General features: G+C 39.3%; 1 pseudogene; it reads right to left on the minus strand.

Annotated features, from left to right (window-relative positions):
• Positions 1-13248: 13248 nt before the first annotated feature.
• LOC102430017 lies at positions 13249-13764 on the minus strand (annotated as a pseudogene).
• Between the last annotated feature and the right edge of the window lie 58325 nt (positions 13765-72089).

Genomic DNA, 72089 nt, shown 5'->3' on the forward strand with positions numbered 1-72089 from the left:
GCTCAGCCCTGTGGTACATTACACTCCTAACCTGCGGTCTCCCAGTGGTTCCCTGCAGCAGCAGCATCTCCTGGGAACTTTGTCGGAAATACACATTCTCAACCCAGTCCCGGCTGCTGAAGCAGAAACTCGCGGGGAGGGACTCCGTGAGCTCTTTTAACAAGCCCTCCAGATCATTCGGATTCGTGCTCAAGTTTAAGAGCCACTCGATGGAGTAGTCGATGGAGAAGCAGAAAAGGAGAAGGAGAAAACCTGCACCCTAAATCTTCCAACCTGGGGAAATGCCCCAAGAGCCCTGGTGCTTGATGATCTGGTTTTTCCCCTGAAGCAAAGGTGCTCCTCCCTCTGCTGCTAAACAGGGACAAGGGGGATGTGGAAACAAAACGCTGACTCTCAGACCTAAGATCAGCACTGATTATCGTAATTCTGAAACCAGGAGGAGCACCAGGACCCAGCCTGAATTATCGCCCAATTTCCTTGATAAATGTGGACAGGGAAATCTCCAGGAAGGTGCTGCCTAATAGGCTGGAACAGCTAGTCCCACACCAAATCCATCCCAATCAGGTGGATTTCTTTGGAAAGGACAGCCAGGCAATAATGGGGAGCAATTTTCTAATGCGGTGCAGTGAACTTCGGGGGACAGGGAAGAGCCTGTGGCTGCCATTTCACCTCCTTCTCTGAAAGGCCTTTGATCACCTAGCCATTCTGTCCCTCCCCTTCATTCAGCAATAATTTGGACAGAAAGCCACATTGTTCAGGTGGAGCTCTGAGGACTAAGGAGTTCTCCCCGCCCCTTCTGGAACAAATAAGTTAATAGGACTTGTGTCATCACCTTTGTCAATTTCCCCTGTCCCATGACCCTTACTTTATTTCGAGGTTTTGTGAGAAAAGAATCTCCTCTGTCAGTAAGCCCATCGATTCTAAGAATCTATCTCTCTTTGGAAACTCCATTATTAGGAGTTGTTTAGAGGCCCATGGAATGGATTCTGGAGTCATTCTCCCCAATTTGAATTCTGAACCCAAATATGAATGGATTTAAACTTTCTGTGCTTGGGGTACCCTCCTATGAAATGGGGCTAATGTAGTATGAGCTTCACTGGGGTCCTGTACAAATCAAATGAGTTAAGGTCAAGTTAATTAAGCTAATGCCTTTCCCATCACAAGTGCTCAATAAACTTTAGCAATTATTGTCATCATCATCACCACAATCATAATTAAAAATATTCTGGGAGTTATCCTTTGGTTGACACCAATAGTTTTCTGAATGTGGGGTCAGATATTATTTAAGATATTCTCGGGAAGATTTACAACATAAGATGGTGGCTAAAGCATTAGATTTATTTTAAGATACCTTAACTTTTATGAACTATACACAAATAAGTAGTTATTGTAAGGGAACTCAAAAACCATATTTTCTGCTGCAGAATAAAGACAAGGAATTAGAGCCATTGAATCATATTTCAAAGCCTGAGCTCTCTTCCTTAGTCTTCTCTCTACTTAAAGCACTCATTTGCTGACGGGGGTGGAGAATATGGTCTGTGCACATGATCTGGAATCAGCATGGACCATTCCGATCTCATTATGACTATGCTTTAACCATTGAAGCGGTCAAGACATAAAAGTCACCAAGCTAACCAGACCCTCCCACCAGCACACCGGAAGCAAGGGTCTTGGTTTAGCTCTCTCACTCAGACTCATTGTCACGGACTAACCAGCTTCTCTATCCTGCTATACACAACACCTATGTTACTTTGCAAGAGTAGTGCTGCATCAATCAAAAAAGGGAAAGGGATCCACTTCAACAATCAATATAACGCAAAAGAAGAACTTGGCTCAGTTGAAATCACTTTTATTCTCAAATATATTTCATGAATGTATCACGATTTTCTAAGGTCAACAGACCTTGTTGCTTCTGTCTAGTTATTCTCTCTGCCAAGCTAAAGGCCATGAAGAACTTTGAATCTTTATGGAAAAAAATGCATCAAGATCTAAAAAATACCACCAAAGTCCTCTCTGAGGACCACCATCTTCATGGAATCAGCTTTGCCCAGAAACAAGCCTAAACTAAGTCTTTACTAAACTTATTCAAATTTACACAAATAACTCAATCTCAGTAGCTTAGCTCCAGGAGACTTCCTCTTACCAAAACCCATGGAGACCCAAATACCATAACATAATTAGTACCTGCTTTCTAGTAGATAATACATGGTTTTGTTTCATTAATGAAAGGACCCTCTGTTGTCTGAAACAATAAAGAGAGAAATTATTTGGTCTGGCTTGCTGTTTGAGCCTGAATTTTGAAAAGCTCTGCCTCTTAATTCTACCCTGAGTTTAAAATATGGCACACCTGGACAATCTGGTTCTCTCCAGGGAATATACTAACTCTGGATTGTTTTATGCATTTGAAGTTCACCATATGGAACAACTGAGTCATTAAAATGGGCATTAAAAAGATTTGTTCACTCAGCTAGATTTAGACAGATAATAATACTTGACACTTATATAGTGCCTTTCACCTGTCCATCTCAAAGTAAGCAATTTGTAAACACATTTTGTTGCAAACTCTTTATAAACCAGAGTTTTATTAGCTTTTCCCTCTGTAGAAACAGCTCCAACATGCTATACAATAAGTCCACACCAAATAAGAGATGGTGCAAAATAAAACAGAAACAGAAACAAAACAGAAAAACAAAGCAGTCCAAGAAGGTTAAATATGTATTATTGCAAGCACTAACTGCAATGTGTCTTCTTTGGGAATGTATGGAAAGTATTTGTTTTCTCTTATCTAACCTTGGATGCAAACAAACCACAAACAGAATTTTCATAAGAATTATGAATACTGTTGTTTAAATTAACTGAATCAAATTGACTGAAACCTCATACCATTTCCACTTAAGTAATCCAGTGTTCTAACAATAATAATTTATAGGATTCCCATGCAATTTCAGCTAGGTTTTTCATAATTGCCATTCCATTTGCATATCTAGCTCTTTAGGTCTATTTCTCAATAGGTCATAACTCAGAGGTGTAGAGGGATGTTCATTGTGACCTCCAAACCAATAACATTCCTCACAGCTTTATGTTTGTACATAATTTATTTATATATTTATTTCTCTCTAACCTCAGCATCTCTGTTCATACAATGTCTACCTTCCTTTTAGTTGCCACCTTTACTTTGTGACTTCTTTACTTGTGTAGCACAAAAGGTTTTTAGGGAATAAATATTACATAGCCAATGAAAAAATCTCTAAGCTCCAGACTGTTTATTTATCAAACAACTCTTTGATATAGATTTCATGGAAGCACTATGCACAATAGCCAAAATATGGGAAAAAAGCTAAATTTCCATAGATGAATGAATAGATAAAGAAACGGTGGTATGTACACACTATGGGATATTATTATTATTAAGCCTTAAAAAAATAAGGAAATCCTGTCATTTGAAACAACCTGGGTGGATCTGGAGTACATTATGCTATGTGAAATAAGCCAGACACAGAAACTTAAATACTGTATGGTTTCACATATATGTGGAATCTAAATTAGTCAAACTCATAGAGGCAGAGAGTAGAATGGTGGTTGCCAGGGACTAGAGGGAGGAGGTAAAAGATAGGTTATGGTCAGAGGGTACAAAGTTCCCGTTAGGCAAGGCAAGTTCTGGAGACCTACTACAAACCATAGCGCCTAAAGCTAGCAATACTCTGTTGTATAACTACAATTTTCAAGAGGGTAAATCTCTGTTAAGTGCTTTTATCACAAAGATAATGATGATGGTGATGATGATGATGATGATGGTGATGATGATGATGACGATGATGATCAAAATGATGGTGATGACATTGATAATAAAGGTAGCAGGATGAATCTTTGGGAGGTGACCCATATATTTATGACCTTGATGATGGTGATAGTTTCACAATGTATACTTATCCCCAAAACTCAAACATTTGTATACATTAACCATGTACAGTCTTTTACATGTCAATCATACCTCAATAAAGTATTTTTTAAAGAAATAGTTATCTTTCTTGAAAAATTGTGTTTGTGAATAATATTTGTCCTCAATACAAACCCAAGGGCTCCTAAATGAATAAGAAATATGCATATAAAAATATAATCAAATTATATGAACAAGCAAATATTAGAAGAAAAATCATAAATACTAAATATGAAAAGGTAGATTAATTTCAGTGTCATGCAACTCAAACTGAAATTGTTTTAAAGGTTAGAAATATAATTTAAATTATTAGAACTAGGACTTATTTAAATCAAATATAATTTTAAGACACACATGAATCATATATGATATAGAATTAAAATCCCACACAAATGTTTAAGATAAAACTGACTTCTAAATATTTTACTCTTTAGGATAGTCCCAAATTCTGCTCTGCCACTGGAAGTAAATGTGATATGAAAGTAGAAGAAGTAAAATTTATGCAAGGATCAGGAGAACCAGGTTCTATTCTTAGATCTGACATCAATGAAATTGCTTTTGTCAAAATAACAACCTCTCTGATCTCTATATTTGTTTTTGCTAAAAAAAAAAATCATGTCTTATATGATTTTGGCAAATCAGTTATTAGTGTTTTTTTGTTGTTGTTGTTGTTTGTTTCAGATACTTCTGCACTCCTCCTGGGAACATGAGTCACATCTGGCTGTTGCTTTCAGCTGTTCCTTGCATAACATTGGATGTATGAGAACGCTGGGAGGCTCTTTCATGCTGTCTGATCAGAAACTTTATACCTGTCTATCACCTCCCTGTATGTGGATATAGAGACCTCTGTGGAAAACATTTGTATGTGTATAATAATCAAAATTAAATGCACTATGCCATAGCTAGTTTGGCTCAGTGGCTAGAGCGTCAGCCTGCAGACTGAAGGGTCCCAGGTTCGATTCTGGCCAAGGGCACATGCCTGGGTTGTGGCCTCGATCCCCAGGAGGTGTGCAGAAGGCAGCCGATCAATGATTCTCTCTCATCATTGATGTTTCTCTCTCTCTCCCTCTCCCTTCCTCTCTGAAATCAATAAAAATATATTTTAAAAAATACACTAGATCTCAGAGGACAAATTTATATGTTCCAAAATTCTAGTCGTGCAAACCTCCTGGAACCCACCAAGAAATCCCCCTTGTAACTGGTTATATCAGGAGAAAGAGCACTCACCCACTGGACCTATGTCATTAGTTCTATGTCCTTCCCCAAAGTCACCCTTAGTTCTCTTCGACGGGTCTGTTGCACAAATGGTAATGAGTGAATAATGCCAACATTCTAATTTTGAGCTATTTTCTGTGCTTTTCTGAAGAATTCCAACTGTCTGACATGGAAAATGGAATTCTGCTAATTTTTCTGTATAAACAAAACCACTTTTACTCCCCCAAATTTTTCTCTCAGATGCTCACGTAAGACTGATTCTCCTGGGCACATCGCCATGTTTATCCTGCATCATTACATGACACCCAGCCTTCCCTACTCCGCATACCACCTCATCGCCAGGGGGCTCTTGGGTCAATGTGAGAAGCAGAGCAACACCCCACACTTAAGTGACAGCTGCCTGGTATCATGTTCAACCATGTTGTTAAGATGCCCTAGTGAGTCATGATTAAATATCTCAAATAGCAAATCAATAAATTTCTATGCAGTATGATATAAAGGTATTCCGTTTTCAAAGTGAGATAGGTATAAAAATAACCCTAAAAAGACTCACACCCTGGTCAAGGCAAACAAACTCCCAATACATTTTTAATGAAATTTATAGAGAAGAGATTTTTGACATGTATGTAAAATAAGAAATGTGAAAAGATTTTCACATCAATGTATGTGTATTTTTATATGTATGTATGTAGTTTATCTAATTGACAAATGACTTCATATTGAATATTTATTGTGCTAAAACCAGCACACACTACTATAAAGAATCAAAATAGCGGCCTAACCAGTTTGGCTCAGTGGATAGAGTGTCGGCCTGCAGACTGAAGGGTCTCAGGTTTGATTCTGGTCAAGGGAACATCCCCAGTAGGGGGTGTGCAGGAGGCAGCTGATCGATGTTTCTAACTCTCTATCCCTCTCCCTTCCCCTCTGTAAAAAAAAATCTATAATTTTTTTTTAAAAAAGAATCAAAATAGGAACACCAGTAAGGTGCTACATTAGAGGTAAAATGACAAGTAATCTGTGAGTAGGTAGATGGGAAGTAGTTTAAAATTATTTTTAAGATATTTTTCTATGCTAACGTTAATGTTCTTCTGCACTGTGGTTACTGAATGCTTTAATTCTGCTATTTGTCTTATATCCTTTTAGTTTTCTCCTTTCTAGTCACCTTGCAAACTTTAAAATATTATCGTCCCTTTTGCCATCCCATTGTAAAAATGCCCTCATTATTAATTACTGAAATAGGATCCCTTTTGTTCCCAGGTCTTGCATATTTTCTCCCAACTTTTCACTGCTTTGCTCAAGGCTGACCAAAGATCAATGTCAGATTTCTCCCTGAGCATTGCACCTGCCCCGATTATACCTCACAGGTTCCTAGCCCCAGTGCTTTCCCTGTGGACCTCACATCCCTCTCAAGCTGAAGATGTGACTGACTACTGAAGACAAGGGCATACCAGAGGCGACGGGGACAGAGGGAGTTCTCATCTGGCTTTTCTACATCACATCTCAACAACTAAGGGCAATTTGTAGCTGCCCAGTCTTCTTGCTTTCACCCTTCTCCTGGTTTCAGAAAACATGACAGCTATGCCTTGAATGCCTCAGGAGCTACTTACAGATGTCCATCCAATTTGTTCCTCTATCATTGTTCTAAGCTACCCATGCTATAACCTACAAATGTGCCCCTTCCTTTCATCTGGCATTCCTCATAGTGATCTGAGCCCTTTTCTTTCAAACTCCTTCCCATGAGGCAGAGATCAGACAATTCCTCTTACTCACAAACTCTGACTGCTGTGTCTTCTGTCTTCAAACCCACGGCAAACTCTATCGCACCTCCGCCTGCAATAAATAAGAGCATCACAGATTCACCTGACAGCCCTGCCTCTAGTCATTATCAGCATGTTCAAGGTAAAAAAAAAAGGAAGAAAATAGCAATACATTTCTGATGACAAAGGAAATGAAGTGAACACATTTTCCCCTATTCCTCTCATAAGTACAGCTAAAATTCTTGAATTTTGTGTTATACATAAAACAAACATAAACATCTCTGAAAGGTGGAGCAAAGAAGGCAAACTGGCTAGGAGACTTGGGACTCAAGTACAGACATGGTAATGTGTTCCCTGCATTTTCTTTTTGCCTCCTCGATATCCTGGATTGGATACTTGAGAAGTCTGTAACATGGTACAGCTACTTCGGAGAAAGTTCTGGCAGTTGGTTATAAAACTATACATGTATGCCTACCCTGTGACACTTCAATTCCAATCCTAGATATTTATGAAAGAGAAATTAAATCATATTGTCACAAAGGACTTATAAAATAATGTTCATAGCAGTTTGATTCATAACAGCCCAAAACTTGAAGCTGCCCATGTGTTCATTAATAGAAGAATGAATAAACAAATTGTGATTTACTCATACAAGGGAATGCTACTCATCAATAAAAATGCATAAACTCTCAATACATGCAACAATACGAATAAATCTTAAACATGTCATGCTGAGTCAAAGAAGCTAGACACACGAGTAGAACAGCGTATGATTCTAATTATTAGTGTATGAAAAAAAATCTGTATTGTTGTCTCTGAGGAATGGGAAAAGTATTGGCTAGGAATGGGCATGATGAAACTTTCTGGTATAATGTAACTGTTCTATAACTTGAAAGAGGAAGGTGTTACAGAGGTGTATGTATTTGACAAATTCACCAACTGTAGACTTAATTCTTCATTTCATTGTATATAAATTTTATATCAGAAGTAAAGAACTAAATGGATGAATAAACATATAATAAGCAAGCATTATTAAATGATAATGGTAGAATCTAGGTGGTGAGTATAAATATTCACTGTAAACTTTCTACTCTGCTTTATGTTTTAAATTTTTCATATTAAAATGTTGGGAGAGGACTGGACCATATGTATGAGTATGTGTGGTTCTCTTCTGGGGCTGTTTATTATATTATTTGTTTATCCCTTGGCTAATACCACATTATCTTACTTATTCTAGCTTTATATTAATTTCTGTTTCAAGATTATCTTGATTATTTTTGGCCCTTTGTTTTCACTATAAATTTTAGTATCAGCTTGTCAATTTCTACAACAGTTTTTCTGAGATTTTTATTGGCATTGAATTACATCTATACATCATTTTGGAGGAAATTAACATATTTACAATATTGGATCTTTAAAGTATGAACATATTCTGTTCCTTTACTTATTTATCTCTTTAATATCTCTCAATAATGTTCTGAAGTTTTTTGTATAGAAATATTGATCCTCTTTTTGGTACATTTCCTCCTGGGTATTGGAAAATTTATTCTGTTGAAATGTTATTTTATTTTTTATTTATAGTACATGCAAATAAAATGAAAGGAACCAAGAGAAATGCCCATTCTAGGAATGGGGTGAGAAATAGACACAATAAATGTGGAAGTACTTAGAGTGCCAGGAAGCAAAGAAGTGCTAAAATAATCTACATTTATGAGAGTTTGTCAAAGAGACACAGGATCCAACTGAAAGAGTTCCCAACAGCCAAAGCTGAAACAAATGGGCAATAAAATAAAATAATACGGTATTGGATTAATACCTAAAGTATAAAATAAATACCCAGGAGTCCATACTGATGTCAATAAATTATTGGAGAAATAAATGAGGGAAAAGACAACTGTCTCATGCAGAAGTGTTAAAAATAATTTATTTAGGTACCTAGTCTCAATAAAGGCATCATAAATTCCCACTCTTTATGTGTGGGCTACCCATGGTTACTTTCATCCAAGGAGTACAACACAGAAGTGGAGAAGGGTTATAAATTTATAGGTCGTGGATAAATCTGACAAATATTGCCTCATACAGTGATCAAGGTCAAATCAACATTGTTAAATTGTGTTGATGATATGTGCCCTTGATATGTGATTAAAATGGCACTTTACCTCTGTGGTCTTTCTTCCCAAAAGCCATAATCCCAGTGTAATCACGAGGAAAACATCAACCAAATTCCAGTACAGAAGCATTCTACAAAATACCTAACCAACACTCCTCAAATTTTCAAGGTCATGAAAAACAAGGAATGTCTGAGAAATTGCCATAGTCAAGAAAAGCCTTAAAGAGACATGACAAATAATGATTATTCTGGATGGGATCCTAGGACTATTTATATTTTCTGTTTTATCTTGTGTCAGGTTGGGTATGTTGTACATTTTTAGTAATTAATTTAATCTAATTCTTCATTCTTATCACAAAGTAGTTCTATGTCTTCTATATTGCTTTGGATATGTGAAGAACCTGTAAAAATGTCTTCTTTTTAATTCCTGATATTGGTAATTTATAACTATACTTCTTTTCTTAATCAAATTTGCTTCAAGTTTATCAATTATTTGTTTTGTGTTTTTTTAAGATTTAGCTTGTGGTTGCCATATGACACTCCAAATTCTAGTTGAATGTCTATGACAGATATATCATTTTCCATGTCCAGTCTCATAAAATTCCTAAGTGTTCATGTTCAAAGGAATGGTTTTTGTCAAAAAAGAAACTGAAGTTTAAACAAAATCAAATTGACAAAAACCTTTCTAACACTGAGCACTTATATGGAGTAGTAGAAGCCATTATGGTAAGAACTGAAGCTAGTAAAAAAGTGTATTTGAAATTCGTACGCTTTGATTCAATAAAGAATGATATTTAGTAAAAATGTTTTCCTGCAAGTTTTCTATTGGTCCCTCTGTGCTTCACTTGAGGTGATATGGTCTGGCCAAGGAAGTACAGATAATCCTCTACTTATGATGGGGTTACTACCCAACATCCCCATCATGCATTGAAAATGTGAATTGAAATGAATTTCATACTACACAGTAGAGTATGGTTGTTTACCCTAGTGATTGGGGGGCTGACTGGGAGCTGAGTTTCACTGCCCAGAATCACAAAAGAGTGTCTGACTGCATATGGCCAGCCAGGAAAAGACCAGAATTCAAAATTTGAAGTATGGTTTCTACTAAATGCATATCACTTTCACATGTCCTTAAAGTTGAAAAATCATAAATAGAGCTATTGTAAGTGGAGGGGCCATCTGTACAATAATGATAGAGTAGTCACCCCTGAAAACAATCACTAAACTTTGGTGGGGATGATTGGGGAAAATGGTAAATTTCCTTGGAAGGAATTAAGAATAGAAAGTTTTTTAGCTGGTCTGTGTGGAAGCTGGGAGGAATGAATGGAACCTCTTCAGGTTTCCTCCAGTGTGATTCATTCATAATACTGAGGAAAGAATCTGATATCAAAACTCTTGGATTAATTTAAACACATGTATGTTGAATTTCAGCAGTGAAACTCTCTTGAGAAATGCAAAATTCTATTAATGGCTTATTGCCCTTTTATACAAGCATAATAAAATACTATAAAAGGCTCAGTGAACATGCTTAGCAGGAATTGGAACTTTTAGCATGTCTGCTATAACCATCATATATAAAAGCATATATATTTTTAAGCCCCCATATGGGCTTCTGTTAAAAATAAAAACTAGTGTTTAGGAATAGCTATTTCCTGAAAAAACTACCCATTGACTTCTTTGCCAAACAATTGCCGCTCCTAAATTGACACATTTCCATCCATCTGTATGTACAGCATGTTCCACATCATGATCATAACACAGACATCTTAACTTTAAATGAGACCAAACAAACATAAAATTAGCACTGGTGGGTACCCCCTGCCACTCAGTTTGTGTTGGGTTTAACACCTTTTTTTATATATCCTTCCACATAAACAGTTTTATATTAGCCCTTAATATGATGCCTTTCAACAATCCGGTGTTGAGCTGTTCGAATGCACTAATTAGCAGCTTTCATACAAGGGGGAACACATTTATTAGAAAACTCCTGTAAACCTGAATCCCCTTTGGGCTCTGCCATTTGTCTGTGAATAATTCAATAAAAAAATATACTATTTTGTTAATCCCAAGACTTTCCAGGAATATAATCAATCACAGAAGAAATATAAACTGTACCTTTATAAACAAAGGAAGAAAAATTATAACTTGCATTTGAGCTGAGCACAGGAATCAGCATAAGGAGCAGATGCATGCCTAAAATGAAGCACACTTCATAATAACGATAAAAATATTACAATTGTATATACAAGCAATTGACATATATGCATTGCATTCCATTTTAGCACAACTGGCAACACATTTATTAGATTAACACTTCATTTATTTCTTCCTATCACTGCCAACAATACCAAAGCCATACGTACACATATTAACTTTAGCAGAAAATAAACTTCATTTATTTCTTCCTATCACTTCCACAATACCAAAGACATATACATACATATTAACTTTAGCATAAAATAAAGTAAACAGTCTTTAAGTATTTTGCACTATTTTGAAAATACAGAAACCTGTGTAATTTTCAAAGGATTCCAGGAATACATTTCTCTAAAATCTGGAATGTCCACATAGTCTAATTATTTCTTTTGAAGGAACATTTAACATAGCTAGTTAACTATTTATAACTTCAAGGAATCTTTTCCTTTTCTCAAACTTTTCCCATACCTTGATCAGATAGTTCTAATTAATATTTCTAGTACATGTAAATAATTATATCATTGAGTGCTCTAAAATTATACTAATTCCTACACCATTAAGGAAGGAAAATGTTTCTAGTTTTTGATGCATTATAAGTGGGAGATACTAATTTCTAGACGAAATTATGCATAAGCAGGGGAAAAGCTTTGTACCAAGATAATATTTAAACATAAAATGTTAAGCATCTCAGGAATTAGGAATGATTAAAAGCAAATAGGACAACACAACCATATCATATTTGGATTGAGGGGCTCCCTCCCAATTGTGCATTTTTCTACTCCCCAAAGCAAAAAGCATCTTTATATATTAAAATTGTTTAGCTGTCAGGATAGATGATTTGAACAGTAACAAACACTCAAAGCCAAAGAAATGGCGTACTTTGGTAAATATGTTTATGCTATGTCATATAAATGAATTATATACAGTAGAGTAGTAACCTTTTTTGTTTTTTATTGTTAATACTTTGTCATTTGTGCAAACTGCTGCTAAGCAATGTAATTTCTAAAGCAAGTTTTTTAAAACTTGAAGGAAATTAACTCATACCAAGTTATGTGTATTATTTACTAATATAGTACTAAACATACTTTACTATTTTGGCTGAATAGCTTTTTAAAATTATAGTGAAATGATGAAATTGCTTCATTTTAAATAGAAATTTCCACACAATGGGTTAATTTCAATTCTTTCCAGCTTTATTCCCCTATTAGAAATAGATTTCATTAAAGACCTCTCATATTTGCTATGAATGTATTTTAATGTATTTTCTCCAAAGGTATAAAGCTGGCTGACACTTAGGTTTGTTTCTCCCTTCATGTCTTAGTTTAAATGGTGTTTTGTGTTATAGGCTAATGAGTATGTTACAGTGTACTTAACGTATTTAGCATATAGCATTTCACTAAACACTCTGAGCATTTCATTTCGGGTGACTGCCATGACACTTGGTGAACAGTTTTACATAGTCTTGGAGTATATTTATATTTAGTCAAGCCTTTTAGAGACAGATTCTCTGTTTCTGGAAAATAGGGAGCTATACACCCTTCACCATTTGTGACAGGTGACACTGTCTCTTAGTAAACCCATACCTGCCCACTGTGACAGAATTGAGGTAGGACTGTAAAAGTTTAGGTCCAGGAAAAGGGAAATATTTCCAGTTCTTTATAGGCCTGTTATATTAAATTACATGACCACCGATATTTCCTAGGACTGATAAGCAAAGTATCACAAACTGGGTGGCTTAAAACAGAACTCTATTGTCTCACAGCTCTGGAGGCCAGAAGTCTAAAACTGAAGTGGTGGTAGGGCCTGCCCCCTCTGCTTCTGGAGGGGAGAGTCCTGCCTTGTCTCTTCCCAGCTCTGGCTGTGGCCAGCAATCCTTGGTGTTCCTTGGCTTTCAATGTCATGACTCCGATCTCTCCCTGTGGAGTCCTATGGTGGTTTATCCTGTGTGTCTTCACATTATCTTCTTCTTCTTCTTCTTTTTTTTTTTTTGGTTGACAAATAATCTTTAATTGAAACATTTTCCTTTGTAGTTATTAAATAGCTGGATATTCCACTGCACCACTGTTGATATCATCTATGATGTCATGAGGGTGGCGGCCATCAACATTGCACCCCACACACTGGGCAGTCCCCAGGATCTCTTTAATGGTTCCAGAGAATTCTCTAGCTAAAGATAGGCGCCTCATCTGCCGGGCAATGTTGACAATCTCATCAAAAGTGATATTTCCACTGTGCTTGATGGTTTTTTTTTGCTTCTTTCTGTCTTTTGGTGGTTCTTTGAGGGCTCTGATGAGCAGGGCAGAGGCAGAAGGCACTACTTCAATCTGGGGCTGTCTGTTCTGAATGGTCAGTTTCACTGTAACCCTCAGACCCTTCCAATCACCGGTTGCTTTGGCGATGTCATCACCAACCTTTTTTGGAGACAGGCCCAGGGGACCGATCTTGGGGGCCAGGGCAGACATGGCACCCATTTCCCCACTGATGCACCTCAGGTATATGACTTTGATTTTGTTGGGGTCGTACTTCAGCGGCATGGTGGAGGCAGCTGGTGTCGAATGAACCCAGATTTGGGATGACCGAAGAAGGTTGCCCACATTATCTTCTTATAAGAACACTGGACCTATTGAAGTAGGAGCCCACTCTATTCCAGTATAACCTTATCTTCATGAATTACACATGCAATGACTCTATTTCCAAATAAAGTTGGATTCTGAGGTACTAGGGGTTAGGACTTCAGCATATCTTTTAGATCGACACAATTCAATCTGTAGCAATCATTAATATCAGATGAAAACCTAAATTGGTATGCCCAAGCCTAAAGGGCTAGCGAAAATCTTTTTCTAGATCATCTCTCTTCTTCTTCTTCTTCTTCTTCTTCTTCTTCTTCTTCTTCTTCTTCTTCTTCTTCTTCTTCTTCTTCCATAATCCTCATCAGAGGATATGCTTTTTATTGATTTTTAGAGAGAAAGAGGAAGAAGAGAGAGAGAGGAACATCAATCGGTTACCTCCCATACCCCCAGACCTGATTGAACCCACAACCTAGGTATGTGCCCTGACCAGGAATCAAACATGCAACCTTTTAAGTGTATGGGATGACACTCCAACCAACTGAGCCACCCGACCAGAGAATCACCTCTCTTCTTAAAGAAGTTCCATTGCCTGGAGATGGTGTCATAATGGGAGGTACAATTCTCCTTTAGACACCAGTCACGTGGATAAAGAAAGAGTAAAGTGAAGAGGTTAGGGTTGCTAAGAATTACAAATGTGTAGTCTATAATAAATATATTTTGGTGGCATTCAGATGTACTGTCAGAAAGAACAAATAAGGAAAGAACGTCCTTCTCTTGCCACTGTTACAGACTCATTCTAAAAAGGTTCTTTTGGAGAAATACTCCCTCAGTCCACTAGGGGTGCCCTGCTTTCCATCAACTCTATCTGGTGGACTCACTAATCTCCAATCATTGCTATCCTCCAATTCACCAATAGTAAACTGCTGTCAAAAATAATAATAATAATAAAATAAAACAATAAACAGTGAAGAAAGTATTCAAAAACAATGTGGGGAGGTATTTTGCATTACCCCCCGTGTTAGCCTTTGTCTAAAGGTGTTTGGCTTTTCCCCCTGTTTTGTTTTTCTCCTTTAGGAAGGGAGGGCAAGTCAGTGAGACTTTTGAAAAGGCTCAGAACAGAGAGGTCACTTTAGAACAAATGACAAGTAAGGCAAGATAAATTTACATTTTTCAGGCCTCATGAAACACAAGGCCAGCTTTGTCTGGGATGCACTGAGGAGTCATTGAAGGTAAGCATCAGCTGCCCACTGGTCATGATGGAGTAAAACCCCAAGAAACTTGAGCTAACGTGAGTTTATATGTAGCCATCGGTTGATCATCCCCAGCTTCCCACAAAGCCCTTTCATTTCCATTTGGAATGAGTATAGGATAACCTAGGCAGGCCAGCCCCTCAGTCACCAAGCAAAACTCTTGACATTTGCCTAATTATCTTTCCTCATTATCATTCATTTCTTGAAGTCTGGGCTGCATTCAGATGCCAGGTATTTCCAAAATTAATCATATCATTGAAAGCGGCATCGTTTCATGTAAATGGACTTTATTATCTAGATCAGAAAGCACCCCCTTTGAGCAGGGAAAGCCCATTTGTAGGGAAAGTTTCTGAAATCTGACATGCTGTCTTCCCACGAAAGACTCTTTAGTGTTGACCTCACAGCAAGCGCCAAGCATTTGTCACTGAGCACTTGTGTGTGTGTGTGTGTGTGTGTGTGTGTGTGTGCGCGCGCGCGCACGCTTGCGTGCATTTTATTTCCACATACAAGGGGTGGCTGCATGCTAATTTGCCCCATTGTTTCAGGGTGACTGCCTTTCCAGTATTTAAGCACAAAGCTTTTTTGCATAAGCCCTATGCACTATTATTTTATGTTTACTTTGAGGACCATCATCTTACCTTTATTGCAACTGTATTAGGGGACCACAGAGCTTCTTTGTCTCCTGGTAATGCTGCGGATTACAGGCAGGGTTTAGCAGGATACCAAGACACTCCTCTTTCATTGAAAGGCATCTTACAAATGTTTGAGGACCTTGGGCAGGATCAACACGTGGCTTTGCTCAGCCTCTCTGAATTCAGAGAGGGGAGAAGGAAAATGTTTCTAAGAGCTTGACGAAGGGCCATCAAATTCAATTCCTAAGTGTATAACATGTGGTCCATAAAAGATGGGCAAGTGAGGAATAGAAAGCAAGAAATTCCCACTTGTAGAAGTATCACCAGAACTGGAACAGGGCTTGTAAAAGGGCTACACACTCAGTTTCACAGCCCTGGCTGGGATGGTATCTAATTAGCAAGTAGGTGTGCCTGATGAGGAACCAAGTCTGTAACACCCTCCCAATGAAAAAGCAACCCCCACCTCCTGTGTGCAAAGTGACACATAAGAAAAGTTCTTTCTACATCTCAGACTCACTCTTCTTTTGTTTTGTGCATTAATACCTCGATGTTAATGATGGAGTATTCTTCCTCTGGGAGGAGCACAGAAAATTAATATTAATTACCTGCAACCTCCCCTTGTATGTGGAAATAAAATTAATATTAATGTTGTGATGTAAATTGACAAAAACCAGGAGATTAAAAGTTAAGGCTGACTTGATTGGGGTGGTGAACGCACAATACAAGACAGATGATGTATTATGGAATTGTACAACTGATACCTACATAATTTTGTTAACCAATGTCATCCCAATAAATTCAATAAAAATAGAAACAATAACTGGAAAGAGAAATGTTAAGGCTGAGGCTTCCTTCATGATGTTTTTTCTTCTTTGGTCATTTCCTCTTTTCTGGAGGAAAGACCTAATCATGGAGTTCATCAAGAAAGAGAAAAACTTTTCAATCTCTTCTTGCTCTCTTAAATGCCATCTGAGAGCTGGTTTTAAATGTACCCCACTTTTTCTTATGCACTCCATTTTCCTAAACCTGAAGACTTTCTTAAACCAAAGGAAAACAGGAATTTCCTCTTCACAGTCTCCAAAAGACTAAGTAATACTCCCCTCATTCTTTAAAACAAATGGACATAAGATTCAAGAAAATTAAGTATGTCCTAAATCAGAATCAGTGGAGAGAACAACTTGACTGAAATTTGGAAATACGGTTAGGAACATTCCATTATCACCCAAAGGCTTATAGGGAAAAAGCAAATATAAAAATCAACTTTTGAGAGGTTGTATTTAAGAAAGACCTCAACCCCTCTATTCTTTTGTAGTGTTTGAAGATTAGCCAAAAGGGGGAAGAGGGAGTATAAATTCAAGGAATGAAGGTCTAGGCTGTTGGCCAGAAATTCAGAATATTCATCTCCCCCCCACACACCCCCACACCCCCGCCTTGACTGAGAAGAATGTTTCTGGGGAAGAAGTTCTATGAGGGATTTGAATTCTCAGGGCTTTCCTAAACTCCAAAAATAAAATGATTGTGAACCTCACCTTTCTCTTTGCATCTGCCTTTAATCATGCTAATCATGGCCTCCTTTAATCATTTGGGTTCACTGTTATAGACACAAATGACTTATTCTGGTGCCCAGGAATGCCCTGTATTGCCATCCTTTTTATTGGGTATATCATTTCCACTCTCTCTTTGCAACAATACCACCATCTCCTGGGCTGCTCATGATTTCCATAGCTATTTGCACATAACATTTCAGGAAGTTGTTACATTTCATGCAGAGTAGTTAAGGGAAATAACTAGATTATAAGCTTCTTGAAGGCAGGCTTCTCAAATACAATGACAATCTTATAAAATCAAAAGACAGACCACAGGGTCTGACAAAGGGTGCCTTTCTGCTGTATGAATGTATTCATATAAAACCAGTGGGGACTATTTGAAATTGGTACTACTTAACCAATGTTAAGACACACAATCCCTGTTTTTTCACATTATCTCTAATATTGAACCCAGTAATACTCATGAAGATGCTTAGCAAATGTCTGTCAAAGTGAACAGAAATCATCAATGAGGAATCATGTGAGATGTCCACAAAAGACTACCCTTATCCACTAGCCAATGTTGTGTGTGTGTGTGTGTGTGTGTGTGTGTGTGTGTGTGTGTGTTTTCATCTATTTCTTAGGACAATATGAACTGAAAATGTTACCTTTGCTCCCCTGACCATACAGATGTAGATAAACCACCAGGGTTCAATCAGATCTCAATCTTTAACAAATGGTGAATTAAAAATATATTTTTTAAAATTTGCCTCCTTTTGTTAAGCTCAAACCAAAGACTAATGGCTAAATAAATTGTGTTTTTATAGAATTGACATATCTGGGATGTTTAGGAATTGACAGTGTCCTAGTTAAACAGATATAGGGAGGATCTATGAAAGCAGGTACTAACAATCTCAAGGTCATTGAGGAGGTACTGTCCACCGGGAAATCAAGAAGGTAGGGAGCAGCCTGGCTGGTATTGTTCAGTGGTTAACGGTCAACCTATAAACAAGGTTCAATTCCTAGTCAGAGCACATGCCAGTGATTCTCTCTCATCATTGATGTTTCTACCTCTCTCTCCCTCTCCCTTCCTTTCTAAAATCAATTAAAATATTTTTAAAAAAATAAGACAGGGAGCAAAGCAGAGTTTTGCTCTGATATCAGTTAACTTCGTCTTTAGGAATTCCAAAATTTTTCTGATTTGAAGTCCTATCCCTGGACTGAGTTTTTTAGAGGAGGGAGTTTGCAAACACCAGGGCCCTCTTTCTCTTTGCTACTTTGGAAAAGTACAAATTCTTTCCTGCAAAGTGAAGTCAAGACATTAGAAATTGGAGTTGCAGATCCCACCCATGGTACTTGAGGCCCCTTCGGTGCCATAGTCCTCCCTCAACCCCCCAACCTACACACACAGACATACACTCACCCTCCCTCTCAGAAATTTCTTTGTTACTTATTTAAAAAAATAACTTCACACATCAAAATCATTCTTGCATTTTTAACCAGAATGTAAAGCTACATTGACAGCTTCTGGTTTAACAGTTTAAATGTCAAATTCTGTTACCCCATCTGAGATAAGGATTGCTCTTTTGCTTTTATTAAGTTATTTTCCTTTCATTAGTGTAATGCTCTCTCCATTATTAGTTATTCATTAGTGCGTACAAGCTGAGCACCACCCTGCCCTCCACCCTTGGCGTTAGCTGCATGCAGTATTGGGCAGTAGGACACCCCCCTGTGAATCACCCATCACTTGTCTTGAGCCTCAGGACAATTGATGTCAATCCACCAATCTTCCTGCTTCAAGTGACAATGATCCAGACCTCGTTATCAGGGAGCTGCTGTTCAGAGAATGAAAGAAGGGGGGCAAGTGGAGCAGGCCTGGCTCCCACCAAAGGTGGCTTCCCGGGAGTATGCTGACTTTTCTGGAAGATCAGAATGGGCAAGATCCAAGTTGGGAAAACCATACACATATTTCGTGTATAATTTGTAGGTTTTCATATCTTTGCTTTGTTACATGTAGAAATGGATTCAACCTGAGCAGCTTGAAACAATAAAATGAATAATGGTGGAAGGGGAATGCTACTAACTTGAACAGAATATATTAGGGCACACACACACACACACACACACAGCCTCAAAACTATTGCCTATATCAAGATGTGAAAATTTATAAAAGAGAGGCAGACATAAAAGAAGAAATTGTTTATTTGTTTGTTTGCCTTTATAAAACCCATTTGGGAGAAACATCCGTATATATGCATCAGTTATCTGGCTTGTCCCAGTTATACTGATGGTAGAGATGTCCTTTGTTAGAAATTAATGTGTGTAATAAAGTTTTACATTTTTTATATGTTTTGAAGTATATGAGCAATATTTCTTTTCGCTGCATAATTACTTTTTTGTGTACAAGAAAAATGAGGTGCTTAGCCCTAAGTAAATAACCTCAAAACAAACCAAGAATAATAGTTACATTCTTTTCATCTTCTAGACTATATACAATAAATATTTCCAGAAACTTTGTAAGTTACATTATTGTGACTTTTTGCAGAAAAAAAGAAGAAACTTTTATTGAATCAGAAATAAATTCAGACAAAAATATGCCCACCCCACATAGAGATTTTGCTCCAAATTTATTGAGAGTATAGACTAATTAAAGATACCAGCTTTTTTCCTAGTTCATAGTAATTTCCAAAGTGTTTTCCCTTTATAGTCCAAAGGCATCATTTACTTAGAATAAACAAGGCTATATTTAATGCATTTTAAGTAGTTTATTTTTCTGAATAGGTGCTTTATAAGTTAAATTGATTACAGTTCCTCTTCATTGCATAAACGGTGTCTTTAAGGCTAAGCATTCAAAGGCTTCTAAATAATGGGACTATTTTTTCAAAAAAATTTTTAATTGTTGCTACTTTTTTTAAAAAATAAAGGAAAGTAGCTATGTCATTCACACCTTGAAAAACCAATCTGGGTCTTTAAAAATATTTATGTGGAGGCTGTACAATTTCAAATTGGGAAGGGGGTTAGACAGTGCTGCAAATTCTAACAGGGTCATTAAGAGACCCCTAACCCTTTCTGGTAGCTGGCTCCACTATAATTAGCAGTCTGTCTGTTGCTTTCTTTTCCCTCCCCAGTAGCGCTTATTATAAGCTTGATTTTTTAAAACATATTATTGAATTTGGTAAAGAAGTTCTAAGTTATGCCAAGTTTAAGTAAACTAGAAAAGTACTAATATTTTAAGTTGCTCATGATGGACTCTCTATGTAAAGTACTCATTCCATATTTTCCTCATATTGACTATTTATGACTGTGACTCAGGGTTGTTTTTTTCCTAAAGAATAGTTAGGGAAATAAAACCATGGTGTGTTTTTTCTCTCTCTCTCTTTCTGGGTTCTGGATAAAAAACTGTGTGCATATGGGTATGCCAGTGTGTATGGACATTTAGATCAAGAAAGCAGAGACCATACATCCATAAATTAAAATGAGTTGTCTCTGTAAATTATAATTCTCCATGATTTTATTATTTTTATACTTTCTTGTGAATTAAATTTTTATATGATAAACTATTATAATATTTATAACAAGCAAATTTATTATTTAATATTGGCTCTAAATTTCAAATAAAATTTTTGAAATGAGTTCAAGGGAGTTTTTTAATCTCTTCACAAAATAGAAAATATTACCTTTCTTTTAGAAGTTGTATCTGCATTGGGTACAGGGGGAACAAATGGGGTAATTTGGAAAGAGTAAAAAAATAAAGATAACAGTTGAGTAGGGGTCTGTACTAGGCAGTAATCTATCTGACTTAGAAAAGTTGTAAAAGAGAGAGCCAAAAAAAATAACCAGAAAAAGATTACTCTTAAGATATTGAGAGAAAAGAGGCTAGTGTGAGGAATGGTGGCAAGGATATTTTATTAGTTCAGGAGTTTTGCTTGTTTGCTCATTTATTCCTTTGTTTGAAGACCTCGCTGTAGAGAATTAAAGTACAACACCAGCGACCAACACTGAGGGAATTATAGAGACAAAAGAGAAAGATAAATTCAAATTTCCAAGTTTCTAGAAGAAGGGTCATTTTCTGCAATGATGGGCAAAGCCTTAAAAGTAACCCTTACTCCTAAAGAATGTAGTCCATGTGACTATGCTTTGGATGACAGCCTGAGAGGGAGGCTGACTCAATCTCTTTCCTTTGTTGGTCAGTATTTGCCATTGACACAGAAACTCCTGCCCAATCTGGTGGGTTATAGGTGGTCAATAGGCCATGTTGGTTCCATCTACCTTTGTTAAAACTCGTCACTGGGGATGAGAATCCTGGTTATTGTATTCTGAATTTGCTAGAGATTGGTTTCAAAGAATTTACTAGCTTCCGGTTAACACTAAAGTAAATCCCAGGTTTCCTACTTACTCCTCGCCTTCATAGCTCTCCTCACTCTCCAACACAAACCCCTCTGCATTTGGACCACCCTGCTCTGCATTCAGCACCATCTTCTCACCACCTAATTTATTTCTATTTTTTTTCAATTTTGCCTATCTTGCCAGACACACTTTTTCTAGATTCATCTGAAAAGTTGGAAAAGAGAGAGCCAATATGGAGTTCAAAGTTTACATTAAAGGCCCCCAAAATTCCATGCTACACTGAATAACCCCTTCCCCAAACCTTTGCAGACTTGTGGGTTTAATAACTCGGTATATTAGCTTCACAGTATCGAGGCTTTTATTGCAAACTTCTCATCTCTCTCTCTGGATCTGGATCCGGTGTCTTGGAAGATGAACATCACTAGGACGGGGAAGAACACAGAGTATGGATGCTCTTCACAGACACATTATATTAATTATTTGTGGGTTTTCCTGCTTCCCTCTCATCCTCATATCCTGCAGCCATGTGGGAGGACTGGAACATTGTTCTAGAATTGAGTCTTATTCATTCAGACTACAATTCTTGCAAGCCTAAACTTTGGAGGGGAATTAAGCTCAGACTTTCTGCAAAAAGATGCTCCTTCTATCCTCATCCCACCTCCTGGACCCTCCCCCATGTCCCTGTAGCCTGTTCTATTTGAGACTTGAATCCATTTAGATGGTTTCCCTTATGCAACCTATAGCAATTAAAAAATAAGTAGCAGCCCTAGCCTGTGTGGCTTGGTTGGTTGGGCGTTGTCTGGTGTACCAGAAGGTTGCCAGTTCGATTCCTGGTCAGGGTACATGCCTCGGTTGTGGGCTCAATCCCCGGTAGGGGGTGTGCAGGAGAGCACATCTATGTTGTGCTCCTACATCGATAGTTCTCTCTCTCTCACCCTCTCCCTTCCTCTCTCTCTAAAAATCAATAAACTATCCTAAAAAAAACTGTTACACCAACACTGCCATTCCTCCTCTTAATGTAGGCACTCTCCTTCTTTCCTTTAGTAAGAAAACAAGTTTCACACGTTGTGTTTGTTTATTGGATAGAATCCAGAGAGAGAGAGAGAGCTGTATGATGGAGGACAGAGTCTAAAGGATGACTTGTCTGTTTACAGATGAGTAATTAGACTTGCTGCACTGGTGCTGTGGGATGGTGACTTGCAGGTCTGATATTTATTTACACAATTCACTGAATGTAACAGATTTTGAAATATAGCTTATAAATATTTAGGAAATATTGTTTCTAAGTATCTGCAGTTTCTTTACAGTGTGTCAGGCTATTTATTTTGAAACAGCATCTCTTTTTACTGAGAAGAAAGGTAGGGAGCTGAGCAGAGACGCATCAGCATGGAACATAATTAATATTGTGGGGGAGGAAGAAGAGGAGGTGGCTGTTAGATGGCTGACAATCAGTCCTCCCTCACAGGGAAGGCTTCTTGAATATGCAGATGAGGATGGTGCCCTTAGGTGTGCATTTGAACTTTCTACATTAGGCTGCCTCGATTGTATGATGCTTTAGTCACTAGTGGAAGAGGTACTCAAGACCAAAACAGTGAAGACTTGGTGATAGATTACAAAACTTTTTCTACAAACTTTTTCCTTGCCCAGATCCATGTTCTTAGAAGCAGGCTTTGCAACACCATCAGTTTAGAGGTGGAATCTATTTCTCCATCTCTAGAACCTGGGCTGCCATGATAAAATGTTTTGGTCAATACACTGCAACAGACATTCATTGTACTGGTTTTGAACATAGACTTCAAAGGGCTTTCCACCTTCTGCTCTCTCTCTTGAAACCATGAGCATCTGCATTGCCAATAGCCCGCTGTCGTGCTAGATGATGAGAGACATAATGATGATGCTTGCTTAGTCACTCCCATCGCCGCAGGTGACAGACAGCCAACCCCCAGAAGCAGAGCCGCCTCGCTGACTCGAAGCTGACCGCAGATGCATGAGTGAGCTCAGCCAAGACCAACAAAACCCACCAGCTGAAAGCCCAGCACAAATTGCAAACCCACAAAATTATAAGCTAAATAAACAATTGTTGTTTTGAGCCACTAAGTTGGAGGTGGTTATTTCAGCAGCAAAAGCTAACTGACATAGAGTTATGATAACACAGAGGGTCGTAACAAATGACCAACGTCTTGGTCATGTGACCACAGGGTAACCTTATTTCTGTATGAAATAAGCATGTTATTTATTCAAACTAATTTATTGAGCACCTAATCTAACTCAGGTACTGTCTGTTCAAGGTGCTGTGAGTATGATAATAAATAAGCCAGACTAAGTTCCTGCCCTTCTTCCTCTGAGGAGCTGTTAAGGGGCAAAAGTAATCAGAGTTGCTGCTAACATGCCTTTAGCCCACTACCCACGTACACACATACACATGCATGCCCACTGGCTCAGCTTTCCTTGGAGAGCATGGAGCCATAGGTAACAAACCATTCGCCCTGGACAATCTAAGTGTATACTGTTGTCTTGGTATAATTATTAATAATACCTTCTTTCACTTCAAAATTATCCTGATTTAGAGAAGAAATTATCTGGCCATCTTATTTCCATTTTCTATGGCAAAGGAAATTGTGGAAGACGTGGAAACGTCATTCAGAGGAAGGGCCACGTGAATAGGAAGGGAGCTCACCTCAACTAGATGAAAACAGACCACAGTGCTTCTTCAGTTTGACCTCAGTGAACACTGAGGCTTATGTAGAACTTCCTTTTTAAAAATAGACTTTATTTTTAGAGCAATTTTAGGTTCACAGCAAAATTGAGTGGGAAGAACAGAGTTCCCATATACCCAACACCTGCACCCGACAAGAACAACCTCTCCCACTATCAACATCTCCCCCCCAAATGGTACATTTGTTACAAAATGATGAACCTACATTGACACATCATCATCATCCAAGGACAGGCATAGTCCTTGCCCTCAGGAGTTTAACTTCTAGTGTGGGAGACAGCCATTAAAACAAGTAATTGCAAAAATAATTGGATGAGAAGATGTGGGATTGCCTGGCACATAACGGATGTCCAGAACATTTATTCTGTTAATATACATCAAGTAAGGTTGCTAGACTTAACCAATAAAAATAATGGATGATATTTTATATTAGGGTTTACATTTGGGTTCACCCTTAGTGCTGTACATTCTATGAGCTTTGACAAATGTATAATGATGTGTATCCATTATTATGGCATCTTACATAACAGGGCAGTGTAACTATTCTTTATGATACTAGAATGGTCATCCAAGGTCATCTTAGATTTTTCCTGTTATTTTCCAGGAGTTTTATAGCTTTTCATTTTACATGTAGATCTATTATTCATCTTGAGTTCATTTTTGTGAATGATGTAAAGTCTGTGTCTGAATTATTTATTTATTTTTTATTTTTTGCATGTGAATGTTTGGTTCTTCCAGCACCATTTGTTGAAAAGACTGTTTTCTCCATTGTATTGCCTTTGCCCCTTGTCAAAGATAAGTTGACTATATTTATGTGGATTTCTTTCTGGGCTCTGTACTCTATTCCATTTATCTATTTGTCTGTTTTTATACCAATAACACACTGCCTTGACTACTGTAGCTTTAGAGTAAGTCTTGAAGTCATATAGTGTCAGCCCTCTGACTTTGTTTTTTTCTTTCACAATTAATTGGTTATTCTCCATATTTTGCCTCTCCATATAAACTTTAGAACCAGTTTGTCAATGTCCACAAAATAGGATTTTGATTGAGATGGTGTTGAATCAATAGATCAAGTTATAGGCAATATTGAGTCTTTCTATTCATGACCATGGAATATCTATTTATTTAGTTCTTATTTGATTTTTTAATAAATTTTCAAAGTTCTTCTCATATAGATCATTTTCATATTTTGTTAGATTCATTTCTAAATATTCATTTTCAGGTGCTCAGGTAAATGGCATTGGGTTTTAAAATTTAAATTCCATTTGTTCAGTGCAGATGTATGGAAAAGTAATTGACTTTTGTATATTTACTTTGTATCCTGCTACCTTGCTATAGTTCCAATGTTTTAGTCAGTTATTTCAGATACTCTATGGACAATTATGTCATTTGTAAACAAAAAGTCTTATTTTTTTCTTCTCAATCTGTATGTGTTTTATTTCCTTTTCTTGTCTTATTGCATTAGTTAGGACTTCCAGCACTATGTTGAAAAGGAGTGGTGAGGGAAAACAGCCTTGCCTTATTTCTGATCTTAGCAGTAAAACTTCTCGTTTCTCACCATTAAGTATAATATTAGCTGAAGATTTTATGTAGATGTTCTCTATCAAATCGAGGAATTTTCCATTCATTCCTAGTTTGCTGAGAGTTTTTATCATAAATGGGTTTAAATTTTGTCAAATGTTTTTTTTATATCCATTGATATGGTCATTTTAGTTTTTCCTTTAGTCTGTTCATGTGATGGATTATGTTGATTGGTTTTCAAATATTGAACAAGCCATATATCCCTAGGATAAATCCTACCTGATCATGATGTATAATTCTTTTCATACATCGTTGGCTTGGATTTGCTAATATTTTGTTGAGGATCTTTGCCTACATGTTCATGAGTGATTATTGGCCTGTAACTTTTTTTTTTGTAATATCTTTGTCTGGTTCAGTATTAGGGTAATACTAGCCTCATAAAATGGGTTAGAAAGAATTCCCTTTGCTTTCAAAAATGATTATAAAGAATTACTATTGTTTCTCTTTAAGTGTTCGGTAGAATTCACCAGTGAACAAATCTAGGCCTGGTGTTTCCTGCTTTGGAAGGTTATTAATTATTGATTTAATTTCCATAATAGATTTAGGACATTTGAATTGTCTATTTCTTTTTCTGTGAGTTTCAGGCAAGTTATTTCTTTCAAGGAAAAGGTCCATCTCATCTACATGATCAAATTTATGGGCATAAAGTTGCTCATAATATTTCTTTATTATCCTTTTATTATACATGGTCTCTGTGGTGATGTCGCCTCTTCTTATTTATGATATTAGTAATTTGTGTCTTCTCTTTTTTTCTTAGTTAGCCAGAAAATATGCTTATCAATTTTATTGATCTTTCAAAGCTTTAGTTCTGTTGAATTTCTTTATTTCTTGTTTTCAATTTCACTCATTACTGCTCTAATTTTTACTTCTTTTCTTCTGCTTACCCTGGATTTCATTTGCTCTTCTTTTTATACCTTCCTATAGTAGAAGCTTAGATCATTGAGTAGATCTTTTTTTTTCTTTTCTAATAATGCATTCATTACAATAAATTTCCCTCTAAGCACTGCTTTTGCTGCATCCCACAAATGTTGATATGCTGGGTTTTCATTTTCATTTAGTTAAAAGTATTCATTAATTTTTTTGAGATTTCTTCTTTAACCCATGTGTTATTTAGAAGTATGTAGTTTAAACTCCAAGTATTTTGAAAAATTTCCAGCTATCTTTTTGTTATTGATTTCTAGTTTAATTCCATTGTGGTATGAGCATTCATTGTATGGTTCCTATTATTTTAAATTTGTTAAGGTGTGTTTTATGGCCCAACATGTGGCCTATCTGCTGTTGTTAGATGATGCGGTCTATATATGTCAATTGTGTACAACTGATGGATGGTGCTGTTGAATTTAACTATGTCCTTACTGATTTTCTATCTGCTGGATCTGACATTTCTGATAGATGTTGAAGTCTCCAACTAAAATAGTAGGCTCATCTATTTTTCTTTGCAAGTCTATCAGTTTGCCTCATGTATTTTGACACTCAGTTAAAGATTATTACAACTCCTTAGAAAATTAGCTCCTTTACTGTTATGTAATACCCCTTTATGTTTCTGATAACTTTTCTTGTTCTGAAGTCTGCTCTATCTGAAATTAATATACCTATTTCATTTTTCATTTGATCAAGATTAGCAGAGTAAATTTCTCTCCATCCACTTACTTTTAATCTATATGTGTCATTATATTTAAAGTGGATTTCTGGTAGACACTAAATACCTGAGTCTTGTTTGATCCACTAATAGTCATCATCTTTTAATTATTGTAATTATACCATGACATTTAGAGTGATTATTAATATAGTTGGATGAATATCTAAAATATTTACTACTTGGAAGAGAGACATCTAAACCAGACCAGGTCAGTTAGAGAAAACTTCCTGAAGAAAGAAGTGCTAAAACTTAATTTTAAAGGATGATGAGAGTAGCTGCATAAAAAAGCAGAGGAGTCACACCAAGAAAAAAGAAAAGTATATGCGAAGGCAAAGAAACCACATGTGTGACTATGAACAGCCAAAAACAATCATTCTGCACTTAACATTTACATTATGTTCTCTGGATTGTTCTTTAGATGAATCTAAACCAATTTTCACACAAGAGAAGAAAGGAGGCCTTAACTCTGAAAGTATCTCAACATATTCACCACTCTGCTCCTGACTGTGGCCTCTCTCCAAAGAATACAGAGCAACAGCAATGATTCAGAAGAGCATAGAGAAGAACATCATCTGAAACATTCATTTTCTTGTCCGGATCGGTCTGGCAGAAGCTGAACCTTTATCCAAAATGTGGCTGCACACCTTTTCCTTTGGAGTCTCTTCTCCTCCTATCATGGACTTTCCAGTTGCATTAAAGGCAAGAAGTGGGGATAGGCAAATTGAGTATGACTGGTGGAAAGGTTGTGTTTTATGATAACTGAAATAATGCTCTCTGATCCATAGATATTATAATAAATAGAATCACATGTCATACAGGGTTTATTTCTGAGGCTTACTTACATATAAGGCACATAATGAGTGTGCCTTAAACATCCCATAGGCCAACCACAAAGAAGAACATGAATGTCTTGTTTTGACAACTCTGTTTGTATTGTATGTGCATAAATGTATAATGTGTATAATGTGTAACTAAAGTCTAAAATAAATGGCACACAGGCAAAATAAAATTAAAAAATGAGTAAGTAAGGTATTTGTGGCTGTTCTTTATTCATTATTTGTGTTCTTTGTTCTAACTTTTGTATTCCACCCTATTTTTGCCTTTTAATTGAGCATTTTATATGATTCCACTTTCCTTTCTTGGCATATCAGTTATCATTTTATTTTATTTTACTTTTTTCAGTGGTTGCCTAGAGTTTGCCAGATACATTTATAATTAATCTAAATCTACTTTCAAATAACACTATGACACTTCATGAGTAGTGTAAGTGTGTTAATATTACAAAAATATAATTAATTCTTCCCTTCTGTCCCTTCTATCATTGTTGTCATTCATTTCACATATATATAAACTATAACTTAGCCATTTTTGCCATTACTATTTGTTGGTCTAAGTTATCTCTTACACCAATGAGGAGTAAGAAAAAGGTTTGCTTTACCTTCACATATTCCTCTTCTAATGTTTTTCTCTTCTTATGTAGTTTTAAGTTTCTGACCTATATCATTTTCCTTCTCTCTGAAGAACTTATAATATTTCTTGCAAGTCAGGTCTTCTGGCAACGTATTCTGTCAATTTTTGTTTGTCTGAGAAAGTCTTTATTTCTTCTTTACTTTTGAGGGGTAATTTTGCAGGGTACAGGATTCTAGGTTGGTGGGTATTTTTCTTTTAACACTTTATTTCATTCTACTCTCTTCTTGCTTGCATGGTTTCTGAGGAAGAGTTAGTTGAAATTATTATGTTTGCTCCTGTATAGGTAAGCTGTTTTCTTTTTTTTCAACCTCTGGCTGTTTTCAATATTTTTTTTCTTTATCTTTGATTTTCAGAAACTTGAATTTGATATGTGTAGTTGTAGCTTTGGGGCATTTATCCTGCTTGGTATCAGAGCTTCCTGGGTTAGTTTTTTGGTTTTTGGTGGGTTTTTTCCCCAGTATTTTTCCCTTTGCATGACATATCCTCAAGCTCAGAGATTCTTTTCCCCCCAGCCATGTCCATTCTACTAATGAGCCCATCAAAAGCATTTTTCATTGTTTACAGTGTTATTGATGACTAGCATTTTTTAAAATTCTTTTAGAAATTCCATTTCTCTGATTATATTATTCATCTGTTCTTGCATATTGTTTACCTTTCCCATAAGAACCTTTGGTATATTAATCATAGTTGTTTTAAATATATGTTCTGGTGTGCCTACCATATTTGGGTGTGGTTATGATTCTTGCTCTATCTCAGTGATGGCGAACCTATGACACGCGTGTCAGAGGTGACACGCGAACTCATTTTTTTGGTTGATTTTTCTTTATTAAATGGCATTTAAATATATAAAATAAATATCAAAAATACAAGTCTTTGTTTTACTATGGTTGCAAATATCAAAAAATTTCTATATGTGACACGGCACCAGAGTTAAGTTAAGGTTTTTCAAAATGCTGACATGCCGAGCTCAAAAGGTTCGCCATCACTGCTCTATCTCTTAAAACTGTGCTTTTGGCCTTTTAGTATGCCCTGTAATATGTTACGAATAGCAGACATATGTACTGGGTAAAAAGAATTGTGATAAATAGGTCTTTCATAGGGAGGGGAAAAATTCAGTAGTTCTATGATTGGGTCTTAGTTTTTGGTAAGCCTATGCCCCTGGGCTGTGAACTTTACAAATGTTTCTTAGTATTTTATTTTATTTTATTTTATTTTATTTTATTTTATTTTATTATTTTATTATTCCTCTTAGTGGTACAACATGCTAGACTTAGTTGAAGTTGAGTATTTCCCTTCCCCCAAGTCAGCTAGGCATTAATGATACCCCAGTAGGCTAAGCCTTTATAGAATTGTTTCTCTTGAGGGTAGTCTTTGTTAAGAAAAACAGAATGCTCTGGCATATATCAAAATGGCTACTCTCTCCCCTGACCTTCTTTACGAAAACTAGATTGAGCTCCTGGAGATAAAACTCACAAAAGTCTGAGGGCCACCTATGACTGAGGCCCCTTGGAATGTTCATCTTTCAGATTTGCCATACTCACCCTCTAGCAGTTTATCAATCCAGTTGAGATTTTTCCTACCCCCATACTTGTTCCCATGGAACTTTCTACTCCTGGGTTTCTACTCCTCTAAGTTGTAATTTGCTATATACACCTTTCCAAGTTTTGGGGCAGAAGTCGACCCTGTGGCCTCACTTCTCTGATGGATGCAAAGATGTTGAGTTTTTAGTTTGTTCTGCTTTTACTTGTTACTATAATGGTGTGATAACTTTTAATCTCCTTACATGCTAGACCTAGAAACTGTCTTTTTAACAAAAAAATCATGATCCGATGAGAGATGGAGAGAGACACAGAGAGAGAGAGAGAGAGAGAGAGAGAGAGAGAGATTGAAAAAGAAAGTATTAGTAGCCAGAGCTTGAGATGTGGGTTCAAAATCTAGTGTCCCCTCTTGCTCATTACTGATCTCTGGGCAATTATGCCTCATGGTTGAGTCCAAATTTCTCCTCTGTAAAAAGGGGATGTTCATATCTAGTTTTGAGGAGATATATATTTGTGCAAACACCACACACACACACACACACACACACACACCCACACACACACACACACATTCTAATCCAGGATCTGATGAGTCATAATTCTTAATAATTGTTAGTTCCTTTCCTCTTCCTCTTATCAGTTGCCACAATAAATCACTTAATCTCCCTGAAGGTATTTCTTCGTCATTCAGATGAGGATAATGATGCCTAAGCTTACAAACTCACAGGATTGTTTTGATAATCAAAGTGTGTATGTTATCATACTTAAAAGAAAAACAGAGGGATAAGTTATTAAACAAAGACAGGGCAAGAATATTAGCACCATAATAATAATAATTATTATTATTACAAATATTCAAGGCTGTGCCTAACTCACCTGTCTTTATGAAGTTTAACACTGAATCATAAAAGTCTTATATGACAATCCAGCCCAAGTTATTTTCCAAACCAAACTAGTCATTTACTTGCTTTAATTTTTTTTCTTCAATAATCAAAACTCTTTGTCTCCAAGAATTTGTCAAAAGAGTTTTTGGTTACCTTTCCTGAATTTCCTAAGTCTGTGCATTAGAGAGCTGCAAATACAAGGCTACAGTTCTCCTCCAGGGTCTTTAGTCTTATGCTCACAAATGCCAGTATTTTGCTCACCCCCCATTCCCTGCCAATAAGGATGGGTTTTGAGCGCTTAAGTGTATAAACTAGTGGTTCCCAATGTGGGGCACATGCCCCACAGGGAGACAATTTGATTTTTAAGGGGGGCAATTTGAGAATGAGTCATTAAGAGTGAATTTTTTGAATTTCTTATGGTTCTAGGGGCCTCATACATAGTATATAAATATATATTGTGACATATTCATGCATTTCAGTTCTCTGTTATATGTTTGGAAAGTTTATTTGCTATTTTTTCATATCGCTTCATATTATTATTATTATTTTAATGATTTCTCCCTCGGTACTTCAACTATCCTTTTGTTCTTTTATTTTTCTCTTTCATGGATGCCATGTTCTTTGGAAGCTTGTTTAGAGCAAGTTAATGTCCTTTTAGGCTTCTTCCACGTGAATAAGAGTTCACTTTTTGAATAAGAATTATATGTGGGGCGGGGGGCGCATCAGGAGTTAAGAGATGCTTAGGTGGGGCTTGGCCAAAAAAAGGTTGGGAACCACTTGGTGTAAACCACCTACAAACCTTCAAGACCAGGTTGTCACAGGGAGCATTCTAAGCCCTGGAGAGCTGAGAGGCAGAGCAAGACCTCAGAATTTGTCCAGTGTTCTTCTCAATCACCCCTGTTTTATAAGTATTCCTCCCAATGTTTCCTATTTTCCAGAATACCCCACCCAATATTTTGACCTTGCCAGGCTTCTGAACAATCCACTGGTTGTTTCAAATATTGAAAGATTTTAAAAAATAAGTTATCTTTGTCTCACTCCTCAAGAACTTCCATACACCATTCTGGAACTCATTCCCTGGGGGCTGCCATATTAGGTCTTTGTCCTGCATGTTCATCTTCAAAACAGCCAGCAAATGCGCTTTGTTCCCTGCAACCTTTTCTCTTTCCAGTGAAAGAGCCCTGCATTGCCAACTAACACTAAGCATCTTGCATAATCACCTGTCACTAAACTGTTGCCATTGCATGTCATTATTTGTAAAAAATAGACACACTCCTGTGGCCCGATCTCACAAAGCAGTTTTCTTTATGGCTTGTTCATTACTGTCCTCGCATTAATCCTGTGCACCGTGATGCCTACCCATTCTAAGGTCTCCCTTCCTCTTCATAGAGTTTGCTTTTCACTGTAGCTGCTGAGCAGCATAAATCAATACAATGCTCACCATAAACACCACAAGTGCTAACCCTGCCAATTGGCTCTCTTTAATTGGTTTCAGCTAAAAACCTGTAAACCTATTTGAAGTGAAAAGGCAGACAAATCAAAGGCAAGATGAATGAACTGAACGCCCCAGCTGAGCCAGGGGTTGCGAGCTCCAACATGGTATTTTTCATATTTTTCATCTCTGTCGAGGGGTTTTTCCATTTCTCTCTGAATCCTTTTTGCTTCCCAGGTATGATGCTTCGGCAGCCTCCTCATTTATAATTAGGGAAAGGAAAATGTAAATACTCCGGAGTCTGAACAGTGTGTTTTAGCAATTGTGCTCAAGGAGAATGCACTTGAAGAGAGTGAATATTCCCCGCGGTCAGTGGTATATGGACCACTTTTCGCCTTCACAAGTAAACTCAAGCCCTGATGAATTCTCCCTCAGATGCCACACACAAATGGCAGATTTGCTGAACATTTTTACCAACCTGTTGAGTTTTCAAAGCCTATGGCTTAGTTGGTTTCTAAATGCATATCCTTTCTGATGTGCATTGCCTCAGGGAGAACCTGTGGTTCAGATGGTGTGCATTGGCTTATCTGCAGTGACAACAGTGCCTCAGGTATGGCTCAGTTTCCAAAAGCTATCATTTTGCTGCAGCTACTGGGGTGAATGGATGAAGCCACTTCACGGGAGAGGTTCCAGGTCCACAACCTATGGGAATGGCCTCTTCACTGAGCTGAACATGAGGGCAGTCATTTTCTTTCTTTGCTGTAGGTGAGTTCTCTAGTCAAGCAAATCACCTAGTCCATGGACAGAGCCAACGAGATGGGGACCCTTTTCTAGAAGGTTCCAAATCGAGTCAAGCATGCAGTGATATTTGAAAAGGAGAGTCCATGTGTTCAACCAACAATAATGAAAAATGTGTGTTAAAGCAGCCACAGAGAAATCCCTTGGTTGGAAACATACCAAGATAGACACTCATAGAAGGGCTTGTCAAAGAGTAAAATATGTGCATGCCTCCCCCCCCACCGGAGTACACACACACACACACACACACACAACGTTGGAGTGAAGGAGCTCTCACTGGGAGTGTGTTTCCGAAGTGCAGGCTGGGTCTCACAAGCAGGGTCATCTCTGAGGCAGTTGCCACATCTAAATTAGCATTTCAATAGCACAATCCTTTCATCACACTGTTGAAAACACTTTTATCTTCCATTTTATTTAAACAGGGTCTGCAGCCAAATTTTATGAGAGGCTAGATGCTAAGGCAGCCCCAAACTCGATTCATAAATCTTACACCCAATTCAAGGAGCACAAATGCAGTCATCTGGCGTGTTCATTCAGATCTTTCTTTAGTGTTATTTTATGGTTCTCATTAGCAGCCCCCAAAATGCCACCGGCACAGTTTTCAGGGAGACCAGTGAGGCTGAGTTCTAGTTACACCCTCAGGATGAGGCTGATGGGAGAAGGTCTCTCCCACTCAGGGTTTAGATCCATAGAGGGAAGTTCCCCACTAGGATATGTTTAAACCTAATTGGCCATCAGGGCTTCCCTTTAATCAGAGACTCAGAATAGGATGCACAGAGCAGCTCATTACCAGCAAATCAAGGTGAAGTATTTTTGACCCACAGAGCCAGTGCTCCTGGTCCTGATGGAAGTCACCAACATGACCTCTCTCCCTGAGTTTTTGCCACCTGTGATGGCATGCCAGCCCTCCCTCCTTAACTCTCTCTTTAGGTAGCATGGGCACAACTTCATTTATTGTAGGCACTGAGTTGCCCCTTTTAAGGTTTCTTCAAGAATCTCTTTTCAAGCTGACAGATCACAGAATATTCCATAATACTTGCATGCTAGTCATTGTAAAGCTTTTCCCAGTTTATGTAGTTGCTGCTATTTAGGTGAGGATGGAGGCAGGTAGGGAAGCAGTTGGGTATACGATACCTAGCAATAAAGAATTGAAAAGACTTAGACAAGAATCACTTCATCCATCCTGTTTCAAGGAGGTGAGTTATTGGAAGTACACTGCAAGAGGACAGCAGGGATTTTCCACAGCTGGGCTCCCCTGGATGTTCAGAGGACTATCAATTTGCTTTCATTTGTTCACAAACACACAGTAAGAACTAGGTTTCCCAGCACAGAATTTCCTTCCTAACATAACTTTCTTTTTCCCTAACATCTCTACCTACACCAAATCTGGAAAAAACAATTGTCTGGGCTTTGGCAAATACTATGTTGACAATCCTCATCTAATTGCAGGCTCATTAGAAGATGTTGAAAGTGGAATTCTTCTGATCTACCGTTCCATTTCTTCTTTTTTCTTTCCATGGCTTATTTCATGTTTAATCTTTAAAGTGAAGATAAATCTCAACAGGAAAAGCAAAATATCCCTTTAAATACAAGTATATACGTAGCTTAACCTTTCCATAAAAATAATTTCCATTTAGCTAAATAGCTTAAATATTAATGCCCACTGAAAGAGACTAAATGCAAGATTGCAGAAGGTAGAATGACTGTGCCAATTTTTAGCTATAATTAAGGTTTCAGAATGCCAGAGTTGCCATGATGCTGAATTAGTCTACCTTGTGATGGAATGAGCTGGTGGTATGTGTTCAGAATGGGGGGCTTATTGAGAATATAATAATGCTAACCCTCATGCACTGCTGGTGGGAATGCAGACTGGTGCAGCCACTGTGGAGAACAGTATGGAGTTTCCTCAAAACATTAAATATAAAACTCCCATTTGACCCAGTGATCCCACTTCTAGGAATATATCCCAAGAATCAAGAAACACCAATCAGAAAGGACATATGTACCCCTATGTTAATAGCAACACAATTTACAATACCTAAGATTTGGAAACAGCCTAAGTGCCCATCCTCAGATGAGTGGATTAGAAAACTGTGGTACATCTACACAATGGAATACTATGCTGCTGTAAAAAAGAAAGAACTCTTACCTTTTGCAACAGCATGGATGGGCCTGGAGAGCATTATGCTAAGCGAAATAAGTCAGGCAGAGAAAGAAAAATATCACATGATCTCACTTATTTGTGGAATACAATGAACAACATAAACTGATGAACAAAATAGAACCAGAGTCATAGAAGCATCAAACAGACTGTCAAACCTCAGAGGGAAGGTGGGGGGCTGGAGGGTGTTAAGAGAGCAATCAAAGGACTTGTATGCATGCACATAAGCATAACCAATGGACACAAACATTAGGGGGGTGAGGGCTTGTGCTGGGGGTGGAGGTGGCCGGGGAGAGGTCAACGGGAGAAAAGGAGACATATGTAATACTATATGTAATACTTTAAACAAAAAGAATTTTTTAAAAAGAATATAATATTGCTGCTTTCATGGCAGCAGATCCCATTCATGTTCACTCTTCTTATAACTGCCCCAAACCAAAACAAGTCTAAGATAACACAGTCGGAGACCATTTCAAGAAGCCTTAAAAACCACTGTTGTTTCACAACTTCCAAAAAGATGAATGGAAACACTTTTTATTTTTAAATACTTGGCTCTTTAAAAAAAAAAAAAATATATATATATATATATATATATATATATATATATATATATATATGTTTTTTATTGATTTCTGAGAGGAAGTAGAGGGAAAGAGAGATAGAAATATCAATGATGAAAGAGAATCATTGATCAGCTGCCTCCTGCATGCCCTGTACTAGGGATCTAGCCCGCACCCTGAGCATGTGCCCTGATCTGTAATGAAACTGCAACCTCCTGGTTAATGGGTCAATGCTCAACCACTGAGCCATGCTGGCCGGGCTGGTAACACATTTTTATTTTCTAATACTAACGCATTCTAGCCAAGTAGGCCCTTTAAATTTTTAATAAGTTCTTCTCCTCATTAACCACATGATTTGTTTTGGGGGAAATTAATCCGACTACTTTTTCTTCTGATTCCCTTACCCTTTTTCTATCTACTCCCTAGACCTGGATGTTGTCAAAGAGAAAGCATCCCAGCCCCCTCCTCCTTCAGTCTAGGAGGTGGTAATTCTGAGCCAAAAGCCCCACCACAGCTCAGAACAACCATCACTATCTAGATGTTTTCGGGGTTTTGTGCCTTCACAACTCAAATGAATTTGGAAGGTTTTCCCATGTCTCCAACCAGTACTTTGCTTTTCATGGTGAGGCAAATGAAAGGGAAGACTTGATGAGGCAGTATTATTCCAGACATCTGCTCTTTCCTTGTCTTCTTTTAGAATGTCAACCAAAAGCATGTTTTCATTTTTTAATAAGAATTGTGCAGTGAAAATGAGGATCAGCTAAAATTCTGAACGGCACTTCCCAACAGCTTCAAAAATAAATGCATCAACATTCTTATTTAGCACCACCTGCAAGAAAAGTCCATGCTCAGCGTTCAGGCTCAATAATGTAAAAATGAAAATTATTAGTTGGGAACTAGGTTTCAGGACCAGGTCTACAGAGGATAACGTTAAACAACAGAACAATTCCTCTTGGACATAGAGTCTTCAGAATACCTTACAAGCATGCTATATTTGGAATTTATGTATTAGCATGATTCCCTTTTGGGTCACACTCATTCTTCTAAATCAAATGGCTTTCAAATACAAATTCCACTTGGTGAATAATGGAAATCTATTTTTTATCAGCTTTTCCCAAGTGAGGTTCTGTGGGAGAATTAAGCCCCGTAGAAAATGATTCTAGTGACTGTTGGCTCAATTCTCCCAAGAAAGGTACTTGTCTAGTAGTACTCTTCTAGATGCAGAGGAAATAAGTTAATTCATTAGGTACAATAAATGCCTTAAGGCATTAGGACTTAATTCTCTAGCAGACCTGGAGAAGGGCTGCTGGGTGTTTTAAAGAGCATAGGAATGTCATGAAAAACTAATTGGAGTAATATTGCAAGGTTCTCTGTGTCCACAACTATTACTAGCATGACTTCCACTACAATAACAACAGCTACTCTACTACTGCTACTGCTGCTAAGGAGAAGAACAGCTTCCATTTGCCAACCAGTCTCTGTGCTGACTCATCTGCCCATTTAAACAACACAATAATATCAGGTGAGCATTATTATTATTATCCCATTTGATAGCTGAGGAAATGCTAGTTAGAGGGGTTAACTGGCAAACACCAAATTTGAACCCAGAGCCTGTCTGACGTTTAACTGCCAGGAGACAGAAGAAATCAATTCTATTGTGACAGATGCCAAGGAGGGGTCGGGTTGGGGAGCTGGCAGAACAGAGGGGCTTGACTCACCTGCTGGAACAAGCAGGAGGAGGGGGGAGGTCAAGATGAACGTTCAGGTTAGTTAATGACCACAGCTAAAGAGGTCAATGCACAAAAGAAAAAATCTAGAAAAAGGACTGAGAACCCCAAAGGCATAAATCAATGGGAATCTGACCAGACACTGGGGTGCTCTGAGGAGGCTACCAAATATCAGGGCTCTGGGCAATAGTCCAGGTCAAAATCAAAAGGACATCTTTCAATGGTAAGTAGATCCAAGTTCCTTTTTTCAAAGAAAGCATAAGGATTTGAACAACCTTCTTTCCTCACTTCCCTCCATTGCCTACCCAGCCTCTCTTTGATTCTCAAGAGATAGTGTCTCCAATCTGACTCTTCAAACATTGTGTATGGGGCATGAAGAAGAAAATGCAGTGTGTGAGTCAAAAAAGAATGGAAACAGCACAATGTTGACTGAGAACTGTCTGCCTGGAGTTGAATACAACATTCTGGAGTTAAAAGCAATGTTCAGGATAAAAATTCATGGCTACAAATTCAATGGTTTCCTTTAGTGTCTGATTGAATCTGTTGTCTCAGTTTTCCTCCTCAGGTAAGATCTTATTCCTAGCCGAGGGGTGGAGAGGGGGGAGAAGACATATGTAATACTCTTTGTAATACCTTAAGCAACAAAACAAAAATTTTTTTAAAAAAGATCCTATTCCTAAAATTTAAATAAAAATTATAGAAATCAACTAATTTCTAAAGAGAATAAAGCCTGTGGATGCTCTGAAGATCAAAATCCAATGCTCTGGATGGAGACGTCCATTTGAAATATCTCCTTTTTTCCATTTTGTAAAACTATTTCAATGACAGACAAATTATTTTGATACGGACAGACTCAATTGTTAAAAAGTCTTCTTTTCCACATTGGACTTTGTAGTGTTAAATATCAGGGGTACAGTATTTTTTATACAGTATCTAAAGCCTTCTTTTGTGTACTGCTAATAAAAAAGGGCTGCTATTTCAACTATAACCAACCACTAACTGTAAAAGACAGTCTTGTTTTAAAGATGTTAGGGGGCGGGGGAGTATGTGTCAGAGACAATGAAATATGGCAACTCTTCGTCCTTCACTGCAGCTGCCCACTCAGTCCCTGTACCCCAACAGGAAGTTTGGGGGCTGCTATATTAAATCACGCATCTGCCCACTGTTGACTAGAACAGCCCTGCTGAGAGACCCTCTTCTGCTTCTTCCTGCTTAAATTAGCTGCTTAGCCTGGTCTGTAGCTCTCAGACATACCCTCCACCCCCCACCCTCACCCCACACCAGGGAACCTAGCTCAGGGCCAGGCACAGAGAAAGCCCTCAGCATAGGCTTCTTCGGTTTACACAGCCATGTCCCTGTGCTTCCTGACCCACGTCGCACTCCTGAGACAGGCAGGCCAGGGGTTGTTACCCACACTTTACAGAAGAACACAGATGTAGCCAGATTGAGTGGCCTCACTTGCCGAAGGCCACACTGTGAGCAAACAGCATTGCTCTTGGGGAAGCCTATAGTTTCTGATTCCCAGAGCAATGCTCTTTTTTTTTTCTATTACCTCTCTCTCTTTCCAGAATAAAATGCTAAATCTGAAGGCTGCATCTGGTGTTTCCTACCTGCCTGGAGACCAGGGAGCACCGTGAGCCCCTGAGGTTAGTCTCCAGGCCCTGTGCCTGTGGCTGCCCAGGGCATCTCAGAGGCCTGCCCTGGGATGCCTGCTCCCACCACGCTGTTGACCCTGCCTTCGTCCACACTGAGCATTCCCACCTCATGAGCTTGGAAGCACAGGGTCGCAGCTATTGGTTTAGAATCTGTATTCCCTCTTAGTTTTTTGTTTGTTTGTTTCTTTGTGGTTTTGTGTGTGTGTGTGTGTGTTTTCTGAAATATACATATTTTAAGTTATGAGAGGTGAATCTCAAATCCTAGAATACCTATTTCTCCTTGTTGAGGTATTGAAGTTGTATTTCTAAGACACAAAAAGGGAATGATTTCATGAGCCAAATAAGCTTTTCTCTCCAGAAAGGGAGAAACAATTAAAACATATTTTCCCTGCTCTTTCCTTGCTGCAAAAGCGGGGCTTCCCTAGCAGAAATCAGAGCATTCAACTTACAAAGATTTAGGGAAGAGGAGGATTTTCTGGGGATAATTATCCCTTGATTCAAATCCCTCTTACCCCCTTCACCCTCCTGCCCTCTTTTTTAAGAAAATGAATAAAACAACTTTTTTCCCTCCCATAAAGGGCATCTCAAGCAGGACTACGGATGTCCTGGGTGCCTCACTGTAATGATACACTTTCTTTCCCATTAAATAATAAAATACGCTGTAGAGTCTCACAACTCCTCAGACCCAGGGGACATTAAAGCAGGCTCATCAAGCACCATCCATGTGGAAAGATATGATTATATTTTTACCTGGCACATACATATTTCCTCAGCCGCAGCCTCAGAACCGTTGCTTCCTTATGGACTCAGACTCACTCTTTCCCAAAACACAAAAGAGGGAGAGAGCAAGGGAAAAATAGAGAGACAGACATGATAGAGATGATAGAGATAGAGATAGAGATAGAGATAGAGATAGAGATAGAGATAGAGATATCAGAATAGAGATAAGAGACAGGGGTAAGAGTAGGGGTAGGTATAGAGACAGATATTAAAAGAGAGAGAGAGAAAGAGAGAGAGAGAGAGAGAGAGAGAGAGAGAGAGAAATAGATTGAGAATTTTATTGAAGACCACAGGAAAAGAGACTTGTATCACCCACAAAGAATCCTGCGTAAAAGCATATGTGGAATTCTTAATACCACCATTCCTAACTTGTTTTTGTTTTGTTTTCACTTACAAGATGAATTTTTAACTGACCTGGGTTTAGCTATTGCAGACTGGGTTGGGGATCCCTATCTGTTTATTATTTGGGAATGGTCCGATATTTTATCTCTTATCTAAATTTCATTTTTCTTCCATGTTGGCCCCCCAAAACCAAAACCTTATGCTTATGAAGGGCCTGTTGAGATTTATACGGTGAAGCCAAATAAAGATACAAATCATGAATTTCATTGCAAAACCCACTAATTGTCAGATTTGTGTGGAGGACTCTAATTAAATCCCGTAGGAAAAGAACGCCAAGCAGTGGAAAAAGAAAAATCAGTCATTTAAACAACTCTGCTAAGGGCTTAAATTAGACACAGAAGAACATCCTACAGTGTCTTTTCTTTCTTTTCTTTTCTTTTTTTTCTTTTCCGGCAAGGATAGAGAAATCAGGAACAGAACAATGTTGGGCTTGATGATAATATTCTAAACATCTGAAAGGTAGCATCTATAAAAACTTTATGAGATGCGCCAAATTTATTCCAGATAAAAAGCTTCATGGACTGACTGCCTATGAGATTGTCTTTATTGTCTTCCTTTCTTTATAGAGCTGTCACAGGAAGATTCCTCGCGCTCAGCCAATCATGGAAGATTTCTTAAAATCTCTGGAGAAGAAAGAGATTGGTTCAGCAGCCTAATCCATGCAGATGAAAACCCCTTCTCCGGTTCTACTGATAACGGCTGCCACCCCCAAACCCAGGGTCTTTTATGAGACACTCTTCAAACGACAAATCCCCCCAAACAGAAAACGCACTTCTCACAAAGAGAAAGCACTAAGCTTGAACCACAAAACCCTCACAAGCTTGAAAAATAACTTTCGCACAGATGCAAATGGGAAAAGAGACATCAACATTGTCTTCCTCGTGATTTAGATGTCCCGAGATTAGTAAGGGCAACTCACAAACTTGATATTCTTGCCCTGACAACACTCACAAAAGTCCCCTGCCTTAAGCTGTGCTCCATTCAGATCTGATCGAAGATACTCGTCTCTTACCCTCTCCTCTACCTTGGACCTGGCATGTCAAGTCTGGCCAGGGAGGGGCACAGTATGTGAAGGTGGCTCAAAGGGCCTTCCTGTACTCCGTTCCCCTCCTGGGTTGCTGGGTTGTCAAAAGCAGGACAGTGGTCTGTAACCTCTCCCCAAATGCTGCACAACTGTCCCCAAATGGGAAAATGGCAGGTTTTTTTGTTTGTTTGTTTTGTTTGCAAAACTCCGTGTGACCTGGATCTTCTCCATTGTTCCTTCCCCCTCCAGGTGAGTTTCCCACATGATTATAATGCAAAGTGAGGCCTCCAGAGTGGGCCTCACCCTACAGTCCCACCCCACCTCATTTCCTGGAGGCTCATCCTTCCCTTCTCCTCCTGTTTTAAAGAAGAGACTTCCCTTCTCCTGTTGGAGACTAAGGCTTCCACCTGAATTCTGCCTCAGCAGGAACCGCCCCAGCAACAGTACCGTCTCTCACCTGCACCTTGGACCTTTCTCTCTTTGCAGCCTCTTTCTCCGCTACCTATAGGACATAGTTACATATAATACAGATCTCTCTCCTGCTAATAATTTTAAAAACTTCCTTGAGGTTGTATTTCTTACTATATCTATCCTCCTGCTCATCTCTTTCCTTTACAGATTCTTGGGAAGCAGTCTGTCCACAACCATCTAGTTCCCATTCCCCCTTCTGCTAACAAGACCAGTAATAGCCTTGATTTCCTGCATCCACAGAACTATATTCACCTTTTTCCTCTCAGCTGTCTTCTCTGTGGAGTTGGGTGCTTTACCCCGCTTCCTTTTGGAAATTCTCTCCTCCTTTGAGTTCCATAGCCTCCCCTTCTGTTGCCCTCCCATTCCTCTGGCTACTTGTGCACAGTTCTGCTCCTCCACCTCCCAGCTCTTCCACGGGCTTGTCACACTCTACATGCTCGTTTGCTTTCTCATTCTTCTTTTCCGGCTCCCTCCTCCATGCCTGGCTTCCACAATAACCATAGGATGGCGTTTACCATCTGCAACTTCGCCATCCCATGCCAGGTTCTGCCACAGTTTGGTTTATGCCTGAAATAATGTTCCCAGGAAACACAGACTCCGTTTCACTTTAGGCTCGCAATGCAGATAATCCCTGGAGAAGGAATACCAGCAACTTCTTTCCTAAGAAATTACTTTGATGGGAGAAGGAGGGTAGGGAGAGAAGCAAGTCAGACATCCTCTCCCTCAATTTCTCACTTATCACAAGTGGGATAATAACTATTGTTTCTCCTATATCGGCCATCAGAGAGATGGCAGTGGCATGAGAATTTTAAAACTGTAGTTATATTATTACTAACTGACATAAGTACAACTGGTTTCTATTTGGGGAAAGCTTTATATTTCTCATGCTTCCACTTATAACAGTTGTGATTAGAATACCTCTCACAGTTTTCCCCAGCATCTCTCTTTGAACACTTTGTCTTTCTTGCCTGACCCTGAATTCACTGGCAAACTGAGTCTCAGGAGATATAAGGAGTGAAGGAAGGAAGAGAAGAGGCAGGAAAATGGAAATTCCCAATATAAATAGGGGCTCACAATTCATTTTGTTGCCATCAGGAATACTAGGGTAGGAAGCATTCATATAAGAAAGGACACCTGTTTCTCACTGTTGGTCACAGTTCTGGGTACTGTCATCAAGTCACCTTCTTGTTTTAGAATCTAAAATAAATATTGCCCACTGAATAATGAAAATTCACCAAATATTTCTGCTTAGTTCCTTCTACCCTTATAGTGAGGTGTACCATGTGACTTACTTTGGCCAATCAAATGTGAGTAAAAGTGAAAAGTGGCACCTTCAGAATAAAGCTGTAAACACCTCCATGCAATGCATCAGGTTCCCCTGTTCCTCTTCTGCCACAGCCATTGGCAGCCCTGCAGAAGACATGCTCCTCAGCCTGGGGCTGGGAGGGGTGAGGGGAGTGGGGGGGAGAGCGGGATAATGCCGAGAAGCACCTGCAAAGAATATGGAGTATAAGCAAACCAATACTGAATAGTACACTCCCATCAAAGCTAGCATCTGAAATCCCACCTAATTAGGTCTCTCACTAGCTTTTATATCCTTGTCTCTCAACATGCTCCAACATGAAACAGTCTGATAAAAGGAAGTGTTAATCATTTTTCATTGCTGAGTAACAAATTACCACAAATTTAGCAGCTTAAAACAATACCACGTGTTGTTTCAGTTTCCACAGGTTAGAAGTCCAGGCATGGCAGACCTGAGTCCTTTACTCAGGGACTCCAAAAGCAGCAACCGGGGTGTTGGCCAAGGCTGTGGTCTTAACTGAGGATTGAGATCCCTCTCCCAGCTCAGCCAGGCTGTTGACAGAATGCTGGTTTTGGGGTGACTATGACACTGAGGTCCTCAGCTCCTGAAGGCCACTCTTCTCCATGGACTGTTCACAGTATGGCTGTGTGATTTCTTTCAGGCTAGCAGGAGAGTCGGTTTCTTCTAAAGGCTTACCTAATTAGGCCAAGCCCACCCAGAACCATCTCTCTTTTGATTAACTCCTAGTCAGCTGATTAGAGACCCTAAGTATGTCTGAAAAACTCCCTTTACCTTGGCATGTAATAGAACATAATCACAGACATGACATCTCATCATATCACAGGTCCCAGCCACACTCAAGTGGAGGGGATTACAAAGGGTGTGAGTCACTAAGCATCATCTTGGAATCCTGCCTACGTAGGCCATTCTGCCTTCTCATGTCCATACACAGCCCTTGTGGCTTTGCTAATACAACACCCTCTTAACTGCAAAGTCTGTTCTGTCCTCTATGTCAGTCCAAAATTTCTCCATTCTTTACCTTGAGACAGCCTACACCCCCCCCACACACACACACACTAAAGCCTCCCTTAAGACCACCACCCACACGCAGGAACACTTCCAACTCTTTACTTCTCTCAACTAACCACTGTATAAAATACACATAGCAGGACCTACGTTCTTATGACCTTAGTCATCTATATAACATGCGATGATAAAATAAAAGTTAAAATGATGCACAAATATTCAGTATCCATGAAACCCCAACAGTAAGTGCCAGACGCAAATTTTCGAAAGAAATGACTAAGAACATATTTCTCAAGTCAACAAACTTCATTCCCACAAGGAGAGTGTAAAGGAATGAAGAGAGCTCAATTATTGAAGAATACTTTGGTAACAGCTGTTCGATGGTCTCAGACCTCTCCCTGTGGTGGTGGGGCATCGGGGCACAGTCTGGAGAGCTTTTTACATGACAAAGTAGCCTGTGAGCAGACTCAACTCCCCTCTGATGACTGATTAAATGTGGTAAATTCTGGGGACCAACTATTCCACTTTTCCCCAAAGGAGTCATCCTGAGGTGCCTTAGAGAGGGCATGGCTTGATGGCATAAGAAACCCCGGCAGTAAGAGGCTCCGAGGTGGGGGTGGAGCTAAATAAAAGTGGGTATCCAGAGGGCAAGTCAGGGCATAAACAGCACTTATGTCAACAGAAGGGTGGGCGGCATGTCCAGAAGGTGAACTTCCCCATAGGCGACAGAGTTGTCTTTAATTACCTGCTAGGATTTCCAGCCCAGAGAAAGCAAAGTCAGGACCAGTCCTGAAAGAATGTCCACCTTTCCCATACTTCTCTCTACAATCCCAGAAGGGCCTGAGATGGCTGCTGGAGGAGGAGAAGGGGGAGGGGCTCCAGGAAGAAGGAAGGAGCCAGTGAGCAGATGGGCAGGCTGGAAAGGGCAGGTGAAGAAGATTTACCATGGCATGAACATTGAGAAGTTGATTCCAACTGGCCATCCCAACTCCTAATTTGAGACTGTGTTTTGGGGTCTTTTGTCCTTAAAGTGACCATTGGTCCTTTATCATCTGAAAGTAGGCAGAAAGGCCATAGGACTCTACATTTTTATCCCTTTCCTCATTGAGCAGGTTTGAAGGGAGAGGTGAGGACAAATATAGAGTTGCTTTTAGGATTCCGCTCTATGAGTCTTGTTTGTTCTTGTAACATATTCTTATCCCACGCACCTGTCTCTTCATGCGGTTATAAGCTCTTCTAGGGGGTGAGTTGTTGATTTTAAAGTTCAAAGTCACGGATTAATATCAGTCTTGTCAGCTTAATGGAAAACCAAGATGTGATATTGCTTGCCTTTTCTGAGAAGAAAGAAGCAGAGGAGATCTTAGGCACTCTGAGCGCGTGCACACACACGTCTCCTCGGGTCTTCTTGAAAGGACACAGCACAATTCCCGGAACACCATGTGTGGAGCCATTTGATTGCTCCAAGCAGACAACCTCCTGATCTCAAATAAAAGGCTGGGCCCTAGCCAGTTTTGCTCAGTGGTTAGAGCGTCAGTCTGGGGACTGAAGGTCTCAGGTTCAGTTTCGGCCAGGGGCACTTACCGGGGTTGCAGGCTTGATCTCTGCCCCGCTCTGGGCACGTGCAGAAGGCAACCAGTCAATGTGTCTCTCACATCAATGGATGTTTCTCTATCTCTCCCCCTCCCTTCCACTCTCTCTCTCTCTTAAAAAAAAATACAATGGAAAAATATCTTTGGGTGAGGATTAACAAAACAAAACAAAAAAATTTAAAGGTTGGATTTGGTCTTCTCTCTAGTTACTCAACTTCAATACGGGGCCTAACCACGAATTCCTGGAGAGGGAGATTAAAGGGGAGAGAGGTCAAAGTCGGGACCAGTGATTTCACGCAACTGTGCAGTGACTCAAATTGTGAGCAAGCAGTCTAGTGGAGATACCTCATTTTTTTTTTTTTTTGGATGTTTGGAGAGTGAAAAGAGAAAAGGGCAATAGATGTCTAAATTCCAAATGTAAAGAAAGCCCCATAACTACAATTGCTTCTATTGAAGAAGTAAATAGGCTACTTCAGCACTCACTAACCAAACAACTTCAGGGAAAATGTCCCTATGTGGTTCAAAAATGTCAAAGGAAATGCACACACAGAGCCAATCTAACGTGTATATACATGGATATCCACACATTATGAATTCATTTTAAAGGTCTGCTCCCCCACCCTACCTCCCAGAACCAGGAAAATCAACCAATGAAGTCAGACATTATTTTTGAATGTCAATTTGGGTCTCCACTGCTGGATACAGACACGCCCTCTGTTCTACTTGTGCTCATTTGTTTGGTGGGTTTGGGACGGACACCCCCAACCACTCCAGCTTGGTACAGTGTACTAACATTTCCTACATTGTAGTATATAAAATAAACCCAGAGATGCTTTGATGAAAGGGCACTCTAGAAAGACATTCCCAGGGTCAGGGAGGCAGGAAGAGGCGTCCTCCATGGGGCTGCCCTGCCAGGGAGACTCTGTCAGACACGCTGGCTGTGCAGGAACCGGTCTTGTGTTCCAACCACATGCTTTGCATTGAGAACTTAGAGCTAAAGAAAAAAGAGGACAGTGATCCTGGATAAACTGGGAGACTAATTGGGAAAGCAGTGGCCAGGAGCAGATGTATTTGTTTTGTGAATTATCAGCAAATCCCTTTTGGGTACCACTGATAAAGTGATAGAGATCACAGTGTGATGGAAGAGGAATGGATCTGAGATACAAGAGACTGATAAGTATTACCACTCCCCTTAACAAGGCCTGGAATGTGCCTTCCTTGAATTGAAGCCTCAAAGGAACCTATGTCTCCAAATGGACTTGAACAAGCTCTCTGCCGAATCATCCTCCCTTAAAAGCTAATAAATTGCTCTCTTCTGGGGAAAGAAAGAAACTTCAAGGTGGACATTTCCCAGGAATAAGAATTTAGAGGTTAACAAAATAATTGCATTAAAAAGGTTTAGAAAGCAGGGAACTATATTCTTAGTTTGTCATTTACTCAAGTAGAATTACAACCTTAACCACAGATTGAGGATGGAAAGTCAGACATATGTATTCATGCATTAATCAACTATACCAAGGCGCAGGCTACACTAGGGTGTGTGCTGAACTTGGAGGGTGGGGAACAGAAATATGGAAAGGAGCAGTTACACCCAGAAAGCACCGTCCTACGTGACTTACATGCACTGTCTTATTCACACCTCCCAACACGACTGCAACGCAGCTTCTCAGATCATCCCCATTTTACAGATAGGGACATCAGGTCTGAGAGAGGATAAAAAACTCGCCCATCCCAGCTCAAGTGGGTATTCATTGGTGGGGCCAATATCAGAGCATATTTTAGCCCAACTTCAAAGTTCATGGTTTTGATGACAATATCACTCCATGAACTTATGAGTCCTTGGGTTGCCATGGGACTACCATAGTGGCAGGGAAAGTGAAGAAAAGGTCACAAGACTAGGTAAGAGATTGGTATGAAGGCAGGAAAATTCATCCATAACTCCCCTAAAGCTACTGTAACCTTGGTGTCCCCACCAGTGTGCAGGCTGATCCTCCGCTAGAACCTCCTCCCCTCCTTCTGAATCCACCTCCCACTTTCATCTTGCAAGTGGGCAGTCTGTTGCCTTTGTCCCTATGCCACTTGCCCTTGTGGGTGCTCCTCATCTTGCATCTAAAATACTTCGGTTACAATATGTTGTATTAGAAAGTGTGCTTACCTGTGTCTTTGCCTTTAGATGGAGAACTCTCAAGAGCAGCACCAAGATACATAATCGTACTTAATTACCCCATCTTCTAGCAATGCATCAGCACATAATGGGCATCTATAAAATAAATAAAGTAATAAATGATGATTAAAATGTTAGAAGTTTTGTAGGTTTTTTTGCTTTGTTTTGTTTTGTTTTAAATGACAAAGTCAAGTTTATTGCTCTGGGTTAAACCCGTGGAGACCAGACCTTGAGGAGATGGGCACAGGAAATTGGTGAATATATCCTCCTGATCGTTGCTGAGTCCTTTGAAGCCATCCTTTGAGCCCTATGGATCTGCTATCACCTGCTCACAGGCCAGGCCCACTGAAGTTCAAGGTGTAACCCAAGGCTGGGGGCAGGGCTCCCCTCCTCTTCCCCACCGTGCAGCCTGTGGGTTCACCTTCACAGGTCTGAGCATGGAGGAGGAGACTGCCCCATCTTCTTGGTGGGGGCCTGCAGCAGTGCCAGCTTCTTGGGCAGAGTGGTGCTGGCTTTCATCACCATGTCATGTTGACCTTCTTGCGGATACCAACCTCCAGGAAGTGGCTGCCACATTCATGTTAAAATGAGAAAACCAATGCGGGCAAAGGAAAGTAACCTGAGAAGAAGAGGCCGAAGATGGAGTCTGGTGCCAGATCATGGAGGTCACATTTATTAAGTGCCAAGTTAAGGTACCTGGACTTTAGACATTATGGGCAAGGAGTCTATGTGGGTTTCAGGCCGAGGGAATGACATGTTCTTTGGGGCTTAGTGAGTTTACACAGGCTTTAGCCACAGAATAATTGGGAAGGAGAAAACCAGTCGGGAGCTCACTGATAAGGGCCAGACCAGGCGTCATTAGTACTAAACTGCAATTGGCTTTATCCTTTTCTTGAGACTCATACATAATGAGTGCAGGATTAAACACTGGGTGTAGCCACTTGAATAGTGATATGTATGTGTATTCATAACTTAATACAAACTAGAACTCACTTGTTACATGCAGCACCCTGTTAACCTGCACAACAAGTCTATGAAAGAAACCCCGTTATTATCCTGATTTTTCAAATAGCTTAAGAGACTGCCCCACGACGACACGGCTTGTAAATAAATGGTAGAGGTAGGACTCGATCACAGGCAACCTCCCTCCAGATCTAAGGATCGCCCACCTAACACAGCACTGTCACCTGGATGCCTCACAGGCGTCTAAAACGTAGTATCTCCAAAAGAGAAACCTTGATTTCTCTCCCTCCTTCCCAGCCTGCCTCATTTCAGTAAATGCCGCCACAATCCACAAACAAAAACATGTGCAGTCATCATTGATTCTTTAGTTCATTGCACTCCTCTCCCATCCTCGCTACCAGCAAATCCTGGCAGTCCTGCCTCCAAATATATGCCTGCTGTTCTCCATTTCCATCACCTCCACCCTGGTCTGAGGCACCATCAGATCTCACCCGGACAATAGCAATCACCTTCAGATACATGCCCTGCTTCTTTCTCATTCGAATTTATTCTGACATAACAGCCCGTGCAATGTTCTGAAAATTGTGCGAAGTCACATCACTGCTTGATTTAAAACCTCCTGTGACATCCTAGTCGCTTTGCTTCTGACCAGGGATGTTGGGTTTTCTTGTCCCTGGAATGTTTTTTCCATAACTAGCTTTTCATCAGTCAGTCAAGTCTCAGCTATCGTTTCAGATAGGCCTTCCATGACCACCTTGTCTAATAAAGTCACCTGCCGGATGCTTGCCATCACATCGCAAAGTCGTAATTTATTTATAACGTTCACCTCTACCTGAAAGTGTTTTCTTTATTTCTTGGTTTGTTTTTATATGTGTGAATCTTTCATCTGGAACTAAACTCTCTAAGAGTAGTGGCCTTCTTGTTTTTTCTTTACTTCTTTATACCCAGTAACTAGAACAGTGCCTGGCATGTAGTAGGTGCTGAATAAACATTTGTGGAATGAAGAAAACACTAGTCCTGCTCCTTATCCTCTGTGTAATTTGGAACCAATAATTCCACTCCCTAACACTTACCCTATAAGAGTAGCCATGACATCTACATGATATGAATTATGGGAAGTACATATTCTTTGCACATGTCAAGGGTTCAATTCATTTCTGTCCCTCTCTCAAATGCATGAATGTATATCTATGTGTTACAACATTTCCTTAATTATTTATTCCACTGCTTGCTTGTTACCAGTAAGCATTCTTCCTACTCTATCAATACTACCCCTCTATAAAGCTCCATCTTGCTTCCTTTTCTATTGTCTGAAACAGCACTGGGAAAAGAGGTGCTCCTGGGGTGGAGTCATGTGATCACAAAAGCAGAACTTGCTAGTCACAAGTGTCCAATAAAAGCGGGAAGTTGCTTCCTAAGTGTCTCTGGAAGTCTGTGGTTTAGTTCACAATATCTTAACAGATTAAGTTAATGCAAATAGCAGATGTATTTTGTAGCAACAAGACAAATGTTCAGCAGAATTAAAGTTATCCATGTGTAGTCACACTGGGAATATTTGCATGATATTTGGCTAATTGCTCCAAAATCTGACTTGTAGTGAATAAACAAATGGGGAAAAAAATAAATAAGCAAAAATTCGCCCCAGGCTCTCTGGTGTCTCTTACACTCCCAATGTCTTTCCTCAGTCGCTATACATTTTGTTTTGAAAGCCCCATGGCGTTTCCCAGTCTCCCAAGCATTGTTTTGGACCCATTATCTCAGTGGAGACACTCATGATTTCCCCCTGCTAATGAGATATTGTCCAAAGCAATGGATGTTTTTCTCTCTCTGACTCCCAGGGCCCCCCTCAGACTTCAAATCTGTCTGCTTAGGTTTCCTAACTAAGGGATCACATTGATAGATTGCACCACTTGGAAATGGTGTAAATTTGTCAAGTTTTCTTAAAATATTTCAGATGATTTTTTTGGTCAATATATACTAAGTGAATTACTTTCTGAGGGCTGACATAACAAAGTACCACACACTGGGTGGCTTGAAACAACGGAAATTTCTTGTCTAACATTTCTGGAGACTAGAAGTCTGAAGCCAAAGTGTCCCTCAGGGCTGGGAGGGAGGATCTGTTCAGGCCGCTCTCCCAGCCTCTGGTGATGGCTGGCAATCCTTGGTGTTCCTTGGCTTGTAGACGCATCACTTCAATATTTCCTCTGTCTTCACATGGAATTTTTCCTGTTTCTTTCCCTTCACATGCTGTCTTCTGATAAAGATTAGATTAGATGTCTATCCTGCACCAGAATGACCTCATCTTAACTAATCGCGTCTGTAATTATCTTATTTTCAAATAAGAGTACATTCTGAGGTACTAAGAACTAAGATTTTAACGTATGTTGTTGTTGTTTTTTTGTGGGGGACACAATCCAACCCATAACACTAGGGATGTCCAAACTTTTATGAACATACCTTCCTAGCAATTAAAATAGCTTGTGTACACACCTCAATATGTCTATGTGTGCTTGTGTGATATATACATATACTAGTATATGTTACATATACATATATATGTGTGTTTTATATGTATATATGTAATAGACTAATCCACTCATATATTATAAATAAACATAAAAGTTAAAATTAAAAAGTGATGTGAAAAAAGTGACTAGAAGTGACAATACTTGGCTTCCTCACTCCCAGAGGATCACCTTGTTCCCCCTTTTTTGAAGACCACTTCCTGAATAATGTGAAGGGGAGGATTCTAACTCTGTGACGTGGAAAAGGAAAAAGGTAAATCATTAGAGAAAGAAAAGCAAGGCAACTGAACGTGAAAAATCTGCACTGGAACAAAATTAAAGAGTTTGTGGTTACATGCACATTCTAAGTTCACATTCATCACAATTAATACAACCCTCCATAAAATTGGAAGTGAGAATTTTATTCTAAGAGAATCAGAATCAACACATTCTACCTATTCTATTAGTGTCAGGAAAGAGTAAGTGGGAAGATATTCCCAGCGGCAGCAGCCCTGATGCCTCCTCTGTTTTTATTTCTTTTCCTTCAAGAAGTGATTTCCCCCCCCTGTATTGTTGATTCATCACAAACAATCGGGATCCAAATGTGAAAGCAAAAGCTTTGGTGAACTTGGCTGTGCATAGTCCAGGGAACTTGAGAAAATGACCCCTCCTCTCAGGTTCTCAGCTTCCTCATCCAGGAAGTGGAGAAAATACCTGCTTCACCTCCCGCTGAGTTCCTGTGAGACCAAACAGGGCTCTGGATGGAAACAGGCTTTGACTAGCACCATGCAAGGCACAAAGACCATCATGCTGGGGCTCCCTTCAGGAAGCCCATTCATGCAACCACTCTGAGTCACGTCACTTTCTCTACCTGTAAAATGGGTATAAAATAAAAGCCCATTCTGACTAAATAGAAGGATTTTATAAGAATAAAATGGGATAGTGTACCAAGAAATACTTTGCAATGAATAAAACACACTTTACCGTAAAACTATAAGGTGTCCTTATTAGTGGATTGGGAATGCAAATGCAGCTTTCTATTCATAATTTACCATGCCACAGTAGAAACCAACCTTCAGCTTCAGAGACCAGAAGAGGAACTTTCGTGTCCCTCGGCTGATTAATGTGTAACTCCAGATCTGACTCAGAAACGTTAAGAAGCCAAATACAAGAGCAGTCAAGCTCAGCACACGGAAGCACTTTCAGCTGTGAGGGAGGAAGCCACGTTTGAACTAAAACCTCAGAGTAAAACCTACTGTCTTAGACTGTCATGTTTCAGGACCTAAGAGTATATTGGAGAATATTATAGAATAGCCTACCGTTGCTCACTGTCTGTGAGCTGTACTGAGGATCCTCCTTCTCTTCACCTCACATCCATCTCACTTGCTCTTTCTTTTATTCCGAGGTTGTGTTTCCACTGAAGATTTTAGGACAGAGAAGGGTTGAAAGCATGGAGCTCTGAGAACAGGCCTGGTTCCTCCACAGCCATCGCTCAGAATGCTGCGATTCCCATGTAGCAGCAGAGGCCACGCACCCAGCAGGAGGTCAGTTGGGTTGCATCTTGGGAGGACACTCCTCCCACATCACACAGCATCAGAATGCCACCCCAGAGTCTACAGATAGAACTCCTCTGCAAAGCAATTTATAGAAGCTCTACCACTTAGACAAAGAGCAGCCAAGACACAGTGCTCTGATCCAGGGGTGTTCACCATGTTGGTTCAACCTCATAGTCCTGCTTCCTGTCATGCCCATTGGCTTCTCCAGTCCAACACACCCACTTCTCTCTAGATCTAACGCCTTCTATGATTTCCCTTCTCTTTCCCTCACGTCCACCCCCAAGCTTACTCCAAAACCACAGTTCCTCTGGAATCATCTTACCCATCTTCTCTTCTCACGATCTCCAGAATTCCATTTCAAAAGCCTCTTTGCCAATTTCTACACAGTTTTAGAAATTACTTTTTTTTATATCCACCTTTCTGTAATCAACCGAAGAAACATCTGCCAAGTCTTCTTTAGCTGATATATGTATAGATATACAGGCTAATGCTACCACCTCCAATCTAACCGCCCTTGACTCTTTCATGTCCTTTATTTATCATACTTAGTCTCAATTTGCATTTAAAACAAACTACTGCTGCTTGTTCATATCTTAGCTTAATATTCACTCTGCTGTCTATATGACCCCAACACATGCTATGAAAAACTGCTCTCTGTCTTAGAAGACATGCTGCAGGTGGGTAAAAACAGTGCCTGCTCAACTTTATTTCAGAATAAGAAGGTCTTATGGTTTTGAAGCTGATAGCTGTCAGCAGAATCCTAACTTTGTGATTAAAAACTGTGTTTAAGGCAGAGTTCTCTCCTTCTCTGAGGCTCTGCTCTGTTTTGGAATCTACAGGATGAGGACAGCAAAACCCCTGCCTCATGGGGTTTTTGTGAAGATGAAACATCCCCCAAGTTCCAGGCACAATGAGGACATTCATGTAGCCAATTCCCACCCTCCCATTTTGCTTAGGGCTGAATTCAGATGGTCAGGCACCGAGCTATTCTGATGACAAAGATGAAGTTGGCCAGGATTTAAATGACAGACTCACAACCCTAGATACACAATGAGTTCACCAGGAGAACTTCAAATATGCTGATACTCAGGCCTTGGTCCACACAAGTTAGATCAGCCTCTCTCACGTGGGACTTGGACACAAGTATGTCTGTGGTTCCCAGATGATTTCAAAGTGCAGCTAAGGTTGGGAACCCCTGCTTTAGATGAAGGTGTTTTTCCCCTAAAGTACAGAAGATGAGGAACCCTCAGCTTGCTAACCTTGAGGATGGAGAGGATGAAGCAGGAAATTGCAACCAGAAGTATTCCCTTTCATGCAATTGCACTAAAAAAACACACAAATTCCTTGTCCAAATACACACCTTTCCATGCAGGTGGCAAACGTCAAAATGACCTCTTTTTAGTTACCATATTTTGTTGAATAAAGCTACCCATGCTAAGGCCAACAGTAGACATAAAAACAGACTTCACTGAAAGCAAGCAAGAGTGTGAAGAGGATCATTGCCCTCCCCACCCACCCTTCCCCCAGCACACACTTGTAAATCTAGAGTGCAGAATGTGCTATGCTTTCTTTGTCCCTATAACCTTGAGACTGAAATACCCCCAAATAAAAGTTTCTCCTAAGCCAAATACACAAAGCCGATATTTAGATGCCAAGTTACAAAGCCTGATATTTCAGAAGTCAAATCATCAAACCAAACACACATGCACAACGTAGTTTTTCTTTCTAATAAAAAAAGGAAGCCTAAAATAGTATTCTTGCAGGAAGCATAAAATTGTATTGCTAGAAGTAATAGCAATCTCTTGAGCTATATCCCCCAGGACTCACTTCAGTCTATTTTCCTAAGTGCTGTATTGTTAAAGCTGTGTTGCATACCTCCCTCTTAGACATAGTGAACTGAACATTCTACATTCTGAGCACTTTGTAGTGCAAGGTTGGTTGGAGATGGTACCTGTAGAAAAATGAGTCCCTTTATCAGTCATGAGCACTATGTGAGTCCCTGGGGAAGAAATTATTCTCACATCCACTGGCCTCAATGTAGAATTTCCTGTGCTGTTACACTTAGTGGTAGATTGATTATTGCTCAAAAAAATTACTCCTGACCACCTATTTCCATAGAAAAGAAATATATTTCCCTGACTTTAGACTCAGCCATGTGACTTGCTTTGTCAATGGGATCTTAGCAGATATGATACAAGCAAAGGCTTAAATTTTGCTTGGAGAGATGAGCTTGTCCTCTTCTGCCTCTATCATCAACATGGGAACAGCTTACGCCCAGAATGAATGGACATATATCCAGCTGACCTGAACCCAACCTGCCATGAGGAACTGGGCCTGGTCAGACCTGCAGCTTAAGTCAGCCACGCCCAGCCTAGATGAGATGACTCACAGAACTAAATATTGGGGGTGAGAATAAATGACATTATTTTAAGCCACTGTGTATTTGAAATGGTTTTTTATACAGAAATAACTAACTAATATACTCTATAAGACATGATATTGAATAAAAAAGAACTCCTAGAGAACAATTAGTTCTGAAGTCCACTTATACAGCCAATTTAAAATATATTTTTTTGAGTTGTTTGGGTGAAAGATTCATTTTAAGCTATAAAATAATCATGCTATTGCAACCATCCTTGAATGTCTATTGTTGGTGCATGTAAGTAAAGTGAATAATTATTTTTCTGAATAACTATTTTAGATAGTACAAAATTTGACATCCTTGAAGCTTAATAGCAAAGTTGGCAACAGTTTCCCTGTGGTGTAAAGATCAGTTTTGCTATTTCTTGTAAAATAATAATCATTATAGCCATCATTCACTGAGCACTTGCTGAATATATTTTATAAATATTATTTCAAAATACTATACTAAGTTTAGTTGTGACTATTTTCCCCATTTTGAAGATGAACACATTGAGGCTTGGAATATTTGAGGAACTTGCTCAAGGATACCAAACTAGGAAGAAAAATATTGGGATCTGTCCCAAGTCTGTCTGACTCAAGAACCAAACTCCCACTATTGCCTCAGAGAGGTAACAAAACAAATGTATAAGAAAAATGATGCAATAAGAAAAAGGTTATTAACATGGTTGTTTTTCAATGAAGGATACATCATAGCCTAAATCTCTATGACAAAATGTGGCTTTCTGTTTCCCCTTTTCTACCAAACATCTTGAGTTAATGTCTCATGTAAATATTCAATGCAACTGAACAAATATTTTGGGGGCCCTTATAGATAACAGTCCTGTGCTCAATATCAGAATTATAGTTGTGTGGAGGACACAGTTCTCTCTATGTAGGAGCTTTCAATCTAGTAAATAATTGATGTTGAAAAGATCCTAGCCCAGAATCCCAGTGTGAGCTCTATCATGTTCCCAATGCAGGGTGAACAGATGTTCTGACTAATGATTGCTGGGGTGGGAAGAGGGTGAGGGTTGGGGAGTTAGCTACATTTACTCACTGAGAATGCTCATTCCTTCCTAAAGTCAGCCAGCAGCCAAGAAAGAAGAAAAATTCTAATTTAAAAGGAAGATCAAGCTGTGCAAGGCTGCTGATTAGAGAGAGCTGAGAGATTGCGGTGGCACAAAATGCTGAGCTTCAGTCTAGGGCGGATCAACCAGAGGAGCAGCACACGTAGGCCAGTTAACTCAGATGCTCAGATGGGAGTGATGTTGGCCAATAAATAATAAATTAGGAGGAAAAGAGATCATGGTTCTGTTGAGCATTATAAGACTCCTTCTTATATAAGATTAAAAGTTTATAAATCAAGATATTTTACATGAAAAACAAAGTTATAACACAGTGTTATGAGGCTGTTAATCCAAATGGATCAAATTGTGTACTACCTCAAGACGAGAGGTCACAACAGATCCCAACATCAAACTCTCTTCCACCAAACAGGCTGACATTTTCTAGCCCCTCTTTTTGTTTTCTATCCAGCCAAAAGATAGGCCTCATCTGAGTGTTCCTCTGTCTCTCCACACCATTTTAAAAAGACGAAAGAAGGAGTTAGCTAACGCCATTTTACAAGTGGGAGGCTAAATGTCAAAAGGTATTTATCATGCAGAGAAAGCATCCACTGTTCCATGATTTTCCTTCACCAATTCAAAATAAACAGTTCTAATCTTAATTGTTTCACAAACAATTACCACCGGGGTGTATTGATGTAATCCGGCACAAAATAACGGGCATAGTGGTCAAATCCCGTGTATTTTCAAATACCCGATCTCTCTTCCCATGAGAAAGTCAAAGGTGCACAAAAATCCATTTTGTTCATGACTCTCATTGTAACTCCAAATCTGGCATCATGCCAACAATATCACGCGCTGCCTTCCGTAAGTTACTTAATTGATCTGAACTTCAGCTTTCTTACCTGTAACATAACAATAAAATTAAAAAACTGAAATGGTTGTTATGAGGGTCAGAAATAAGACACATAGAATATTTTGTAAGACACAGAGGGGGAAATCCATAAATAATAGCTATTATTATTATTATTATTATTATTGACACTGCTCAAATTTAAAATTCCATCGTTGCTTATGCATTTTAATTTTCTTGTCCTATGCTTTGATAAGTCTCTGTCTGGACATAAAAATTCGATTCTAAGTACGTATCATCTTGTGGTGGGCCACGCCTCCTTTGGATTTCAGAGGGGCGCTGCCCTTCCCTTCATGGCCACGTGTCTCAGTAACTGGAAGGCACAATCTTAGCCCCTCCTTCCTCCCAGGCTTCTTGGGGCCTTCTGGGGACCAAGGCCCTCTGTGTCGGGCTTGCTCAGACGTAGAATTTAATGTTTACTTAAAGTTAGAACCAGTCTCAAACTCTGACAGAGGGGTAAGATTTAGAGATGGCCCCTCCAGTGACAAGGTCCAAAGAAATCCTAGCAGCCGGCCATCCTCTTAGTGAGTGGCGATGTAGTCCCTCTCCCAGTTTATAAATCAAGTTATTTTAAGTGAAAAACAGTTATAACACAGTGTTCCCCAGGGGTTCACAACTTCCAGGATGGGGGTGAAAGCGGTTGGGACACCCAGGCCACCAATACCACAGTCCAAGCTGGTACTAGAGCTGGGGATACTCCTTCCCCAAGCCAGGTCATTACCATCCTCACATCTTAACACACATTAACATATCTTATTGGCTATTAGCTGAGCCTGGAAAACCTCAGCCAAAAGGAATGTAGAGTAGTTGGAAAAATAACCCAGCTGTAGTTTCTCATGATAGGTGATGTAAAAAGCACACTTTCCCCCATCCAAACACCATTTGTCTTTTTTGGGGGAACCAGCAACTCCTTTTAGTCTTTCTAACGAAGAAAGAGTTCCGTGAGTCAAGGTGTTTGGAGTCTGTTGTTTTCCTCCAAGCATCCACGCCCCCTTTCCTTTGGGATCATGTGCAGTCTCAGTGGGTCCATCACACAAGAGGCCATGGACACCTCAGTTATTCCAGGTTCTTTGCTATCGTGACCAGAATGACTATGAATAATAATCTGTTGGGGCTTAGGCTAGCCAAAGTGGGTTGCTGTTGCTTGCAAACACAAAATACTGACTGATCTGTGTGAGAATACAGAACCCCCAACTATCATGTATCATTATTTAAAGTTCATTGTTCCTTATTCGGTGCACATTCTTATAAAAGTATAGGGTTTTATAAAAGTAGAAAGGCATTTCCCAGGGCACTGTAGCACACAGCTCTGCTTTCCCAGAGAGAAACACCTGCACTCATCTTAGTTTCCAGTCATTTATCATCTACCAATTGGGGATTTAATTACAAAAGACTTTAATCAACTGACTTCTCTTTCTTTCATAATGAGAAGTGAATATACAGTTACTTTGCTTGTTTAAAAAAAAGAAAAAAATGCCAGGGGTGACAAAAATTGCTAATAAATATTTGCAAAGATGTTCAATCTCATTGGCAATCACGGAGATGCAAATTAGGACCGTTTATACACTAGACTGGCATAGATTAAGACATTTTACAATGTCAAAGATTGTAGAATGTGAATCTATGAGAAATTGTGTTCATATATACTGGTGGTAGTAGCGCAAACTGGTAAAGCTTTGGGGGGAAATATGGTAGTATGTCATAAAGTTCAATATTTAGTTATACTACAACCCAGGGTAATACTCAGAGAAATTTTGCCCATGTGTACAGGAGACATGAACAAAACACATTCATAGCAGTTTGATTCCCACCAGAAAACAACTGGGAAATAACGCAAATGCCCATCAACAGGAAAGTGGATGAACATACTGTTACAGTCACATGATGGAAAGTTATAAAGCAGGAAAAATAAATGGGCTAGTATTTCACAAACAACATGGGTGCATCTTAGAAAACTGAGTACAAATAGCAAGTCTGAGCAGACCATGCAAGGTGTATTATTTTTATAAAGGGAAAACAAAACAGAACATGAAAACCAAGCACCACTCTATGTGGATATACATATATGAGCAGGTGGCAAAATGATTTTTAGTAAAACCAGCAACGTTCAACACAAAGTTCATCCCCAGGCTGGGAGGAGATGGAAGCATGTGATGTGGGGAGAGTAAATTGTGTGATGAGTTCACAACTGTTCATTTTATTATTCTCCTTCCTTGCTTACATGTAAGTTGCATATACCCATCATTGAGGAAGGGAATAAAGAAAAATAGCTTCATTCAAGACCTGACAAGAGGAGACTAGTGTACAGATTTCACGAGGAATGCTGTAGAGATCTGGGATATATTCTGAGATATTCTGAGTTTCTACTCACCCAATAACTCATAGCCTTTCTTCAACTTTTGGAAAAATATAACTCACTGTATGTATTTCGTGGACCACCACTCACGGAGCAGTCTGCAGCTTTCTAATCACTTACGAGTCCTGAGAACTGAGATAAGTGGAGTGAAAAGGTAACCGATCGCTTATGATTTCGCTAGTCACACATGTTTAGCGTGTGCATTTTCTTCATAACAGAAGAGGCCGTTTCTGCCAGAACCATGAGGTTAATGCATTCCTTGCTTTCCAATCTCCCACCCCCGTGCACCAACCAACCCCTCTGGGAAAAAAGCTTTTATCTTATCAGAGACCGATGCTTTGGGGATAATGGAGCAATATTTTATTATTGCTGTTAATATGTGCATGTGGCTATGGATGTAACAATAGGCAGAGTACATGGTTTTGTTCTATCAAGGCACAAGCCTACACTGACCAGTTTAAGTGGCTTCGTTCTTTCAGCAGCTGCTTTCTCACGGGTCTGAAAGTGACTGGACCTAACAGAAGACCTTTGGAGGAGATCCTGGCCCACAGGCAGATGAAGGTATCTTTCTCTAAGACTACTACAGCTAAAATTGTGCAAGTATGTAATCTGTAAGAATATGGGAAAAGCCTTGGTCACTCTGAGTTTTAAAAAGGTGACAAATGGTGCCCTGGCCAGTTTGTCAGTAGTTAAAGCATCGGCCCGTGGACTGAAGGGTCCCGAGTTCAATTCCAGTCAAGGGCAAGTACCTGGGTTGCAGATTCAATCCCCGACCCCAGTCAGGGAGTGTGCAGGAGGCCACCAATTGATGTGTCTCTCCCACATCGATGTTTCTCTCTCTGTGTCTCTCCCCCTCCCTTCCACTCTCTCTAGAGATTGATGGAAAGAGTATCCTTGGGTTAGGATTAACAAAAGTAAAATAAAATAAATAAAAAGTGAAAAATTACAATGCTTGGGCTTAAAAATTAGTACGGAAATGAATTAAGTGGTCTGGCATACACACACACACACACACACACACACACACACACACAAAGTGTGTTGTTCTGGCCAAACCTTTGTCTCAGCTACTGCTCCACTCACATCAGCTATACCTCTTGAAGTGAAACTTGGACTGGATCACTAATCCATATTTGTGATGTTATGTTGTTATGTTATGTTATGTTATGTTATGTTATGTTATGTTATGTTATGTTATGTTATGCCAAAGGCAACCCAGTTTGCTAATAGCTTGTTATTCCCTACCTGTATTTCTCCCAGGCCTCATACCATTCATTTCTTTCTTATGGTTGCTCTCTCCAAAGGATGATGGTTGAGAACTGGACTGCCTTTCACACATTCAATTTCTAAAGCATTCCTTCAAATGTATTCTTCCTTGGGAATAACATACATGGGGAACAATAATAATAACAAAACTGAGCAGACAGTCAAAGTGTTCCTTGCATCGCAGGGGCATACAATGTGAAATCATTGAGTAAAATGCCATGCCAGACATTCATATAAGTCTCTTTGGAAAATAATTGATTGTTTCTCCAAGGAACCAACCCTCACTATGGAGAATTCAAATCATTTTTTAAAAGCCATCCAGGACATACCAAATCAATCAGGAAGGGGCAGGTTATGCTGCAGTAACAAAAGAAACCACATATCCCAGTGAGTTAAAACACAAAGGTGTCTTTCTTGCTCTGACTATATATCCTGCACAAGTTGACCGAGGATTCACCTCCAGACCTCCCCACTCTGGGGCCACACTTTATGAAATGTTGCTGATTGCTAAGGCTGCATTAAAAAGAAAATGATAGTGGCAACTTGCGTGCAGGTTCTTAAAGCTCACAACCAGATGTGACACTCAAAACTTTCTCATACATTTCAGAGGTCAGAGCAAAGGCCATTACTGACATAAAGAAAGCAAGGAAATATTCTACCAACTGCCTGGAAGTAGAAAAAGACAAATTTGGATGACAATAGGTACTGAAATAGATTTTTTTAACAACCCCCAGAAATCTAAGCCTCCCAAGATGGAGGGTGGGCATGACTATTCAAACAGGCTAACTTTTCATGCTTATGAGAGCACAAGTTTAATGCTGATGAAGAAGTGCGGGGCTGATGGAGAGACCACATACCATAACCCACTCGACGGTTGATGTTCTGAATGGATGGTTACTACTTCCAGACCCCTGAATAAGGTTCTCAAGGCAGTTTAACAATATGAGCCCAATGATACTGGTAATTTTAGAATTCTAGCTAGCAGACTTTGCATTTCTGATATACAGGCTGAAGTGAGCATTTCCAAAAGAAATTTTATCTTCTGGATTAGCGTATACCAAAATATTTCAAGCTATGGGTACAGAGCAAAATAATTCATTATTTTTAAGGGACCAAGAAAAGAAAATGTTGTATCTTGGGAACTTTAAAAGATAAATGTGAAAAGCTAAAATGCTATAAATGTTCTCTATATGCCAGAAATGCCTGAACTTTCCATTTTTACTAAATTACATCTAATGTAAGCACATTTGGCCTTTTTCTTGCTTCCACATACTATGATATTCCAATCAAACCGTTTCAACATAAACTAAATCTTGATCCAATACTATTATCTCAACCAGAAGCTCATTTTAAAGCACTATAACCTTTAATGAGATATATGTGCAATGGGTATGAGCAGTGATATACCTTAAAAGCTGTTTCCAGAGAAAAGGAAGATGTATTTAATATATTATTTAGCATCACCTTCACAGTCCACTTGCCAGAGAACCAGGGCCAAGACTCCATGTGAGTTCTCCGGGGATGGGAAGGTTATGCTTTGACCTTCCTCCCCTTTCTTCCTTACAATACTTGATTTTCTAAGAGAGAACGGAGAGCACCAAGGTCCACGAAGTGTCATTACAACCTCCTTTTGGCATTTAAAGTAGGCAGCAAGGAGAGAAAAGAAGCAAATTCCAGGCAGTGAAAACGCCCTTCAGCGTTACTAGGCAAATGTCCTTGCTGTAGGATCAGCAAACTTTTTCTGTAAAGAGCCAGATGGTTGATTTATTTGCCTGCGCAGGCCGTGATATTTCTGTTGAAACTATTCAGATCTGCCACTGTAGCATAAAAGCAGAACAATACTTAAACAAATGAACATGGCTCTGTTTCAATAAAACTTTATAAAAACTGAAGACCACCCATATTTGGCCTGTGGAGTATCGTTTGCTGATCCCTGGTCTCAGAAAATAATGCAACTCACCACTTGAATCTTAGATGTGGCCATCAGTCTGTCCGGCTTCTCATGTTCTTTTATGTACACACCACTACCTTTATTTTTATTTTAAATCAAACCTGCACCCTGTTTTTCTCTTCAAATATCACTTTTCTTTCAGAACCACAATTGCTGTTGAGTTCTATAGGTGAAGTTTCAGGCAAGAAAGGTGTTTCCCTTGTTGTTTAGAAGGTGATGCATATTTTTCTGTAAATCCCATCAATCAACATCACTTATTAGCTAATAATGTGTGGAATGTCCTATACTAGGTGTTGAGAGCAGTAAAAAAAGGAGGAAGCAATCAGCCTTTGCCTCAAGCAACTAGTACTTTTATTGGAAGTGTCATGAGTAAAGTAACTACATTTCTTTGACAGAAACATGACTATGTGTATAATAACAAGTGAAAGAAGACAATGACAAATAGTTGTCTGGGTTTGGAAAGGTACCCAGAATGCTTAGACCTCAGAGCAGCAGGAAAATCCAAAAGTGGAGGTAACTGAAGAGCCTGCAGGGAGAGAAGGCATGTGGAGAAGGAAGCACAGACTTCTGAAAGAGGGGAGGACATGACTTCTTCCTGCTGCTAAATTATTTTCCCATTAGTCTGACTTCCTTATGATAATAGACCAAGGTCAACTTAAATTTCCCTCCATCCACTCCCTCTCAACTTGCCAATCTCCTCCTTCCCCTCCTCTGACTCCAAAGACATAAAACCTCCGATCCAGAGCAGCACCAAGCAGGGAGTAAGAGCGGAGGGAAGAGGTGGGTGGGTGAGACCTCCAGTGGAACTAGAAAGGATGTTTGCATCTCATGGGTCTAGGAGATCTAGACTAAAGAATTTTTGAATGATAGCTGGGTCATTTGGCCTCCCAAAAAAGTGTCTTCTATCACAAAACCAGCCTGACAATGCTGGAGAAAGCCTATTCCTATGAAGAGAATATCAACTTTGGATTTTATAGATTCATAACAAGAGAAGAAAGACATTTTCAACTAGAAACCCAACAGATACAAAAACAGGGTAATAAAAACCAACCAGCAGCTCCTGACACACAACCCACAATTATAGAAACACAACAAATAGAACACAAAGGAAGTCCAACTTCCACCACCTCCTCACCTACTCACCAAGTTCATTGGCAGCTGGCACTGGTGTGGGCACTGGTGCCAGCAGGGCCACTGTGGAAACAATTGGAGCTTTTTCTTTCAGAGAGTCACATTCAGAAAGTCATTGAGGAAGAAGTTGTTGTTTTTTTCCAAACCACAAAACCATGTCAGACAACATGTACCCAACACGAAGTATATGCCGCTGCTGCTGGTTTCTGCTCCAGGCACTGGGTTAAAGAGATTATCTTAATTCTAGGTCAGCTCTGGAGGTTAGAAGAAACAAAGATGAAGAGCCATATGGAAGGATGGATGGATGGATGGATAGATAGATAGATAGATAGATAGATAGATAGATAGATAGATAGAATAGATAGAATATATCTTTCTCTCTTTTCTGCTCCATCAAGCAGTTCTACTCTATGCCTTGGTAGATACAACCAGTTTCAGAAGAAACTTTTCTCTTTGCTCCTCTTCTCTCAGCCCCTTTCCGTCTTATTTTCTTCCCTCTCTGACTCTCTCCAAACTAAAAGAGGGAGGAAGAAATGGTATTCTGGGTTTGAGAGACATGGTCAGACTTGATGGAAAGTCAGTTATTCTAGTACTTTTTCCTAATTTAGTGTTTATTCTAGGAAAAAACTAAAAATTGAATATTTTGAGGGGAAAATAAAAATATACAGTGAATAAAATGTGAGATAGGGAAAGGATACCAAACTAAGGACCCCAAGGTTGAGTTGGGATTCGAATTTTCTATCAAAACTTATATATATGAGGGTGGGGGGGGGCTTAGGTATGCCCTCGGCAATACAAAATCTTATCTTGTCATGAGCACAGAGCTCCCTCCACATGGCCTCACAGCACTCATCAGGCATTATGGTGCGAGTGCTTAGCCTAAGGTAGCCTTATGGGCTCATGGTGTTGGCCCTGCAGCCAAAGGACAGTGAGGTGGCCTAAGTGTGCACCATAGTAGCCAGGTATCCGCACCCACAACCCTGGAAACAAGCACAGGGTCATTGAAGTGGGCAGTTCCTGGGTTTCAAGTGCCACGATCATGGTTGAAGAAGAGGACACGGGGCCTCTGTGGCACATACACTCGGCCCCACAGACCCTTGTCCCATGGGGAGGGCACAACAGAGGACAGTCAGCGTGACACTCTCTAAAGCCCGGGCCTGGGACAGAGCCTGTCCTGCGTTGGTTTAAGCAGGATGATTCAACTCTAATCTCTAACTTCCGAAACACGTATTTTCTAGAAATATTCTCTAGGGTCACAGACAAGGGAACTCCCTTTTTCTCTCTCTTCCTCTCCCTGCCCCCACCCCCTTTGAAATAAACACTACCTTACAACATAAGTGATTTTTAGGGTACTTACTAGGCCTTACTTATAGTTTCCTGAGTGTAGGAACAATGCCCTATACCTTTTTATAGGCTTTCACATTACTGATACAGTCCCAAGCACATTAGCAGGCATAAAAATACATGTTAATGAAAGTTGAATTTTGAACTCTGTTCCAAAATTGTCTAGAATATTTTTTCCTATAATGTATAAAATTTGGGCCATATACATGCATCCCAATTGCAATGGTTGGTTAGTATGCACACTCTCATTTCCCTGGAATCAAGTCCCTGCTAGGCCTATGCCCGATGCACCATGTGACTCTGCTTGTCTATTTTTCCCCATCAAGATTCACAGAGCTATCTGGCACTTTATGAGCATTTGAAATTGGACGATTTCAGTTGCGCAACAGTCCCAAATATATGAGTTTATGTACCAATAAGAGGAGCTTACGGTTTCTATATTTTCTGGTTTCACAACAAAGTATCCTGGTTTCAATGAATAATTCTGGGTTTTTAGCAAATTGGTCTTTTACTTAAAGCTTCTGTATATATAAAACTCTAGAGAACTGTTTGTGGGAAGAGAAATGTGCCAGAAAACTCAACCATAGAAATGAAAAAAAAAGGCATGATGCTGATAGGAAAGGGTTGGATATCTGACTGAAGAATACAAATAAAATAAAAAAATTCACAATAAAAAGCTCTGCATTTTGGACGCTAGCAAACCGATTGCCTATCACCAACATTTACGTTTTGTTTTGTTTGTTTTTTTCTTTATAGGTACAGAACCTCAAGGCACTGAGGCAATTTCTCCTTTACAAAGTAGAATTAGCTTTCCATGCCCCTCCCCCCTCCCCGCATTAACCATCTCCCCAGCGGCTACACACAAGAACCATTTCTATTTACATTAAAAATGATTTGGCCTATGTACACTGCATTGTTTGACAGGAAAGATGGATGTTCGCTTATAATTAAGTTTCAGCATAAATGACATCATTCAGGAAGATAAGAGTTCCCTTATTCCCTCTCTGCTGGTTTTCTCCTAGGATACTGTGGGTTGCATGCAGACTGATGATTTTTCTAGGCTTTCTCATTAACAGATGGTTCGCAGCAACTGACAATCTGAAGAAAATTTGTTCTATTAATTCATCAGCTATCTCTTGGTTCTTTGCTTTTGGACAAAAAGGAGACACGCTAAGTTTGGTCTGCAAACCAACAGCATAGGTGCCACCTGGAAGTCTACTAGAAATGGAGGGCCTTATGGTCCCTCACACCTGTGGAATCAAATATGCACTTAAAAGCATCCCCAGGTGATTTTTTCTGCATGGGACCGTTTGAGAAATGCTGGTGTAAGAGACATAACTATGTACAGCTTTGTGGATAAGAAATATGGTTTGCTTGTTTGTTTGTTTGTTTGTTTGTTTTCTGCCTTTATCCATCAGGCTTTGAGAATGAGGCTTTCAAGCTTTATATATTCCTATCCCCTACTACAGTAGGAGAGCTAGAAAATTATGTTTTGTCTCCTATAATTCTCACATCGCTCTGTGTGCATATCCTAATCTTCCCAGCCAATTTAGAGAGCAGCAATCATACTAAAATAAATCATTCCACCTTTATTATGTGCTAAATAAATTTAAGACATTATACTGGATATTAAGAAGATGGTGTTACAGAGATGTATAATGTATCCTCCCCGCCAAAAATAAGTATTGGTTTGTCTGTTGTTTACTTGTTCTTGTCCTTCATCGTCACTAGATTGTAAACTCCAACAAGGCATGGATCATGTTGTTCACTTTTGTACCTGCCCCCCTTCCACAATGCTAGCACATAGTAGATGTTCAATAAATATGTGTTTAATAGATGAATGACTTTATAATATAGTAAGAAAAGTGGAATGCATATACAAGTATCTAAAAGCCTGGCATACGTAATAAGTGTCACACGACCACATTGTTCAGACATTTCCTCCACGTCTATAAAGCTGATCTGCCTAAGAAAGAACTGAACCAATTCTTTACAAATTCTTCAAAAAAAAAAAACAGAAGAGAAAGAAACACTTTTTCTAACTCATTCTATGAGACATATTTTTGTGATAGAGAATTATGATCGAATAATCATGAAAGGCTATAAGTCATAAAGTAGCAATAATATAAAATGCCAAGTGTCGCCCTGGCGGGTTTGGCTCAGTGGATAGAGCGTCGGCCTGTGGACTGAAGGGTCCCAGGTTCGATTCCAGTCAAGGGCACATGCCTGGGTTGTCGGCTTTTGTCCCCAGTAGGGGGCATGCAGGAGGCAGCTGATCAATGATTCTCTCACATCATTGATGTTTCTATCTCTCTCTTCCTCTCTGAAATCAATAAAAAATATTTTTTTAAAAATGCCAACTGTTAAAGAAGAGCTTACTCATGTATTTTTAAATAAAATTTAAAGGTTATTATAGTATAAAGAGAATAAAACCTTTAAAATAAAAACTTTTTTTACTATGCAAAGCCCCAAACAGAAATATCCTTGCTAGCCTGAGATAAAGGCTTATGTAGTTTAGAAATTATCATGTACTGTTATGTCTTTTGTATGTTTTAAGATTATCATAAGGCCTTGATGCAGGCAGTTTCTTTTAGAAAGTACTCCTAAGGAATAGGAGAGGGAGACCAAAAAGAGTGTAATAAGGAAGAGAGCGAAGACCCATCTAAGGGCATGTTATCAAACTGATTACACTGGGGGTTGCACTGGGAACCCTCTGAGTGACCATGTCTGAGGTACCTCAGAATTGTTCAGCAGCTTCTGTCCAGCCTTAGTAAAGGAGGCCCCAGAGAGTGTAAACTTCCTCACACTTTCAAGTTTGTTTGTGCATCACAAGGACGTCAGAGGTTCCTACCGATGTACCAGGTGGCAGGAGAGATACAAGGTGCAGCTGAAGCCAGATACTGCTCCAGGGGTTGCTACCACAATGGCTAGGGTAGACCCAAAGCATGTGTGGTAGGCATAGGACAGGGGTTGGCAAACTGCGGCTCGCGAGCCACATGTGGCTCTTTGGCCCCTTGAGTGTGGCCACAAAGTTTCAATCGCACTGTACGTGCGCGCACGCATGTGGTATTTTGTGGAAGAGCCACACTCAAGGGCCGGCAGTTTGCCGACCACTGGATAGGAGATGTCCAATGCATCACCTAAAGGAAAACAAAATAGTACAGTAAACACCAATATGCCCAGTGTCCAGCACTGACAATTATCTTGCTGTATCTGTACCTCCACCCATATCCTTAACTCTCATCAAATTTTAAAGTAAATCCCAAGAGTCATGTCATGTAGATGAAATATTGCATGTTTCCCATAATTATTTTTAATCAAGTCCCAATATTTGGTAACTTCTATCCAAATACTAGAATTTCACATTTTAGATAAGGATACATTTTTTATTACCTACTTGGGATGCCTCTTAAACTTCCAGTTCAAATTCTATGGAACATCTCTGCATATATGTACCCAAAACACATAAAATCATGTAATCTTTTAATGAATTGTGATGCCTTTGGGATTTTCTGGTGCCTTTTGTTGACATACATCTGACTTTTGCTTTCTGTACCAAGCCTCAAGCATCCCTCTGGAGGTACATCCAACCATTAGGGATGAGAACATGTGTTTAATCCAAGTTTAGAACCCATTAATGCTCCATAGGTATAGGGTTACAAACCCATTTGAATCTTTTAGTGTTCAACTCCGTTTGTTCTTGGCAAAGCTCAGAAAACTTAATAGGGCTCAAAACATTTCTTGGACATGGACTTTAAGAAAAAGTATTTTGATGAGTAAAGGATAAATGAACCAGAACCCATATGGATCAAATTTTCCTCAAAATGCACATGGGTTTAATAATTAATGGAAAAAGTGCTTCTAGCATGCATTTTGGGTTTTATCAAACCCCAAATATTTGCAAAAAAAATAGTTTGATAGGTTCAAAGAACCCAAACTCTGATTTGATGCACCCACATTAATATCTCTTGATGTTGAATAAAAATGAGAACGATTTAGGTATAATAGAAAACAGAGGCAGAACTTGTTCAAAAATTATGTGAATGAAAAAAAAGTAATGCTACAAAGTTCATCTTTGTTCTATTTGTTTCCTTAAGTCCTTCTTCTGAGAATTTCCAACAATCTTTTAACTATACTCCATCTCAGCATATTAAGAGTTTTGAAAGAAATTATTGATTGCAGTTGAAAAAGAAAAACTGAATGAAATCCTTTGAGATGCATAATATGTCATGAAATTTTCTAAGTTATTTGCAAATGTTTCTGCCAGTATCAATAAATCCCTAAAATTACAGGATAAACTGCATTAATTAAAGAATGGTACTATGTATTTAGAAGTTCCTGGAAGTTATGTTTTTGAATTCACAGTAGTACTGCTGTGTGTCTTAGCAAAATTTAATTTTACCTCTTTCCCACTAAGGAAATTACAGTCAGCTATAGGGGCATTTTTCTCAGCAGAACTCGAACATTTAAACTCCATGTACATTTAGTTGCTTATATCTCAAGGATTTCCTACAACTTTGAAGAAATTTATCTAATTTCTATTGAGTACATGAACTCTTTATAAATGTTGAATCAATCATAAATTTTTTTAAAAAAGCACTGTGTTTGCTTTATATAGGCTTGAAGGTTACTCTAGAAAATAATAGTTAATCAATTTTTAGGCAATGAACATGGAAATGAAACACAACTTTTGGCTAGATTTGAGCAGGATGCATCAGACCAATAAAATTAATTATGAATCATCTCATCTTCTAGCTCCTTACGAAGCTATTATATTTTTTAAAAATTATCATATGTCAGTTTAAATTCCACACAAAATAGTAAAGATCTATCCTTTTTGCTTATGCCCGTACATGTATAAAAAATCACATAAAATGAATCACTTAATGTTACATCAAAGACATTGAACCAGAAGAACTTTCTTAGCAGATAAAGTACTTTCATCATAAAAATTTAGAATTTGATGTCATTGTTGCTTTAAAAAAATAAAGGGGAGAGGGAAGAAAAATTTCTCTTCCCATCTTTCTTAATAGAAGCAGAGCGTGGTGTCTTGTGCAGGACTCATGCTTGGGTATTTCTCTGCCACTTTCTCTGACCTGTGGGCCAGCCAGTCAGCTATCAGAAGCCTTAAGAAGTGACTCTTCAGAAAGGATTTCCCTAAAGATAGAGGAAGAACTCCATGAATAGGGGAACACTGTGTACTAACCAAACACAGTTGCTCAGAACATTTGTGGAAGAGCCATCAATGGAGTTGAATGCTATCTCTACGCCAATGTTCCTTCTTCCTTATGCTCTTGCCACACACACACACACACACACACACACACACACACACTGTGAAAGGCAGGTGTGTAGGTTACCAGAAACCCAGCAAAGCCATATTAGTGAAATGACCCTCTCTGATCCGTGTTTATTTATATTCAGCAAAGTAGGTTACTGACAATTTGGCCATTAGTTTGCTGTTTATAAATCGTATTTTCCTCGCGGAGTAACCACAAGACTTTGACATTCACAGCCGTGTTGAAAGAAACAAGTTTATTAAAGAAGAAGAAGGAAGGAAAAAAAAAAGACTGGCCCTTTACGGTTCACCAAATTGCACATGTCAGCCACTGAGTAACATTCTGGACTTGAAAAAACAGCAAAATGCCTGGTGGATGGGAAAGAGAAGGAGCACGCTGTGTCTATGCAAGTCACACGTTGAAGGGAAATCAGACCGGCAAAGAGACGTCTAAGTCTTCCAACCCCTAAAGAAACATAATCCGGAGTTTATATCAGATGGTTTATGGGAGTTTATTGGAATATACAACAGGGTTCATGTCGTGTGTCACAAGGTGAAGCCAGTTCGCCGGTGATTTACAAGCCGCATGTGCCGGCGTTACTGTAATTTATAGGACGCAGATGGTCCTGGGGTGCCCCGCTGCCTTGTAGCTGAATCAGGACCTAAGCCCCGCGTGTCATCTGCTCCGGGTACCTCAGGCTCACTTCCCCAAATTACGCACCGACATATTTTTGTTCCGAACTGGAAGATTCCAGAGACCCTGCCTTGTAACAAATGCACTTAAAAATGCGCCGCTGTGGCAGACGTGGGGAAGATGTGGGCGAGGAAGAGAACCTACATTTTGATTTTTTTGTTTTCTGTCTGCCCAGTCTCTTACCTTCCTCGGACAATGTTCATCAA

The sequence above is a fragment of the Myotis lucifugus genome, unplaced genomic scaffold (genome assembly GCF_000147115.1).
Source record: "Myotis lucifugus unplaced genomic scaffold, Myoluc2.0 scaffold_108, whole genome shotgun sequence".
In the NCBI taxonomy this organism is placed as follows: Eukaryota; Metazoa; Chordata; class Mammalia; order Chiroptera; family Vespertilionidae; genus Myotis; species Myotis lucifugus.